The sequence below is a fragment of the Bombina bombina genome, chromosome 8 (assembly GCF_027579735.1).
Source record: "Bombina bombina isolate aBomBom1 chromosome 8, aBomBom1.pri, whole genome shotgun sequence".
Lineage (NCBI taxonomy): Eukaryota > Metazoa > Chordata > Amphibia > Anura > Bombinatoridae > Bombina > Bombina bombina.
The window spans coordinates 254,445,576-254,517,664 of record NC_069506.1 but is presented as its reverse complement, the minus strand read 5'-3'; the positions used below and the strand labels follow the sequence as shown (position 1 = coordinate 254,517,664).

The window sequence follows — 72,089 nt, the reverse complement described above, 5'->3', positions numbered from 1 at the left end:
ACAAACATAAAATAAAGTCTAGCGCCAAGAATGACGCAATAAATTATAGCATTTTGCGCACCCGCGAGCCTAACATCCCGCAATTTAGAAAGAATGTCAATTTGAAAATTCTAGGTAAGGAATTTTTTTTTTTTTTTTTTTTTTTTTTTAATATGCATTTCCCAAAATGAAACTGACAGTCTGCAAAAAGGAAAAATATACTGATAAACCTGAATCATGGCAAATATAAGTACAAACATTATATTTAAAACTTTACAAATAAAGTGCAAAACCATAGCTGAGAGTGTCTAAATAAAGGAAAACCTACTTACAAAAGACACTCATCTACATAAAGTAGATAGCCAAACCAGTACTGAAACGAGAATCGGCAGAGGTAATGGTATATAAAAGTATATTGTCGATCTGAAAAGGGAGGTAGGAGATGAATCTCTACGACCGATAACAGGCAACCTATGAAATAGATCCCCGTTAGGATGACCATTGCATTCAATAGGTAATACTCCCTTCACATCCCTCTGTCATTCACTGCACTCTGAGAGGAACCGGGTTTCAGCATACTGAGAAGCGCATATCAACGTAGAAATCTAGCACAAACTTACTTCACCACCTCCATAGGAGGCAAAGTTTGTAAAACTGAATTGTGGGTGTGGTGGGGGGTGTATTTATAGGCATTTTGAGGTTTGGGAAACTTTGCCCCTCCTGGTAGGAATGTATATCCCATACGTCACTAGCTCATGGACTCTTGCCAATTACATGAAAGAAATATAAATATTCTCAGTTTATTTTTTGGAGCCAGAAATGTTAGACAAAGGGCTAGTATGCCATTAGCACAATATGTTTATTATATTGTTTGTGCAGAAAAAATATCTTAAAACTTAACATTTATTAAATTATTATAATAACATTAAAAATATTCTTTTTATAAGATTAATAACACTACGCTGTGAGCATATGGAGTGTTAAGGTAATACAAGTGGAGGGTTAAATGTTTTAACCAAACATTTTAATGCGGCCATTTGCTGTAAAGACAGGTGGACATGTTTCCTTGCTGGGAACATTGTCAGTCAAATGTTAAATGGGGCCCAACTGGTCTACTTTTTGTGAAATGTTCAAGTATGATCTCATGAGTCCAAATATAATAATGCTTTTATGGTAAATCAGACCTTATACATATCAAACTCCTGTTTTCTACTTAAGGCCATTATTGTAGTGCAGAATATACTTGTGAAAAACACATTTACACATTTATTTTTAACCTCAGAAAATATTTGTATTCCTGGCTGTAAAGTATAAATGTCCAATAGTAATACCCATACTATAAATAAAAAGTTATCTTTTAAGTAACAAAAGAGTTAATCACAAACTTGCTCTTATTTTCGACAGTTAACAATTTCTGTCTGGCATCGTCAGTGTTTTTCCAGTGTTGACAATTCTCAAACTGTGTCTGCCTTTCATACCCCTGACATTTAAAATCCTCATCTCGTGAAAACAACATGAAATAGTTTTTGCATTGCTCATCTTGTGATTTCATACTCAAAATACAAAATGTGCTATGTGAGATGATAAATAATATGGCTATGGGATGGTTTAGAGATTACATTGCAAGGCGAAAGGCTTGTAAGATTTACTGATTGTTTTTAATAGTTGGTATGAAACTTATAGGTGACGTTTGCAACTAACCTCCTATGTTACAAAACCATAAAGACGTGTAAATCTGTCACTGTGTTTGCATGATAAAAAAGTCATTTTTCTCTTATAGATTGGTGCTTTATGGTCAGTTTGTAAAAATATTACTAGAACAAAATTATAATTGTATTAACGGTATGTTGCTTTGTTCTGACAAAATATATTTTCTCCCATAGATCAAAAGGAAGTCAATTGCACTTTCAAAGGCTGCAACAATCCACTAGCAATAACCGACTTTAGTGCGTTTACAAGCCTAAAAGTATCTCCTACATCCCAAATTAAACGTCTGGTTGATGAATGAAACAAATAATGTCCGAACAGTTTTTTCATACGGTGACCTCCTTTCATTACCATTTGAAATCAGCCAAACATTTACAAGTTCAATTGAGTTTTACTAAAATTATTGGTTTATATACTTTATGAGCAACCTTTCAAAAGGTCCACATGTTTTAACCCTTATATCGAACCATCAGTAAAAATGTTTAAAGAGACGTAGGGGTAAATTTATTAAAGTGCGGACGGACATGATACGATGTAGCGTATCATGTCTGCCGCACATCGATAAATGCCGTCAAGATACGCTGTCGGCATTTATCATTACACCAGCAGTTCTTGTGAACTGCTGGTGCAATACCGCCCCCTGAAGATTCGCGGCTAGCATGGGGTATCAATCAACCCGATCGTATTCGCCGGAAACACGAGACATCAAGCCCCATATGGAGCTTGATAAATTGACCCCATAATATCCATGTGCTACATCTATTGGAAGTGTTGCAGCATAATTGTAAAAAGCTGACAAGAAAATATCACCTGAAGATCTCTATATAAAAGGACGTTACCTCAAAATTTCTTCAGATCACAATAGTAAGTTATCTGTGAAGTTATCTTCAGCTACTGTAAGCTGCATATTGGAAAAAAACAACAACAGCCAATCAGCTTAATCAGTGATAATGTCACACTACTGTGATCTCATCAGATTTCACTAAAATCTAGTGAATTTCCTTTAACTGAGGAGGGAAATAACATGGCTGTGCCTGCACATACCAGATGCACACCCCCTTGCAAGTCCCCACACTAGAATCTTGATTGGCTGCTTAAAGTCCATTTACAATATAATGTGGCTACTGGGGAAATTTTGAGGTAAAATATCTACCTTTTTTACATAGAGATGTTCAGGGGAGCTTTTTACTGCTAGGCTGCATCACTTACAGGTGTTTCAACTTTTGGCCATTATGTGTATTTAAAGGGACATTCCGGTCAAAATTGAAATGCACATAGATCAATTACATCTTTGATTAGAAACATATTTGTAATATACACGTATTGGCAAAAATTCCTCTAGTAAAAGTTATTATGGCTTTAGTATTAACGGTTTTCTGTTCAAGTCCATGTGAAGCATACCTAGATATTCTCTGTGCACCAGCATTTTAAATACTGCAGCTGCTCATAGCACCAGTGGGGCTTGTATCATGTCAGCAATTAACAAATTGAATCATTACCAGATGGTACAAGCACCTTAGACTACCTGAACAAGTGCTGTGTTTTAAATGCTGGTGCACAGTGCATATTTAAATACACTTTTGTAACGGCTATAGCTTTTATTATTAGCATTTTTGCTAATACATGTATAATGCAAAAATGCTTCTATACAAAATTGAAATACATTCATGTGGATTCCAATTTTGGTTGAAATTCCACTTGAAACCCAATGTGTGCATGTGCACTTAGTATAGTAGGAATACCTAGATGGAGGGGGCTAAAGGTGTTTTATTGATTAGGCTATTATACAAGATAGCTACTGTATTCTAAATCATATTCTGGTGGAGGTTCTGTGGTATATTTTGATATTATTTTCTAGAGTGAGTGGTTTATTACAATGTATTTTGCGCTATAATCTAGGGGAAATTCTGGGTTGTGTAATGAGTGTTTTCTGATGTGTACAATGAGTCATTTTCTTTGGTAATTTGTACTCATATTCTGCAATTTATTCTCTGGCAACTTTTCTGAAAAAAATAGCTTATATATATACCAAGGTTTATTCTAAGTGATATTATAAGATGGATTCTGAGGCAAATTCTGGGGTAAATTATGTTGTCTTTTTAATAATGTACACTGACATGCTATTTGAAATACTTTCTGATGACCTGTATTCTGAGTCTTATTCTGGTGTTATTAATGAGTTATACAAAATACATTGTTAAAAAGGTGCACTAGGTCAAAAACTAGTACGCTTGCTAAGGTGCTAACAGTCCTATACAAACTGAGACCAAAAAGTACAATAGAAAGAGCAGAAACCAACATAAGTTTACCTGCTAAAGAGGGACAAGGCTGCACTCAAAGTATTAGCGCTTTATTACAAAAAAAGCAAATGGAGCAAGGTTAGATACCCATTTCCCACATACAGTCTAAAAAATCATGCTTATACAAAATACTACAAAAACATTACTCATAGCATCACTTATCCCACTAGCATCATAAAATCTTTGCTTGACACAGTCCGTCTATATATATATACACTTTAACTTAGAACATGTACATATGTAGCTCACCTTGTCTCTTTAAATATAGTACAAGAGGCGTTGTTTGTAAATATTGATAAACTGTATAAATAGAATGGAACATTGTATGATCACATCTGATGAAGCCCCATATCCAGCCCTGTGTGGGAGGGGTGAAATGTGTAATGCTGGAGTTCTGATGACGTAGCTACTATGTCCGTCATTGAGGATTTCTGTTTGGTGTGAGGCGGGTAATTTCAATAACGCAAGTGAAGATGCAACACATTACAACCATCTGGGTCCCGCTAATAAGGAGGCTCTTGGAAGCGCACAGCTGAAGAACTGTATCACAGAGGTTAGTGAGCGGTTTTCCTTAAGTCTTGCAACCCCGCACTTGACAATAAGTACATTGTACAGTGAAGCTTATAGCTCCGGAAACCTGTTGAGCTATTGGAAACCTATGCTCTACTTCGTGACTCACATGATTTGCTGCCTGTTTGTTTTGGTAACATTGGAGGAAGCCGTATTCCCGGAGCGTGTCTTTTGACACTTGAGTGCCCACCGTTCTATCACTACCTATGGACAGTCTGTTCAACATGCTAGCATGTGGGGGAATGTTTGATTAGGTTTTTTTTGCTGTATTATGCTTTTCTCCATGATAGGATCAATGTTTTTTTATGTAGTATTTTGTATATGCATGATTTTTTAGACTGTGTGTGGGGAATGGGTATCTAACCTTGCTCCATTTGCTTTTTTGTAATGAAGCGCTAATACTTTGAGTGCAGTCTTGTCCTTCTTTAGCAGGTAAACTTATTTTGGTCTCTGCTCTTTCTAGTGTACTTTTTGGTTATTAATGAGTTAGTTATTCGGTACTTATTCTGAGGTGAATTATGGGGTAAGTTTTAACTATTAATACAGTGGTATAATTAGTTATTTTGTGAATACTTAAGTCATATTCCAAGTCATATTTTAAGTTGAATTCTATTGTCTGTAATTATGCTCCAAAGCCAATGACAATTGGTTCAGTACATGTTTTGAGTCACAATGTTCCAAACAAAGCCACAACTACTGTACATTTTTGTGATTATCCAACAAACGTTACATGAATAAACTCTGATTCTACTTATTTTTATTTGTAACTATGTGTTTGTTTCTTTAATATCTTATAAGCAGGGTAGGGTAAGCCTTTCTTCTAAGATGAGAGGATAAAATATGTTAAAATATGTGTCAAGGAGAACAGAAAGTGTGAACTTGATAGAGCACAGGCACATCTTGAACTTTGTATGCTGAGGAGATCAGTTCCCCAGATCCATTACTAAGGTTAGTCTAGAAGATAACTTACCAGAAAGAAAGAGAAAGCATCAATAAGAGAGGCTGGGCAATACAAAACATACCTACATTTTGCACATCACCAGATCAATAAGGAACTTGTTTTCATCTGCAATGTCACTTGTGTAACAATATTTATTTAATATTTTTTTGCTTACAAAATTAGAAAAAATTAATTGAAGTCAGAGTACACAAGTTTATAGGTTGTTCTTTTAAATCATCACATTGAACAAGAAGACAGAACATTCTCCTATGTGTGCTGGATGAGTGGATGCTAAATCTAGAACAGAATGGGCTAATAGGAGTAAATAATAATTGTTGGTTAGTTATCTAAATGTTACATTGTATAATCATCATTGTTAAATCTAATATTATATCATATAGTTAAATTTAATTAGCTATTGAGACATGATTAAATTATACTCAAGTGAATGTGGGACACAGTCAACTTATTCTGCACCTCTTGCAGTCCAAAAGAAAAAGGTATTTATCCTGATACAATTGATGTAATCTATAACATACTGTATCAAACTGCACTCCACTTTAAGGAAGTAAAATAAACCCAGATAACCTAATGAATATAAATTTGAAATTATCGAGAAACAGAGATGTCATCAAATGTTTCTAACTTTCTAGGTCTTTATAAGCAAAATCATAAAATAAAGGAATTTACAATTACTGCACTATGAATATTATGTACAAACTGACAAATTACCGTATTGAAGCAGACTTCTTCAATGCTTAAGATGAAAATGGTGAAAAATAGAGATAGACTATTACTTTTAGAGATAGCTACTACTATCCTGGGAAATACTTAACAAATTTACATCCATCTTGTGATGCACAGCCATGCACTATTGATTTATTAGCAATGGTATGTAAAGAAAATAAAGAAATGTTATAAATCTATCTATCTATCTATCTAATATATCTATTAATCTATCCATTAATCTATATATATATTAATCTATCTATTAATCTATCTATCTATCTATCTATCTATCTATCTATTAATCTATCTATTAATCTATCGTTCTATTAATCTATCGTTCTATTAATCTATCTATTAATCTATCTATCTATTAATCTATCTATTAATCTATCTATTAATCTATCTTTCTGTTAATCTATCTATTAATCTATTACTCTATTTTTTAATCTATTAATCTATCTATTAATCTATCTATCTATCTATCTATCTATCTATCTATCTATCTATCTATCTATCTATCTATTAATCTATCTATTAATCTAACTATATATCTATCTATCTATTAATCTATCTATCTATCTATCTATTAATCTGTCTATCTATTAATCTATTAATCTATCTATTAATCTAACTATATATCTATCTATCTATTAATCTATCTATCTATCTATCTATCTATCTATCTATTAATCTATCTGTTAATCTATCTATTAATCTATCTTTCTGTTAATCTATCTATTAATCTATTACTCTATTTTTTAATCTATTAATCTATCTATCTATCTATCTAACTTGTAAAATGAGCACAACCCAACAAACAAAAAGCTTATTTATAGTGCGGTTAAAGGGACAATACACTGTAAAATTATTTTTATATTAATGTATTTTCAATTACTTGTTATACCAGGTGCAGAGTATAAAATGTATGAGAAAAAACATTTTCAGGTTTTTTTGTGCATATGAAGTTGCTGGTTTTGTGCTTTTAAACCACAGCCTATTACAATGGGTTGAGCTTCAGGTAGTATCATATCTCATTATGTTATCACTTTATGTACACACACTTCCTTATCTTATATTTGTCTGGAAAACTAAAGCTCAGTACATAGAAAGAACAATGGAAAATTATCATTTTATTACTTAACTATCCTGCACCCCACTGTGAGTTTAATTTCTTATGCTGGCTGTGTTTACTTAGGCTATTCAATAGCTTTAGACTGCAGTATCAAAACTTTCAGTATAGGTTGGGAAACCACAAGCTAAATCAGCTATTTCAAGAGGCAAAATAGGGGTAAAGGAGCAACTCGTAAACAATTTAATACACTCCAGCAGGTAAAATGGAACATTGGGAACAAAATAAATGGGAGAAAATATTTGGGTGAACTGTCCCTTTAATCTGGCCCAATGTGTTTTCAGGTCCAAAAACAATAGAAAAACCAAACTTTGACCACTCAAACTAAAAAACAAAAAAACAAAAAACAAACCTATGGGCAGCTAGAGTTTGTTAATGCCCTTTACATAACCTGATTTGGACCATTTTTAAGTATTTTTATATATATATTGTATATAATGGTGGAATGGATATATGAATATATTTGTATACAATATTTCAGATTTTTGTATAATAAGTATTTAAGTGAATGCACAGTTTTGAAAGATAACGTTGCTTTGCAAAACAATATGTTTCCAAATATCTATGCAGCATGAAAGATAGTAACTAGAGAAGGAGTATACATCTGAAATGGGACAATGGTAGAAGGCACAAACAGTGATATAGTTAAAAAAGAAAAAGTAAAGGATTAAAACGTGTTACAGGCAATACTGTCTGCTGGAGGAAGAATCAGGTTCCCATTTTATGCTCAGACCTCAAAAACCTTTTGTTTTCATGGAACAGTGTACAGTAAAATTGTTTTCCTTTAATGTGTATCCAATGACTTGTTATACCAGCAACAAGGTATAAAATGTATGGTGAACAATAATTTATGTTTATTTTTGTAAAGGAAATATCTTTTTTTTTTTAACTACAACCCCTTAAAATGGGTTAAGATTGCAGGGAAACCAGACCTTCTTAATGGGACATTGTACACCAGATTTTTCTTTGCATAAATGTTTTGTAGATGATCAATTTATATAGTCCATTTGACAGTGTCTTTGTAACAATGTATAGTTTTGCTTATTTATTTTATTAACATTGTGCTGATTTTCAAATTTCTAACCAAGCCCTAAAGTCTCAGATGTAGACTGAGATTCTATAGCATGACCATGCTAAATCCTTCAGCTAATAGACTTCTATGGGGCGCACTACAAAACTCTGGTCCTGGCTTTTCGTTGAGTGCTAAACCAAAGGTGCACTATAGTGACTCACCACCATTCAACTGTGTGTGTAAATATGTCATTTTGTTCTCTTTCATGTGTTAGCTAGCAAGCCAACAAACATGCTACTTAAAATAAGACAGATAAGCAGTCCAATTTAAATTATCTGCAATTTGCAATATATTGAACTCTGATACACAGAGCAGATGCATCCCCAGCCATATCCATCGGAATATTGTATACACAACCCAATTTTTTTCTAGTTAGATATTTCAAGAGACCTTTTGGGTCTGGTGAACACAAAAATGACCAGATATTTGTTTATTTGCATATTAGTGTGTTTATTAAAAAGCAATGTTATATGTACAATTACAACTTCGCTAGATACTGAGCAGTCTCTGACACAAATCAAGTTGTTTGCTTTTTCAACTTGAATCAGGAGAAAGACCACTGCACGGATGATATACATTTGAACTTGACTCTATGGTCCCGAAGAGAGACTTTATAGTGCCATGCATGTAGATATATTTTGGAGTTGCCACTCTCATGTTTTTCCCCTTCCCTCCTAGTGATTTGTTGCAAATATGCAAACAATTTCCTCAGCTCAGCAGAATAAGTTTTGCGTAAAAAGTTATACTCAGCTGCTGCTCAGCTGCAAGTAAAAAAAAAAAAATGAAGAAGAAATGAACAGCAGCCAATCAGCATCAACAGTGCTGAGGTCATGAACTCTTTTACTGTGATCTCATGAGATTTCACTTAACTCTCATGAGATTTCATTGTAAACTTCCTTAAACTGAATAGGGAAATAACATGAGTGTGCACGAAAGCTCGCTCCTTCCACTGTCCCGGGACAGACAAACTGATTTGTTGCTTAGAAATCCTTTACAATTGGATGTGGCTACTGAGAAACTTTTGAGGTAAAATATCTTTCTTTACATAGAGATGTTCAGGTGATATTTTCAGGTGCAGCTATGCTGCATCACTTTCAAGAGTTTAAACATTTGGGTATTATGGCCCTTTAAGTGACTGCATGGAAGGAGTGTGTACAATATTGCATAGAGAGGAGGCATTAGGGCCGATTTATCATTTGTCTGGTGGACATGATCCGCTGTAGTGATCATTTCCGCCAGACATTGAATAAATGCCGACAGCATACGCTGTCTGCATTTATCATTGCACAAGCAGTTCTGGTGAACTGCTTGTGGAATGCCGCCCCTGCAGATTCGCGGCCGCTAGCAGAGGGTGTCAATCAACCCAATCGTATACGATCGGGTGGATTGATTTCCACAGCCTCAGAGGCAGCGGATGAGTTAAGGAGCAGTGGTCTTAAGACCGCTGCTTCTTAACTCTTGTTTCCGGCTCACGCGGAAACAGGAGTATTTGGCCCCCTTCGGGCCATGATAAACCGGCCTCCATTGTGTGCATTGTAAAAATATTCAAAATTTAGTACTTACTAACTTAAAAAATGCTTTTGCAAACATATTTAAACTAAATACAACATCACTGGCACTAAGTGACTACATGGAAGGAGTGTGTACAATATTGCATAGAGAGGAGGCATTGGGGCCAATTTATCATTTATCTGGCAGATTCGCGGCCAAGATTGGCCGCTAGTAGGGGGTGTCAATCAACCTGATCATATACGATTGGGTGGATTGATGTCCGCAGCCTCAGAGGCCATGGACGAGTTAAGGAACAGCGGTCCCAATACCGCTGCTTCTTAACTCCTGTTTCCTCCATTCACATGTGGGATTTGCTCCAACTGAAGCAATGGTGTAAAGTAGCACTGCTTACTGCAATTAGGGAAGAGCAACTTTTAAGTAGCTTATGTGTCCTATATTCTCTGTAAAATCCCGCACTGTATCAATCACTGTACTGCACACAGCTTTTAGAGAGAGGATAGGGCACATGTGCAATTGCAAGAGGAGTAATAACCATCGCTAGGCCTGAGTTCAGTTAACCCACAGCACTTCTTTAGTGCGGCCCTGCAACTCACTGCATCTCTGCGCTGTTCTCCCCCAAAGCTCGGGGCCCAGGGCCAGTGCGCTGCTCACCCAGCCAAAAGGTTTCAACAACCTGTGGAACTGGAAGTGACAATCTGCAGTTTCCGGTATGGGCTATTTTAGGTAAAGTGAAAAAAACTTTTAAATGTATATTTAACTTCAATACAAATCCATTTTACAACCTATCAACAGTAACTGTAATAGTGTGCACATGTAACACATATAGTGATGTGTGTCAAATAATATTATGATTGATATGTCTATCACCCTATAGGTAGTCATGGTTACCAATATAAACAACTATCAGTATATATGACAGTCTGTCTTGACCAGAAGGTCCCTTAGGTTAGTACCTCATCTATACCCCACCATCGGGTTCAGGTTCTGAGTGAATCCTAGTTTAGGGTCCGATGTCATAAGCGGCCAATGTTGTTTCAGGATTTTACCAGTAGCGGTTGTATTCGGGGGGAAAGTTGTAACAAACATCAATCGATGATGGAAGCGATGTTACTCATCCATCACACTCCACCTACAGATTATGGTAACATATGTGTGGTCTTACAACCCCACTACAGGCCCCTAATCTGTCCAAAAGGTATCAGCAGGAATTTTGTACAGTTGAATGTACCACAGGTATGTAACACAATAAGGACTAGATTAGATGCCCTTAGTACATTTGATTGACTGACATATATTCTGATAGTTGTTTATATTGGTAACCATGGAGAGAGAGAGAGAGAGAGACCGCTGTACTGCAAAACATGGCCCGTGTGAAAGGGCTTTAGGACTAGTATTCTTATATTTGAAGAACATTAGTGAAATATGCATATTTTTATGTCGGGTTGGTGCACATGAGAATATGGGATCAGGTTTGTGTGCGAGTTGGGTGTTGTTTTTTTTCCATACTTTTTTTTTTTCCATTGACATCTATGGGGGAATAAGTTATCGCATGCATGATATTGTAAGTTCGGCTTTTTGTGCTTGACAGGTTAGCAGGCGAGCAAAAACAGTTTACTTTCAACTCATAGTACGAGCGCAACCCGACATGCGCCAAAAGCTTACTTCTAGCGCAGTAATCAATCACGTGGGAGAGTTAAATAGCGATCCACTTGTTACCTGGCCCTATATGGGTCAGCTGAAATATAATGTGCGTGTAATGGCCACTTGGCCAGCAGGAACCTATTATGCAGGAAATGACCAACAGGACACGGTGAGCTCGACAAGCAGACACCCGGACAAGCAGGAAATCTTAGATCCAGATGCTCCACATAGATTTTAAACAGCGCATGGTCAACCAAACTTATGAACCTAATTGTCATTCCAGGGAAATGAGGATGTGTGATGTCTTTAAGGGATAAACGCTTCCTTTTTATCTGCCAAGTAGAATAGGGCTGAGATATGCACTTTGTAAAAACCTCCACCCATACTAATAGCAATGAGGAACTACATCTGCCTTTGGGTACTTCCTCACTGCACACATCTTCAGCATGCAGTGGATACTGAAAATGAGAAAAGTGCCTCTGTGCAGAAGAATGGGAGAGTGACACAATGATTTTCTGCACAGGGGAAGAAAAGTTTGTTTTAATTTTAATTTTATAAAGTCTGCACTATTGTGAAAATTTACTAAACCAACTATTCAAAAAAATTGTAAATAAGTAAAAAGCATATTTTTTAAAAATAGTACATAGAATTATATACAGTAGATATTGTGTACTCATTTTGAAAGGATGAAAACATTATGGATTAATTGAAATAAAAGTAATAGCTTCAAAATATAATTTGCAGCACCTTAATTTCAATAGTTTGTTTATTGTGGAAACAAGCTCTGACAATAATATCATTTTTGTGAACGTAAATAAGCCATTTATTAGAGACACTGAAACTCTTCTGCCACACATTCAGGGGACTAAAAATGCAAAAAATATAGAAAGTTGTCCTAGAATGGGGTAAAAAGAGTTACTTCTGTTTTTCTATAAAGAAGAGATATCACAAAACTGATTATAGTTTGCAAAATTCATATATTTTAGCACTGCGGTATATATATATATTTAAATAAGCTGTTATGTCCCTTTAAGGGCTGGATTACACAACGTTAGCTACCTGTAGCAAGAGCTTTGTACCAGCACTAGCTATACGTAGCAAATCATGAGCTATCGCACTTCACTTGCAAGAGCAAGATGGCCAGAGCTCTTGTAGGGTAGACAGTGGTTTTGGCTGCCTAAACTTGTAATGGGCTCTCTCTGAATGCCTTGTAGCAAATACGTTATATGACACTTGCTACAAATCTATTAAAGGGACACTCCAGTCAAAATAAACTTTTATGGTTCAGAAAGCTCATGCAGTTTTAAGACACTTTCCAATTTACTTCCATTATCAACATTTGCAGTCTTTTATATACACACTTTCTGAGGAACAAGTTCCTACTGAGCATGTGCACAAGCTCACAGGGTATACTTATACTAGTCTGTGATTGGGTGATGTCTGTCACATGATACAGATGGCCAGAAATGGGAAAAAAATAATTTGCCAGAAAAAAAATCTACTGCTTATTTGAAATTTAGAGTAATTGTTATTGCATTGTCTTTTTATTATGTACTTGTTAATTATGTAATTCTATTGCATTTAGTGGCCCTAACATACGCTGTCTCTCTTCTTTCTATGGGTGGATTCAAAACTTGTAAGTTTATCCAGTGGAATGTTTGTGTTTGGAAGCTATATAAGATTGTGTTTTTTTTAAATAAACATTATAACTTACATTTATTTATCTTTCCTTTGGTATATATGTCAAGTCATCATTAAATTTGATGAAAACCAAATTTAATTTAATAGATATATACTATAATGGTACCGTATCAGCTTCTTCTCCGTCTAATCCTCGCTGACCCAGGTGTTTTTTTAGGGTATGTCTGCTGCTAACTTATTCAGAGAGGTTATCCCTATTACTTGTAGGTGTTATAGTGTCATTAGGACCATTTGTACTATCACGGCAACGTTTAGGGCTGCAGAGCTGTATCAATGTGCAGCCATTATCCTGGGCTGCTAGGCTCCGTCCCCTATTTATCTTTTTGAACAATAAAGAATTTGGAGTAGGCTGACCCTTAAACAAATAGAAAAAGCTACTTTCTCCTGTAGCTAAATCAGTTTTACCAACATTGAGTAATCCAACCCTAAGTGTCTGACAAGCTTTATATTTTTTTTTGCTAACTCATATTTAAACATTTAACAGCTTTTATAAACATCTACTTTTTTTTCTACTTTCTATGCCAAATATATATTTTCTTGTATTCTTCTAGATAGCGTATATAGATAACAGGGAAAATACACATTGTTTAAAACAATTAAATACTACACAAGTTTTTAAGAGGAGGAGAGATTCAATGAGCTGTAGAATCAGATTTCATAGGATCCAGGGCTACAGGACACCTCTGCAATAACATGCACTTGACCGGAAGATGAGTATTGGTTTCCCATATCACAGGTTTGTTTTGATGCGCAACCACGTAGAATTGACATCCCTGATATAAGACCTATAACAAAAAAGCCCAGTCCAATTAAATTTCCAGATTCTATATAATAGATCAATGTGTATTACTGAGCAATAATCAAATTTCTATTATTTTAGAGAATGTCTAAGTACACTTTAAAAGGTAATCAAGGTATATTTACTTAAAGGGACAGTAAAGTCATAATTAGACATTCATGATTCTGATAGAACAATATAAACAACTTTTAATTTACTTTTATTATTTTATTTGCTTCCTTCTCTTGTTATCCTTTGCTGAAAGGTTTATCTAGGAAAGCTCATGAGCATCAAGGAACCTAGATTCTAGCTGCTGATTGATTCTGCATATATATACCAATTTTAATTGGCTCACCCCATGTGTTCAGCTAAAAACTAGCAGTACATTGCTGCTCCTTCAACAAAGCATACCAAGAGAATGAAGCAAATTTGATAATAGAAGTAAACTGTAAAATTGTATCGGCTTTATGTCCCTTTAAAGGGACATGAAATACAAAATTTTTCTTTCAAGATTCAGATAAAACATATAATTATAAACAACTTTCCAATTTACTTCTCATCAAATTTGCTTCATACTTTTGGTATCCTTTGTTAAAGAAGCAGCAATATACTACTGGGAGCTAGCTGAATAAATCAGGTGAACCAATGATATAAGGCATATGTGCAGCCACCAATCGGTAGCTAGCTCCCAGCAGTGCATTGCTGCTCCTGAGCCTACATAGGTATGATTATCAACAAAGGATGCCAAGAGAACAAATAAAATTAGATAAAAGATGTAAACTGGAAGGTTGTGAAATCGCATGCTCTATTTGAGTTATAAAAGTTTAATTTTGACTTTACTGTCCATTTAAGTGTGCATTTACATGTCTAAAATAAAAAGAAGAAAAAAGGGCCCCTCCTAGTGTAGCCAATGGGTTGTGATATGGAGTACAATATAAAGTAATATACTCACAATATGAGAAGGCAAAGGTAATGCCTAGGGAAATGGTCTGGGAACTAATCAGTGCCCCAGCAGACTGTACACAGAGACGGGCAGCTCCTCCTGGAGTTGATGCAAGATTCAACAATCTAAAATGTGGAGAAAAGAAGGGCGACTCCTAGTGCAGAGCAATATGGTACTTAGACCCCGTATCCAAATCCCAGGTATAAGGGTACTCACAATTAGTAGCGCACCGAATGGTGCAAATGACACATACTGGGCTTTTATAGTGGCCCAGTGCACATAACCATCAGGATCCCAGATGGAAGAGGTCGCAATGATTCCTTAGTGAATGGCCGTATAAAAAGAGACTAAAAAAAGTGCTTAAAAAATAAAAAAAACATTATACGATGTATTAAAAGCAATACAATGAATTGTAGTACAATGGTTAAAAACAAACAGTATTATATGCTACACGTTTCTCGGCGTCTACCGCACCTTTTCCTCAGGCTAATAATACTGAAAGCACTAAGAGTCTCCTATATACCTGCCCCTAACCAATCAATAGCTCGGTGCCTCCCTCTTACACAGGGGGCTGCTAATTAACTCTCTTATCCCCGTCTATTTATAAACTAAGGAGATATATGTATAGTTTTTATAAAACATTTAGAACAATATACTGTGCATATCTAGAAAGCCACATTTGCTCAAATGCAACACATTCTGTTATTAATAAATATAACAACATTTGTAAAAAACGATAGGTATGTTTACAATCAGTGTTATACATACAACCTTTATAAAATGCTAAATAATGCAATGTGTATTATGGTCAGATACAATGTTGATAGCTAAAATAAATAATAAATCTGACAGCAATCGTATAAAAAGAAGGTATGATCAGTTAGACCAGTCCTATATTCTACCGCAAAACCTGTGTCTAATAGCCAATCATAATAACAAACCTACATAATGTGCATTATATGAATCTTAATGTGTCAGATCCATCATATTTACACACTTTTATGCAATATTTATCTTCACGGATTACCGTTCTGAAGTATATATAACGTCAGAGAGTTATCATTGGTTTACGCCATCACACCCACTAACATTATAGAGACCATTATTGGTTTATGTAGGTTTGTTATTATGATTGGCTATTAGACACAGGTTTTGCGGTAGCATATAGGACTGGTCTAACTGATCATACCTTCTTTATATATACGATTGCTCTCAGATTTATTTTTTTTAGCTATCAACATTGTATCTGACCATTATATACATTGTATTATTTAGCCTTTTATAAAGGTTGTATGTATAACATTGATTGTAAACATACCTATCGTTTTTTACAAATGTTGTTATATTTATTAATAACAGAATGTGTTGCATTTGAGCAAATGTGGCTTTCTAGATATGCACAGTATATTTTTCTCAATTTGTTATAAAAACTATACATATATCTCCTTAGTTTATAAATAGATGGGATAAGAGAGCTAATTAGCAGCCACCTGTGTAAGAGGGAGGTACCGAGCTATTGATTGGGTAGGGGCAGGTATAAAGGAGACTCTTAGTGCTTTCAGTATTAGTAGCCTGAGGAAACGGCGTGGTAGATGCAGAGAAACGCGTAGCGTATAATATTGTTTGTTTTTAACCATTGTACTACAACTCATTGTATTGCTTTTTTTTAATACATTGTATAAAGTTTTTTTTATTTTTTAAGCACTTTTTTGAGTCTCTTTTTATACGGCCATTCACTAAGGAATTATTGGGACCTCTTCTATCTGGGATCCTGATGGTTATGTGCACTGGGCCACTATAATAGCCCAGTATGTGTCATTTGCACAATTGGGTGCTCTACTAATTGTAAGTACCCTTATACCTGGGATTTGGATACGGGGTCTAAGTACCATATTGCTCTGCACTAGGAGTCGCCCTTCTTTTCTCCACATTTTACATGTCTAAAATGGGTCAGAAACTTGCTGTCAGGTCAACATTTCAAATATATATATATATATATATATATATATATATATATATATATATATATATATATATATATATTTTTATTTTTTTTTTTTACAGCACTTGAAAGGGACATAAACCCCAAAATTATTCTTTATATATTTATATGGAGCATACAGTTGTTAAAAAGTTCCCAATGTACTTCTATTATCAAATGTTCTTGTTTCTTTGTTGAAGAGTTCTACAGGGCGGCAGATTTGGAAACCACTGCTGCCATCTAGTGTTCTCGCAATTATATAACTGAAAAGCATTGTTGCAAAACTGCTGCCCTATAGGGCTCCCAACATGTACACACTCCTGAGCCTACCTACTTGCTTTTCAACAAAGAAAACAACATTTTACACTCTAAATCCTGAAACTAAAATTATGAGTTTCATATCCCTTTAAGAAGCATATGCAGGGTCTGACTATAAAAGTCTGTTTAATCTTAAATTCCAAAGGAATGTCTAGCAGGCATTGTTATGGTGTATGGGTCATTGCTTTATACGCTTTTAAGCACAGAAAAGGGGAGGGGGATACTTGAGTCTTACTTTCATCCAATTGGGACCCATAGTATGGTGCTTGTTTGAAGATAACATATTATGTGACAGAAATTTAAATCTATGTTGAGAAAAAACTGTAAAAAAGCCACCCACTGTACAAAACACAGTAAACAAGAGACAGTGGGCTCGAAGATATAAACTTCGCCTGCTCAAAGCCACTTTTTCTCGCTAACTCTCGCAGGGCTTCCCCGGTGGAATGATTGTATAAAAGAGGCAGTCCCTGCGAGTGGTGAGATGGCTCCTATTAAAAGTATTGGAGATCTCTGGAAAGGGACACTTCACTCCTTAGAGCAAAGTAAGCAGGGAGCAGGGGAAGCACATTAAAGTTAAAATCCTGCAGCCAATATAACTCATATTATGCTGCTTTCTGCATAGAGCATTTTACATTCACCTATATTTTCGTATATATGTTTTCTACTAATAGGGTTATAATTATTTTGAGTGTTCTGAAAAAAGCTTTCCACCTTTTAGTTGGCGAGAAAAAAATGTGAGATCTGCAGTGTGAAAATCTTTATAGAATTATGATGGGATTAGAGAGACATTTTCATATACTGCACGCCTATGTTCAGCTCATTTTACAAAAAAACAATCATTATGCTTTGCATTTTATATTTATAATTTCAAATTTCTGAGTGATTTTTTCACATCCATCGGGAAGGTTGGGACTCTTACAAAACGATTTAAAGTTTTCAGATGCAGAATTAGTCTGAATGAATCTTCCTTCTTTGGGACAATTAATAGATTTGAATAAAACCCCAAACCCTGTTTCTGTAGAGGAACTGAAACAATCACCCCTGAAAGCTCTAGGTCTGAAACACACTTCAGAAAAGCCTGAGCCCTTACAGTGTTTGTTGGAACATGGGAAAGAAAGAATCTTCCCATGGGAGGTCAAATTCTGAAACCTATTCGATGCCCCTGAGAAACAATATCCTGATTCAACTGACTTTGGATAGAATCTGCCCAAATGTCTTGAAGTAATTTAAATCTGCCCCCCACCAATTGAACTGGTTTGGGGGCCGCACCTTCATATAGTCTTAGGGACTGTATTTGGTTTCTTATAAGGCTTGGATTTATTCCAATTCATGAAAGGTCTCTAATTGGAACCAGAGGCTTTAGGAGAAGGAGTGGTTTTCTGTTCTTTAGTCTGACAAAAGGAACAAAAACGATTGGGAGCCTTAAATTTACCCTTAGATTTCTTATCTTGGGGCAGAAAAACTCCCTTACCCCCAGTGATAGTGGAAATAATAGAATCCAATTGAGAACCAAACAAATTATTACCTTGAAAATCTAGATTTAGACACCATGGGGGGTAGTTATCAAGCTATCTACCTCAAATACGCTGGAATTCCGCAGCGTATTTGAGGCGAGGCTGATTCACCTTAGTTATCAAGCCCTAGATACCGGCAAAAGTAGAATTTTGTGACGTAAGCTTCGATCCGCCGGACTCAGTCCGACACAGATCGATTCTTACGTCACTCCAGATGTTCCGCACACAAGTGCGGCACAATCTGACTACTTTTGCTAGTTATCAAAAAACTAGCAGGTACGCTCGGCACTTTTCCGGCCCAGGAGGCGGCGGATCACATAGGAATCAATGGGAGTCTGACCATAGCGAAAGTTCATGTTCGCTGCTGCCAGACATCCCATTGATTCCTATGGGAGCTGTCTGCACCTAACACCCTAACATGTACCCCGAGTCTAAACACCCCTAATCTGCCCCCCCTACACCGCCGCAACTAAATAAATGTATTACCCCCTAAACCGCCGCTCCCGGAGCCCACCGTAACTATATTAAACATGTTAACCCCCTATACCGGCGCCCCCGGAGCCCCCCGCAACTAAATAAAGTTACTAACCCCTAAACCGCCGCTCCTAGACCCCGCCGCAACTCTTATAAATGTATTAACCCCTAAACCGCCGCTCCCGGACCCTGCCGCCACCTACATTATACCTAGTAACCCCTATCCTGCCCCCCCTATAGCACCGCCACCTAGAATTAAGTTATTAACCCCTATCCTGCCGATCCCGTACCTCGCCGCACCTAAATAAATAGTTTAACCCCTAAACCGACGCTCCCGGACCCCGCCGCAACCTATCTTAAACTTATTAACCCCTAATCTGCCCCCCTACACCGTCGCCACCTATAATAAATTATTAACCCCTATCCTGCCCCCCCCTACACCGCCGCCACTGTAATAAAATGATTAACCCCTAAACCTAAGTCTAACACTAACCCTAACACCCCCCTATCTTAAATATTAATTAAATAAATCTAAATAAATTTAACTCTTATTAACTAAATTAATCCTATTTAAAACTAAATACTTACCTTTAAAATAAACCCTAATATAGCTACAATATAAATAATAATTATATTGTAGCTATATTAGGATTTATTTTTATTTTACAGGCAAATTTCAATTTATTTTAACTAGGTACAATAGCTATTAAATAGTTATTAACTATTTAATAGCTACCTAGCTAAAATAAAGAGAAATTAACCTGTAAAATAAATCCTAACCTAAGTTACAATTACACCTAACACTATACTATACTTTAATAAATTATTCCTATTTAAAACTAAATACTTACCTGTAAAATAAACCCTAAGATAGCTACAATGTAATTAATAATTACATTGTAGCTATTTTAGGATTTATATTTATTTTACAGGTAACTTTGTATTTATTTTAGCTAGTTAGAATAGTTATTAAATAGTTATTAACTATTTAATAATTACCTAGCTAAAAGAAATACAAAATTACCTGTAAAATAAATCCTAACCTAAGTTACAATTAAACCTAACACTACACTATCATTAAATTAATTAAATTAATTACATACAAATAACTACAATTAAATACAATTAAATAAACTAACTAAAGTACAAAAAATAAAAAAGCTAAGTTACAAAAAATAAAAAAAATAAGTTAAAAACATTTAACAAATATTACAACAATTTTAAGATACTTACACCTAATCTAAGCCCCCTAATAAAATAACAAAGCCCCCCAAAATAAAAAAATTCCCTACCCTATTCTACATTAAAAAGTAAACAGCTCTTTTGCCTTACCAGCCCTTAAAAGGGCCTTTTGCGGGGCATGCCCCAAATAAAACAGCTCTTTTGCCTGTAAAAGAAAAATACAACTCCCCCCAACATTAAAACCCAGCACCCACATACCCCTAATCTAACCCAAACCCCCCTTAAATAAACCTAACACTACCCCCCTGAAGATCATCCTACCTTGAGTCATGTTCAGCCAGCCGACCACCGATGGAACCGAAGAGGAGATCCGGAGCGGCAGAAGTCATCATCCAAGGGGCGCAGAAGAAATCTTCCATCCGATGAAGTCATCATCCAGGCGGCGTCTTCAATCTTCATCCATCCGGAGCGGAGCGGAGCCATCTTCAGAGGAGCCTACGCGGATCCATCCTCTTCTTCCCGACGACTAACGACGAATGACGGTACCTTTAAGTGACGTCATCCAAGATGGCGTCACTCGAATTCCGATTGGCTGATAGGATTCTATCAGCCAATCGGAATTAAGGTAGAAAAATCTGATTGGCTGATTGAATCAGCCAATCAGATTCAAGTTCAATCCGATTGGCTGATTGGTTCAGCCAATCGGATTGAACTTGAATCTGATTGGCTGATTCAGTCAGCCAATCAGATGTTTCTACCTTAATTCCGATTGGCTGATAGAATCCTATCAGCCAATCAGAATTCGAGTGAAGCCATCTTGGATGACGTAACTTAAAGGTACCGTCATTCATCGTTAGTCGTCGGGAAGAAGAGGATGGATCCGCGTAGGCTCTCTGAAGATGGCTCCGCTCCGGATGAATGAAGATTGAAGATGCCGCCTGGATGATGACTTCATTGGATGGAAGATTTCTTCTGCGCCCCTTGGATGATGACTTCTGCCGCTCCGGATCTCCTCTTCGGTTCCATCGGTGGTCGGCTGGCTGTACACGACTCAAGGTAGGATGATCTTCAGGGGGGTAGTGTTAGGTTTATTTAAGGGGGGTTTGGGTTAGATTAGGGGTATGTGGGTGGTGGGTTTTAATGTTGGGGGGGTTGTATTTTTCTTTTACAGGCAAAAGAGCTGTTTTATTTGGGGCATGCCCCGCAAAAGGCCCTTTTAAGGGCTGGTAAGGCAAAAGAGCTGTTTACTTTTTAATGTAGAATAGGGTAGGGCATTTTTTTTATTTTGGGGGGCTTTGTTATTTTATTAGGGGGCTTAGATTAGGTGTAAGTAGCTTAAAATTGTTGTAATATTTGTTAAATGTTTGTAACTTATTTTTTTTTTTTTGTAACTTAGCTTTTTTTATTTTTTGTACTTTAGTTAGTTTATTTAATTGTATTTAATTGTAGTTATTTGTATGTAATTAATTTAATTAATTTAATGATATTTAGCTAGGTAGTTATTAAATAGTTAATAACTATTTAATAACTTTTCTAACTAGCTAAAATAAATACAAAGTTACCTGTAAAATAAATATAAATCCTAAAATAGCTACAATGTAATTATTAATTACATTGTAGCTATCTTAGGGTTTATTTTACAGGTAAGTATTTAGTTTTAAATAGGAATAATTTATTAAAGTATAGTGTAGTGTTAGGTGTAATTGTAAATTAGGTTAGGATTTATTTTACAGGTAAATTTCTCTTTATTTTAGCTAGGTAGCTATTAAATAGTTAATAACTATTTAATAGCTATTGTACCTAGTTAAAATAAATTGAAATTTGCCTGTAAAATAAAAATAAATCCTAAGATAGCTACAATATAATTATTATTTATATTGTAGCTATATTAGGGTTTATTTTAAAGGTAAGTATTTAGTTTTAAATAGGATTAATTTAGTTAATAAGAGTTAAATTTATTTAGATTTATTTAATTAATATTTAAGTTAGGGGGGTGTTAGGGTTACTGTTAGACTTAGGTTTAGGGGTTAATAATTTTATTACAGTGGCGGCGGTATAGGGGGGGGCAGGATAGGGGTTAATAAATTTATTATAGGTGGCGACGGTGTAGGGGGGGCAGATTAGGGGTTAATAAGTTTAATATAGGTTGCGGCGGGGTCCGGGAGCGGCGGTTTAGGGGTTAAAGTATTTATTTAGTTGCGGCGGGGTCCGGGATCGGCAGGATAGGGGTTAATAACTTTATTATAGGTGGCACCGGTGTAAGGGGGGCAGGATAGGGGTTAATAAGTTTAATATAGGTTGTGGCGGTGTCCGGGAGCGGCGATTTAGGGGTTAATACATTTATAAGAGTTGCGGCGGGGTCTAGGAGCGGCGGTTTAGGGGTTAGTAACTTTATTTAGTTGCGGGGGGGCTCCGGGGGTGCCGGTATAGGGGGTAGAACAGTGTAGTTAGTGTGGGTGCTTAGTGACAGGGGTATCAATAAAACTGTAAAAAAGCCAAAGAGCAGTGAGATCGGATGAGTGATAACTATCACAATCCGCTGTTCATCGCCCCGTACTTGGTGCACGGCTTTTTGACAGCTTTTTTGATAACTTAGGCGAACGTATTCAGGTCCGCGGCGGCGATGTGAGGCGAGCTTAGGCGGGCGTATTGGACCAGCGAAGGCAGGTAAATTAGACGCCTTGATAACTACCCCTCATTATCTGCATTCCATGATTTAAGCCATAAATCTCTTCTAGATAGAATAGCTAAAGACATAGATTTAATAATATTAAATATAGCATCATAAATAAAATAAAATGAAATTTTCCAACCAAAAAGTTGAAGCAGCAGCAACATCAGCTATAGAAATAGCAGGTCTAAGAATATAGCCAGTATGTAAATATGCCTTCCTAAGATAAGATTCAATCTTCCTATATAAGAGATCCTTAAAAGAAGTACTATCTTCCATAGGATTAGTAGTATGCTTGGCAAGAGTAGAAATAGTGCCATCAACCTTAGGTACTTTCTCCCAAAGCTCTAAATTAGACACAGGTAAAGGATACACTTTTTTAAACCTAGAAGAAGGATTAAAAGAAGTACCAGGCTTAGACCATTCCTTAGTAATCATATTAGAGATAGTATCTGGAATAGGAAAAACTTCAGGAGTAACCTCGGAAGTTTTAAAAACAGAATTCAAACGTTTGCTATTCTTGTTATCAAGAGGACTAGATTCATCAATACCCCAAGTAAACAACACTTCCTTTAACAAAGAACGTATATATTCCATCTTAAGCAGATAAGATGATTTATCAATTTCAGAGTCTGAAGTAGGATTCTCTGAGCCAGAGAAAACCTCATCAGCAGACAATGCTTCAGTATTCTGTTGATCAATACAAACTTCATCAGATTTATGAGAAGTAATGAGACCTTTTACATTTATTTGAAGGCGGAATAGCAGACATAGCCTTCTCTATGGCTGCAGCAATATAATCTTTAATATCTACAGGAATATCATGTACATTAGACTGTGAAGGTTTAACAGTAGATGTATTTGTACTTATAGAAACATTATCAGCATGAAACAATTTATCATAACAAGTGCCACATACTTGAGCTGAAGAAGGAAGATCAGCCAATTTACAACATACAAACTTCACTTTGGTAGATATATTTTTAGGCAACTTGGTTCCTATAGTAACATCAGAGGCAGGATCAGTTTGATACATCTTGAAAAAAATGTAACAAAAAACCCCCAAAATATCCAATTTCCACAAAATAGCAGGTTCAGGAATGGGAAAAAATACTTATATGAAAAACAAAAGCAAATAACATAGTCCTCTGTAATAAATGAAAGCAGAGAGCAAAAGAGGGAGAGACTTAAAATAACAAAACGTTTGGCACCAAGGTTAACAGGAAATTACATAATTTACATCATAACAGGTGCGACTTTGTGGCAAAAACAAAGACGCAAGAAATGACGTGACTCGCGTCACAACAAACACGCGCATACAAATTTGCACCAAGAATGAAGCAATAAATAGAAGTATTTTGCGCCATCGCGAGACTAATTTTCCCGCAAAAATTAAAAAAACAAGACCAAAGTTACAACTAGCTGGAACCTCAGGTAAGAAAAAAAAATATATACTAAATTTCTCCCAAAACATAATTTTACATGCTGAAACTGTTAGATTGCAAAGGGAAATAAACATAGACCTGACTCATGGCAAATATATGCAATATATATTTAAAACTTTAAAAATATAAAGTGCCAAACATAGCTGTGAGTGTCTTAAAAAAATAAATAAAAAAAAGATATATACTTACCTGAAGACACCCATCCACATATAGCAAACAGCCAAACCAGTACTTAAACATATCAGCAGAGGTAATGGTAGAGGAGTATAATGTCGATATGTAAAGGGAGGTGGCAGATAAATCCCCACAACGAATTTACAGAGAGCCTTAGAATAGATTTCCCATAGGTAAAAACATGGCATCATCAGGCAATACTCCCATCACATCCCTCAGACAAACACTGTACTTTGAGAGGAACTGGACTTCAAAATGCTTAGAAGCGCCTTTCACAGAAGATATCAAGCACAACTTGCTTCACCATCCTCCAACGAAGGCAAAGTTTGTAAAACTGAAGTATGAGTGAGGTGGAAGGTGTATTTATAGGTCTTAGTGAGGTGGGAGGTGTATTTATAGGTCTTAGTGAGGTGGGAGGTGTATTTATAAGCATTTTGAGGTTTGGGAAACTTTGCCCCCTCCAGGTAGGAATGTATATCCCATACGTCACTAGCTCATGGACTCTTGCCACTTACATGAAAGAAAAAAGCTTTTATCATCAGTTTCCAAATTTTACCACCTCAATGGAAACTAAGCTCATGTTGGTAGAATTTTGTTGTTTTTCCACTGAAATACAGAATGCCTTTTTTAAACCTTTCTGTAGTTTCCTTTTGAGATATGCATGTGAGTTATACAAAGAAAAAAAAGATAAAGCTGTATTTACTATTTTTTTAGTTATAGATACTAGTCAACAAGTCTAAATGATTTCATTTTGAAGATATTGTAAGGCGCAATTAGGACTATACTATACTATCGGCTAGATTCCGAGTTTTGCGTTATGGCTTGTAGGTATAGGTGTACTGCACACCTTTTTGGCTATAACGCAACGTAACTACCGCACCTTTCAAAATGTTTCAATGGGACTTCCATAGCGCCGGTATTACAAGTTTTGCCTGGGAGGCCAAAAAGTGAGCGTCACAGCCTATACCAACAAGATTCGTACCGCCATCTAAAGTCCGTAGTGATGAGTTTTACGCTACAAAGCTGTAGCATAAAACTCATAACTAAAGTGTTACAAAGTACACTAACACCCATAAACTACCTATTAACCCCTAAACTGAGGCACTCCCGCATCGCAAACACTAAAATAAAATTATTAACCCCTAATCTGCCGCTCCGGACATCGCCGCCACTATAATAAACATAGTAACCCCTAAACCGCAGCACTCCTGCATCGCAAACACTAGTTAAATATTATTAACCCCTAATCTGCTGCCCCAATGTCGCCGCCACCTACATAAATGTATTAACCCCTAATCTGCTGCCCCCAACGTCGCCGCCACCACAATACTAAAGTTATTAACCCCTAAACCTCTGGCCTCCCAAATCACTAACACTAAATAAATATACTGTAAACCCCTAAACCAAACCCTAACCCTAAGTCTAACCCTAACACCCCTAACTTTAATATAATTAAAATAAATCTAAATAAAAATTACTATCATTACCTAAATAATTCCTATTTAAAACTAAATACTTACCTATAAAATAAACCCTAAGCTAGCTACAATATAACTAATAGTTACATTGTAGCTATCTTAGGTTTTATTTTTATTTCACAGCTAAGTTTGTATTTATTTTAACTAGGTAGACTAGTTAGTAAATAGTTATTAACTATTTACTAACTACCTAGTTAAAATAAATACAAATGTACCTGTAAAATAAAACCTAACCTGGGTTACACTAATATCTAACATTACACTAAAATTAAATAAATTACATTAATTAAATACAATTAACTAAATTACAAAAAAAAATAAACACTAAATTACACAAAATAAAAAAGAAATGATCAAATATTTAAAATAATTACACCTAATCTAATAGCCCTATCAAAATAAAAAAGCCCCCCCCAAAATAAAAAAAACCCTGGTCTACACTAAACTGCCAATAGCCCTTAAAAGGGCCTTTTGTGGGGCATTGCCCCAAATAAATCAGCTCTTTTACATATAAAAAAAAAAAATACAAACAACATCCCAACAGTAAAACCCACCACCCACACAACCAACCCCCCAAATAAAATCTGATCTAAAAAAAACCTAAGCTCCCCATTGCCCTGAAAAGGGCATTTGGATGGACATTGCCCTTAAAAGGGCATTTAGCTCTTTTTTGGTGCCCAAAACCCTAAGCTAAAAATAAAACCCACCCTATAAACCCTTAATAAAACCTAACACTACTGCCCGAAGATCCACTTACAGTTTTTGAAGACCGGACATCCATCCTCATCCAGCTGGGAGAAGTCTTCATCCAAGCAGGCAGAAGTCCTCAACGAAGCCAGGAGAAGTCTTCATCCAAGCGGCAATAGGATTGAGCTTGCATTCTATTGGCTGTTCCAATCAGCCAATAGAATGCCAGCTCAATCCTATTGGCTGATTGCATCAGCCAATAGGATTTTTTACCCTTTAATTCCGATTGGCTGATAGAATGCTTCATTCTTCAATAGCCATCGAAAGAAGAGGATGCTCCACGCCGGATGTCTTGAAGATGGAGCCGCACTGCGTCGGAAGGATGAAGATAGAAGATGCCGTCTGGATGAAGACTTCTGCCCGCCTTGAGGATGACTTCTTGCCGGCTAGATGAGGATGGATGTCCGGTCCTCAAAAACTGTAAGTGGATCTTCGGGGATTAGTGTTAGGTTTTATTAAGGATTTATTGGGTAGGTTTTATTTTTAGCTTAGGTTTTGGGCACCAAAAAAATAAATAAATGCTCTTTTAAGGGCAATGCCCATCCAAATGCCCTTTTCAGGGCATTGAGGAGCTTAGGTTTTTTTAGATAGGATTTTATTTGGGAGGTTTGGTTGTGTGGGTGGTGGGTTTTACAGTTGGGGGGTTGTTAGTAATTTTTTTTATAGGTAAAAGAGCTGATTTCTTTGGGGCAATGTCCCGCAAAAGGCCCTTTTAAGGGCTATTGGCAGTTTAGTATAGGCTAGGTTTTTTTTTTATTTTGGGGGGGGCTTTTTTTATTTGGATAGGGCTATTAGATTAGCTGTAATTAGTTTAAATATTTGATCATTTCTTTATTATTTTGTGTAATTTAGTGTTTTGTTTTTTTTGTAATTTAGTTAATTGTATTTAATTAATATAATTTATTTTATTTTAGTGTAATGTTAGGTGTTAGTGTAACTCAGGTTAGGTTTTATTTTACAGGTAAATCTGTATTTATTTTAACTAGGTAGTTAGTAAATAGTTAATAACTATTTACTAACTAGTCTACCTAGTTAAAATAAATACAAACTTAGCTGTGAAATAAAAATAAAACCTATCGGCCAGATTACGAGTTTTGCGGTAAGAGGGGTTATTCTAACACTCACTTACCTACAGCGCTGGTATTACAGGTTTTCAGAAAGAAGTGAGTGTAGAGCAAAATTTAGCTCCATACCGCACTCCAATACCAACGCTGCTTAAGTCAGTGGTGAACTGGTAGTATGTGCTCGTGCACGATTTCCCCATAGACATCAATGGGGAGAGCTGGCTGAAAAAAACACCTGCAATAAAGCAGAGTAAAGCTCAGTAACGCAGCCCTATTGATTCCTATGGGGAAACAAAATTTATGTTTACACCTAACACCCTAACATGAACCCCGAGTCTAAACACCCCTAATCTTACACTTATTAACCCCTAATCTGCCGCCCCTGTTATCGCCGACACCTACATTATACTTATTAACCCCTAATCTGCCGCTCCGGATATCACTGCCACTATAATAAACATATTAACCCCTAAACCACCGCACTCCCACATCGCAAACAATAGTTAAATATTATTAACCCCTAATCTGCCGCCCCTTACATCGCCGCCACCTACCTTAATTTATTAACCCCTAATCTGCCGCCCCCAGCGTCACTGCCACTATACTAAAGTTATTAACCCCTAACCCTAAGTCTAACCCTAACCCCCCCTAACTTAAATATAATTAAAATAAATCTAAATAAAACTTACTATTAATAACTAAATAATTCCTATTTAAAACTAAATACTTACCTGTAAAATAAACCCTAAGATAGCTAGAATATAACTAATAGTTACATTGTAGCTAGCTTAGGGTGTATTTTTATTTTACAGGTAAGTTTGTATTTATTTTAGCTATTTACTAACTACCTATCTAAAATAAATACAAACTTACCTGTAAAATAAAACCTAACCTGCCTTACATTAAAACCTAACCTAACCCTACAATTAAATACATTCCCTAAATTAAATAAAATACAATCAGCTAAAACAAACACTAAATTACAAATTATAAGATCTTTAAACCAATTACACCTAATCTAATAGCCCTATCAAAATAAAAAAGCCCACCTAAAATAAAAACAAACCCTAGCCTAAACTAAACTACCAATAGCCCTTAAAAGGGCCTTTTGCGGGGCAGTGCCCCAAAGAAATCAGCTCTTTTACCTGTAAAAAAAATACAAACAACCACCCCAACAGTAAAACCCACCACCCACACAACCAACCCTCCAAATAAAATTCTAACTAAAAAAAACTAATCTCCCCATTTCCCTGAAAAGGGCATTTGGATGGACATTGCCCTTAAAAGGGCATTTAGTTTTATAGCAGCCCAAACCCCTAATCTAAAAATAAAACCCACCCAATACACCCTTAAAAAATACTAACACTAACCCCAGAAGATCCACTTACAGTTTTGAAGAGCCGACATCCATCCTCAACGAAGCCGGGAGAAGTCTTCATCCAAGCGGCAAGAAGTCCTCAACAAAGCCGGCAGAAGTGGTCCTCCAGATGAACAGAAGTCTTCACCCAGACGGCATCTTCTATCTTCATCCTTCCGACGCAGAGCGGCTCAATCTTCAAGACATCCAGTGCAGAGCATCCTCTTCAATCAACGGCTTCTTCTACAATGAAGGTTCCTTTAAATGACATCATCCAAGATGGCGTCCCTTAGATTCCGAATGGCTGATAGAATTCTATCAGCCAATTGGAATTAAGGTTGAAAAAATCCTATTGGCTGATGCAATCAGCCAATAGGATTGAACTTCAATCCTATTGGCTGATCCAATCAGCCAATAGGATTGAGTTTGCAATCTATTGACTATTGCATCAGCCAATAGGATTTTTTCAACCTAAATTCCGATTGGCTGATAGAATTCTATCAGCCAATCGGAATCTTAGGGACGCCATCTTGGATGACGTCATTTAAAGGAACCTTCATTGTAAAAGAAGCCGTCGATTGAAGAGGATGCTCCGTACCGGATGTCTTGAAGATGGAGCCGATCCGCGTCGAAAGGATGAAGATAGAAGATGCTGTCTGGGTGAAGACTTCGCGCCCTTCTGGAGAACCACTTCTGCCGGCTTCGTTGAGGACTTCTTGCCGCTTGGATGAAGACTTCTCCCGGCTTCGCTGAGGATGGATGTCGGCTCTTCAAAACTGTAAGTAGATCTTCGGGGGTTAGTGTTAGGATTTTTTAAGGGTGTATTGGGTGGGTTTTATTTTTAGATTAGGGGTTTGGGCTGCAATAGAGCTAAATGCTTTTAAGGGCAATGCCCATCCAAATGCCCTTTTCAGGGCAATGGGGAGTTTAATTTTTTTTAGTTAGGATTTTATTTAGGGGGGTTGGTTGTGTGGGTGGTGGGTTTTACTGTTGGGGTGGTTTGTGTTTTGTGGTTTGTGGTGTTTGTATTTTTTTTTACAGGTAAAAGAGCTGATTTCTTTGGGGCAATGCCCCGCAAAAGGCCCTTTTAAGGGCTATTGGTAGTTTAGTTTAGGCTAGGGTTTTTTTTATTTTGGGTGGGCTTTTTTTTATTTTGATAGGGCTAATAGATTAGGTGTAATTAGTTTAAAGATCTTGTAATTTGTTTTTTATTTTCTGTAATTTAGTGGGGTTTTTTTGTAATTCAGTTAATTGTATTGAATTTAGTTAATTGTATTTAATTTATGGAATTTATTTAATTGTAGGGTTAGGTTAGGTTTTATTGTAAGGCAGGTTAGGTTTTATTTTACAGGTAAATTTGTATTTATTTTAGTTAGGTAGTTAGTTAGTAAATAGTTAATAACTATTTAGTAACTATTCTACCTAGTTAAAATAAAAATAAACCCTAAGCTAGATACAATGGCCTCTAGTTATCAAGGTCTGTCGGACCTGATCCGACAGTGCGGATCAGGTCCGACAGTCCTTGCTGAATACGGCGAGCAATACGCTCGCCGTATTCAGCATTGCACCAGCAGCTCACAAGAGCTGCTGGTGCAACGCCGCCCCCTGCAGACTCGCGGCCAATCGGCCGCCAGCAGGGGGGTGTCAATTAACCCGATTGTACTCGATCGGGTTGATTTCCAGCGATGTCTGTCCGCCTGCTCAGAGCAGGCGGACAGGTTATGGAGCAGTGGTCTTTGTGACCGCTGCTTCATAACTGCTGTTTCTGGCGAGTCTGATGACTCGCCAGAAACACGGGGCATCAAGCTCCATACGGAGCTTGATACATATGCCCCAATAACTTTGCAGGCTCGCCAGAAACACGGGGCATCAAGCTCCATTCGGAGCTTGATACTTATGCCCCAATGTAACTATTAGTTATTTTGTAGCTAGCTTAGGGTTTATTTTACAGGTAAGTAGTTTTAAATAGGAATTATTTAGGTAATGATAGTAGGTTTTATTTATATCTCTTTTAATTATATTAAAGTTAGGGGGTGTTAGGGTTAGACTTAGGGTTAGGTTTAGGGGTTAATAAATTTAGTATAGTGGCGGCGACGTTGGGGGTGGCAGATTAGGGGTTAATAGATGAAGGTAGGTGGCGGCGATGTTAGGGGCGGCAGATTAGGGGTTAATAATATTTAAATATAAATCCAAGAAAGAGAGTAGACTACACAAATAAGTGTGGTCTAAAAGTCTAGGTAGTTAGCACATATAGGAAGACAATTCATAAATAAGAGACAAAATGCATATAGAAGGTGCAAAATACTTTATAATAGTTTATAATATATACAATAGAAAACATAAAAACCATTCACACAAACACTCACACATCACAAGGTCTGTCGCTACCACACACTCTTGGAAGACCCCCTGCCTATCTCTTTGACCCTCGGTGATCTATGGAACAGTGCCTGCTGGTAACCGTCTTTTGCCGATAAGTACCACTTCAGTTTGATATACCGAGTATACCGCTGGATGCGGTTGGTATGTAAATATCCGCAGCACCTGTGGCACGCTTTTATGGAACATTGATACATACAGCTACATATTGTTTCATCTGGTGATCACTTATTGAGGGTTATTTATGGAACATCAAGAAATGTCACTGTGATGTGTGAGATTTTCTACTGCTTACGGAGCAAATGTGCATGATTTGAAATTGACAGTATCTTGCTCACTGCATAACAGCTTTTCTCTGCATTGGCTTGGAACATTAGTTGAGCTTTAACTGCTTTCTTTGTGCAATATCCATGCATTAACATCATCATTGCTTGGCTTCATTTAACTGCTATTTCATATCTGCCATCATTGGACTATTTCTTGTGGTGCACCACTTAAGAATATATATTGCTCTGTTCACATTAGGGGGACCCCCTTGTGATGTGTGAGTGTTTGTGTGAATGGTTTTTATGTTTTCTATTGTATATATTATAAACTATTATAAAGTATTTTGCACCTTCTATATGCATTGTGTCTCTTATTTATGAATTGTCTTCCTATATGTGCTAACTACCTAGACTTTTAGACCACACTTATTTGTGTAGTCTACTCTCTTTCTTGAATTTATATTTATACTTTCTTTCTAGGTTGCACTATAAGTTAATTTATTTGAAGTGAGCATTACTATTTCTTGTTTTGTGTTTAATAATATTTAACTAGTGTTTGCGAGGCGGGAGTGCGGCGGTTTAGGGGTTAATATGTTTATTATAGTACCTGATAACACTGCTTTTTCACTATAACGCAAAACTCATAATCTAGCCGTATGATAGCTACAATGTAACTATTAGTTATATTGTAGCTAGCTTAGGGTTTATTTTACAGGTAAGGAAGTATTTAGTTTTAAATAGGAATTATTTAGGTAATGATAGTATTTTTTATTTAGATTTCTTTTAATTATATTAAAGTTAGGGGTGTTAGGGTTAGGGTTAGGTTTAGGGGGTTAATATATTTATTTAGTGTTAGTGATGTGGGAGGCCAGAGGTTTAGGGGTTAATAACTTTAGTATAGTGGCGGCGGCGACGTTGGGGGCGGCAGATTAGGGGTTAATAAATTTATGTAGGTGGCGGCAACATTGGGGGCGGCAGATTTGGGGTTAATAAGTGTAATGTAGGTGTCGGCAATGTTGGGGGCAGCAGATTAGGGGTGTTTAGACTCAGGGTTTATGTTAGGGTGTAAAGTGTAAACATAGATTTTGTTTCCCCATAGACATCAATGGGGCTGCGTTACGGAGCTTTACGCTCCTTTATTGCAGGTGTTAGGCTTTTTTTTAGCTGGCTCTCCCCATTGATGTCTATGGGGAAATCTTGCCCGAGCACATCAAACCAGCTCAAAGCAGCGCTGATATTTGTGTGCGGCATGGAGCTCAACGCAACCATATTGCCAGGTTTTTGCAAACCTGTAATAGCAGCGCTATTAAAGGTGAGCGGTGGCAATAACTTGCAAGTTATTACCGAGCCACTCATAACACAAAACTCGTAATGTAGCTGTATGTAATTTAGAAGCAATATAGCTATTAAATTAAGAAACAGTTGCTGTTCAAAACACCCCCAAGATGTTATTTAAAATCCATTCCATAAATTACAAAAAAGATCCTTTGTTTAATAAAGTTACAATTCTGGGTGTCCCAAAGCTACATATTATAGGGACAGTAAAGTCAAAATCAAAGTTTCATGAATCAGACAGAGCATGTAATTGTTATACTAATTTTCTTTGTTCTCTTAGCATCCTTTGTTTAAATGGATACCTAGGAAGTCTATGGAGCAGCAATCCGGAACTGGGAACTAGCTGGTGATTGGTAACACTTGATTGTGCACATATATGGTTCTTGTCATTGGCTCACCCAATGTATCTAGCAAACTCCCAGTAGTGCAATGCTGCTCTGGAGGATACCATAGGGATACCAAGAGAAAAAAGGCACATTTAATAATAAAAGTCAATTGGAAAGTTGTTTATAATTGTATGCTCTATCTGAATCATGAAAGAAAAGTTTTGGCATGTCCCTTTAAGGATGGATGCCAGTACCAGTGTAGTTTTCATATCATTATTGCACCTTTCTAATCTAAATCCCCCTTTTTCTCACATATAGTAATTTCCTTGTCTTGAGTAGCAAAGGACATATACAACGTGAACTAGACTTATGCAGCCAAGAAATTTTTGTTTCTTACAAAATGTTCGTCACAAATATTTGGGGAGATTAATTTCCTCAAATGTTGGCTGCAGTATTCGGTAGTAGTTTAGGTTGTGTGCATTCGTATGAAAATGAATACACATCTTTAATGTGGACTGCCTTGCAAATGTATGGTGTATGCCTTTGAGAAACTGTACTTTGTGAGGAGCTTAATGAACGGGACATATTAATGACTCAATGGCCTCTAGTTATGAAAGTCTGGCGGACCTGATCCGCCAGTGTGGATCAGGTCCTCCAGACTTGGCTGAATACGGCGAGCAATACGCTCGCCGTATTCATCATTGCAGCAGCAGCTCATAAGAGCTGCTGGTGCAACGCCGCCCCCTGCAGACTTGCGGCCAATAGGCCGCCAGCAGGGGGGTGTCAATCAACCCGATCGTACTCGATCGGGTTGTATTGTTGCAATGTCTGTCCGCCTGCTCAGAGCAGGCGGACAGGTTATGGAACAGTGGTCTTTGTGACCGCTGCTTCATAACTGCTGTTTCTGGCGAGTCTGATGACTCACCAGAAACACGGGGCATCAAGCTCCATACGGAGCTTGATACATATGCCCCAATAACTTTGTAAACCAGAGACATTAAACTTTTTTCATAAATATGCTAGATATACTCAGCAACAAATTAACAAATGGTATTGCTTAGCATCTTTGTTCTGTGAGAGTCAAACTCTTTTTGTACTATTTTACTCTATGTTGTCCATTTATGAAGCTGCTGATGCAGCTTTGGAGACCTTGCAGTACCAGCCTACAACCGGAAATTAAAAGGAAGTGGTTGTAAGAACACTGTGTCTTCATCTGTCCACATCCTTAGAGGATGCCGACTGGTGACTAACAACCCTTGCTCTCCTGCCAGAGTAGGGGGCTGGATTGCACAAGCACATTATTATGGAATCTTCACTGTTGTCAGCTGTTCTTGCAACACTAGCTAGAAATGCTGGTGTACATGGTTCCTACATCCAAACCTTGTGCCTCTGCAGCAGATTCTTAAAATGGACAGTTTACTTGAACATTTGTATTGTTTAAAAAGATAGATAGTTCCTTTATTACAAATTCCCCAGTTTTGCATAATCAACACTGTTATATTAATACACTTTTTACCTCTGTGATTACCTTGTATCTAAGCCTCTGCAGACTGCCCCCTTATCTCAGTTCTTTTGACAGACTTGCATTTTAGCCAATTATTACTGACTTATAAATAACTCCACATGAATGAGCACAATGTTATGTACAGTATATAACACACATGAACTAGCAGTGTCTAACTGTGAAAAACTGTCAAAATGCACTGAGATAAAAAAGTGACCTTCAACGGATTTGTAATCAGTTTGAGCCTACCTAGTTTTAGCTTTCAACAAAGAATAACAAGAGAACAAAATAAATTTGATGATAAAAGTAAATAGGAAATTTGTGTAAAATTGCATGTCCAATCTGAATCATGCAAGTTTAATTTTGACTTTACTATCTCTTATGGGGGACTGTTATGTATTGAGAAAATTCTTCTTGTGCAGCAGGCAAATTTATATTTATAAAAGAAAAATAAATAGCTCATATAAACTGATTTAGTGTAAGGGACAATAAACAATGACCCTTACATAGTAATATATTTGTGGTAGGACAAGTACCAACATCCTTACTGGATAACTTACTTGGTATCATGATATACTGTTTTACATGAATATCGCCGAGCTTTGCAGGTGTCTGAATTATCTAAATTTTAGCAGTTTGTTCTTTCTTATCATTGATGTATTTGTGTATGCTGCCAAAGGACGTTTCCTTAAAGTGACAGTCTAGCCAAAATTAACTTTCATGATTCAGATAGGGCATGTGATTTTAAACAAATTTCCAAATTGCTTTTATCATCATTTTTGCTTTGTTCTTTTGGTATTCTTAGTTGAAAGCTAAACCTAGGTAGACTCATATGCTAATTTCTAAGCCCTTGAAGTCTGCCTCTTTTCTAAATGCATTTTTTCACAACTAGAGGGCGTTAGGGTATGTGTGCCATATAGATAACATTCAGGTAGATTACGAGTTGTGCGCTATAGAGGGTGCGAAACAAACAAAACAAAAGTTGTGTTATTTCACCCTCCATAGCGCTGCTATTACGAGTTTTAAAAAAAAAAAAAAAAACGGCTTGTGCGTGCGATATGGTTGCACAAAATACAAGTTCTGCTTTGACGTGCTCATGTACACTTTCCCCATAGACATCAATGGGGAGATATTGTTAGAAAAAAACACCTGCGATCGTGGAATGAAATGCTCCGTAACGCAACCCTATTGATGTCTATGGGAAAAAAAATTACGTTTAAACCTAACACCCTAACATAAACCCCACGTCTAAACACCCCTAATCTGCCACCCCCGACATTGCCGAGATCTAAATAATGTTATTAACCCCTAATCTGCCACTCCCGATATCGCCACCACTATGCTAAAGTTATTAACCCTTTATCTGCCGCCCCGACATGGCCACCATCAAAATAAATCTATTAACCCCTAATCTGCCGCTCACGATATCGCCACCACTATACTAAAGTTATTAACCCCTATTCCCATGCACCCCAACACTGCCCACACTATAATAAAGATATTAACCCCTATTCTGCCGCTTCCCTACATCGCCGCCACTAAATAAAGTTATTAACCCCTAAACCTCTGGCCTTCCACATCACTACCACTAAATAAACCTATTAACCCCTAAATTGACAGCCTCCCACATTGCCAAAAACTAAATTAAACTATTAACCCCTAAACCTACTACCCCCCCAACTTTATATTAAAATTACAAGATCCCTATTTTTTGTAGGGCATTGCCCTAAGTTAAACAGCTCTTTTACCTGTAAAAAAAAAATACAAATAACCCCCACAACAGTAAAGGCCACCACCCAACCAACCCCCAAAATAAAAAACCTAACTCTAAAAAAACCTAAGCTACCGATTGGCCTGAAAAGGGCATTTGCATGGGTATTGCCCTTAAAAGGGCATTCAGCTCTTTTTTTGCCCTGAAAAGGGCATTTAGCTCTTTTAAAAAAAGCCTAAACCCTAATCTAAAAAAAAACCCCACCCAAAAAAAGTTTAAAAAAACCTAACACTAACCCCCGAAGATCCACTTACAGTTTCTGAAGTCCGGACATCCATCCTCATCCAGGCAGCAATGTCTTCATCCGTCCAGGCGGCATCTTCTATCTTTATCCCGGCGGCGCGGAGTGGGTCCATCCTGAAGACTTCCAGCACGGAGCATCCTCTTCATACTGTCACCACCGTATACTGAATCTTCACTGCAAGGGAGCCTTTTTCAAAATGGCGTCCCTTGCATTCCTATTGGCTGATTTGATTTTTGAAGTTTAAATCAGCCAATAGGATGAGAGCTACTGAAATTCTATTGGCTGATTTGAATAGCCAATAGAATTTCAGTAGCTCTCATCCTATTGGCTGAATTGAACAGCCAATAGTATTTCAGTAGCTCTCATCCTATTGACTGTTTTGAATTTCCAAAACCAAATCAGCCAATAGGAATGCAAGGAAAGTTATTTTGAAAAGGTTCCCTTGCATTGAAGATTCAGTATACGGCGGCGACCATATAAAGAGGATGCTCTGCGCCGGATGTCTTCAGGATGGATCCGCACCACGCCGCCAGGATGAAGATAGAAGATCGCGCCTGGACGAGGATAGAAGATGCCACCTGGATGGATGAAGACTTCTCGCCACCTGGATGAGGGTGGATGTCCAGACTTCAGAAACTGTAAGTGGTTCATCAGGGGTTAGTTTTAGGTTTTTTAAACTTTTTTGGGGTGTTTGGGGACCACTTCTGCCGGCTTCCTTGAGGACATCTTGCCGCTTGGATGAAGACTTCTCCTGGTAAGTGAATCTTCGGGGGTTAGTGTTAGGATTTTTTTAAGGGTGTATTGGGTGGGTTTATTTTTTAGGTTAGTGCTTTGGACCTGCAATAGAGCTAAATGCCCATTTAAGGGCAATGCCCATACAAATGCCCTTTTCAGGGCAATGGGTAGCTTAGTTTTTTTTAGAGTTAGGTTTTTTTTATTTTGCGGGGTTAGTTGGGTGGTGGGTTTTACTGTTGTGGGGTCTTTGTATTTTTTTTACAGGAAAAAAGAGCTGTTTAACTTAGGGCAATGCCCTACAAATGGGCTTTTTGTAGTTTACTGTAGGCTAGGTTTTTTTTTATTTTAGGGAGTCTTTTTTATTTTTATAGGGCTATTAGATTAGGTGTAATTGTTTTTATTTTGGATAATTTAGTTTGTTATTTTTCGTAATTTAGTGTTTGTTATTTTTTGCATTTTAGAATTTCTTTATTTTTTGTAATTTAGTATTCTTTATTTTTTGTAATTGTAGGTTTTTTTTTTTAAATATGGTTATATTTTTTTAATTTGTAATTTAGTTTATTTAAAGGGACAGTCAAGTCCAAAAAAATGTTCATGATTTAAATAGGGCATGTAATTTTAAACAACTTTCCAATTTACTTTTATCACCAATTTTGCTTTGTTCTCTTGATATTCTTAGTTGAAAGCTAAACCTAGTTGGTTTATATGCTAATTTCTTAGACCTTGAAGGCTCTAATCTAAAATGCATTTTGATAGTTTTTCACCACTAGAGGTCATTAGTTTATGTGTTTCATATAGATAACATTGAGCTTATGCACATGAATTTACCATGGAGTCAGCTCTGATTGGCTAAAATGCAAGTCTGTTAAAAGAACTGAAATAAGGGGGAATTCTGCTGAGTCTTAGATACAAGGTAATTACAGAGGTAAAATGTGTTTTATTATAACTGTGTTGGTTATGCAAAATTGGGGAATTGGTAATTAAGGGATTATCTATCTTTTAAAACAACAACAATTCTGGTGTTGACTGTCCCTTAAATTTGTAATTTAGTTTATTTAATTTGTAGTTAGTTTAATTTTAGTGTAATATTTATGTTAGTTTAATTTATAGTTTAAATTTAGTTTTTTTTAAATTTCACAGGTAGGCTTTTATTTATTTTAAGATAGGGATCTTGTAAATTTAATATAAGGTTAGGGGGGGTTAGGTTTAGGGGTTAATAGTTTAATTTAGTTTTTGATGATGTGGGGGACTGGTGGTTTAGGGGTTAATAGGTTTATTTAGTGGAAGTGATGTGGGAGGCCAGAGGTTTAGGGGTTAATAACTTTATTTAGTGGTGGCGACATCGGGGAGTGGCGGAATAGGGGTTAATATCTTTATTATAGTGTGGGCGATGTTGGGGTGAGGGGGAATAGGGGTTAATAATTTTAGTATAATGGTGAAGATGTTGGGGAGCGGAGGAATAGGGGTTAATAAATTTTATTAGTGGCGGCGATGTCAGGAGCGGCAGATTAGGGGTCAATAGGTTTAATTTAGTGTTTGTGATGCGGGAGGGCCTCGGTTTAGGGGTTAATAGGTAGTTTATGGGTGTTAGTGTACTTTGTAACTGTTTAGTTATGAGTTTTGTGTAACAGTTTTGTTGCGTAAACTCATAACTACTGGTCTCAGATAGCGTAATGGATCATGTCGGTATAGGGTGTAACGCAACAACTCGTAATCTACCTGAATGTGCTCACGCCCATGCAGAGGCGTAACTAGAAACCACAGGGCCCAGGTGCAAGAATCTAAGAAGGGGCCCCCCACCACCTCTCCCCCTCCAATAAAAGGTGAATTTAATACATCTTTTTTTTTTCTTTTTTTTTACATTTAACACAGAAAAAAAATGTGAATCAGATTACATGTCTGCAAAAGGAGGTACCCTGTGCCCACAGTCTTTGAGATGATCTGACCCCCTATTACTGTATATATATAGTGACACTATTTAACCCCCCAGTACTGTATATAGTAAGTTAGTGACACAGTCTGTAATCTGCCGGTGAGATGGCTGGCCTGACCCTACCCGCCCAGTACTTTATAAAGTGACCACAGTAGTCAGTGGCATGGTCCAGCCCCCCCCCGTACTGTATATAGTGGTACTGTACAGTGACACTGTTTACCCCCTGCCCCCCATGCTGTAGTAACAAGGTCTGTAATTTTCTGGTTCCACAAACATACACAAACACACATACATGCATAAATACACACACAGTCACATACATACACACACACATAAACACCAACGGGTAAAACAGAAACACTAACCCCTGTAGTCATGTCACACTCACATGATATCAGTGCAGGCAGTGGTAGGTTAACGTTTTTTATAAAAAAAAAAATCTAAATTTTTATTTATTTTTTTTTTTAAGCTGGGCCACCACCCTCAGGGGCCCAGTCGCACCTGCGACCTCTGCACCCCTGTAGTTTCACCCCTGCGCCCATGGAGTTACCTAGGAGTCAGCACTGACTGGCTAAAATACAAGTCTGTCAAAAGAACTGAAATAAGGGGGCTGTTAGAAGATGCTTAGATACAAGGTAATAACAGAGGTAAAAAGTATATCAATATAACAATGTTGGTTATGCAAAACTGGGGAATGGGCAATAAAAGGGATTACTGTATCTATCTTTTTAAACAATACAAATTCTGGTGTAGATTTTCCCTTTAAGACATGCACATCTTATTAGCAAAGTGAAATACTTTTCCACTTAAAATTATAAATTGTCTTAAGAATATTGTAAGTTAAAATGCAAATGTCAACTAAAAAAATGGTATCAAATCAAGAATACTTAGCTCACCTGATGTTGTGAATACTTAGTTTACCTGATGTGAATACTTAGCTTACCTGATGTGAATACTTAGCTTACCTGATGTTGTTGTGAATACTAAGCTTACCTGATGTTGTTGTGAATACTTAGCTTACCTGATGTTGTGAATACTTAGCTTACCTGATGTTGTTGTGAATACTTAGCTTACCTGATGTTGTTGTGAATACTTAGCTTACCTGATGTTGTTGTAAATACTTAGCTTACCTGATGTTGTTGTGAATACTTGGATGCACTGAGTCTCATCTCCAGTGCAACTCATATTAGTATCATCACAGTTGTCAGAATCAGGAGAAAAGCATCCTCTGCAGATCACACCATTCCTCTCAGAAGTAACAGGTGGTACTTGATTGAAAAAAAGGAAAGTTAACCAGTAACATTACTTACTTTTAGAAGTAATAAAGTGCAAAAAGGTTTAAAAGCAACATGATGGAGTAAAATTAAATGCTCTATTTCATCAGGGAATTTTATTTGTAATCTTAACAAAATCCTTTTATTTTTAAAACTGGAAAAGGCTTAAACACATAGGACCATGCTGAATGATCTACTAAGTGCAATCATTATAGCCCAGTTTGATATTACAAATAATTGATTGAAGAATTACACCAGACTTGTTTCATGCAAAGGATAAATAAATACTTCCCATGTTTAAAGTGATGCTTAATGTGCTATCCAAATTTACCTTGATGTTACAAGTTGATTGAGTGCCCAATGCGTGCAATAATCAACATTCTAATATCCCTTTTTAAAATCTGTATGAAACTTGTCACAAGTGTTAGCAGTACTCACCAGCTATAAAGTCTACCTAACCCTATTATAATAAACCTTAAACCATAACACCCAACCATTGAATTTAACCATCAACTGTTATTAACCCTTACCAATTACCCAACAACAATAAAAACACCACTTTTAACCCCTAACCAACACAGTGCTCTGCTATTAAGCCCTAAATAACACAGCCATAATGGTAAAAACCCTTCTGCTGAAAATGCTACAACTCCCAATGCAAATAAACAACAACTGCTATTAGCTTCCTAATCACAATCCCCAGTAGCCCCCTCTTCTGTTAAACCTCCAATTGTCACAACTCCCAACTAGGGTTGCCACCTCAGCAATGTTTTCCTGGACACTTATAAGTTATACATGCTGCAGGGTGTACAGGGAGGAATATGTATAGTGTTTATAAATAATACTATCAAGAAACACAATACATGTTCCTCCCTGCAAACCCTGCAGCATGTGTAACTCATAAGTGTCTAGGAAAATATGACTGAGGTGGCAACCCTACTCCCAACCCCCTAAAAAACTCTCATCTGTTAAATGGAAAGGAGTCTGTATGTAGCTCTTGTATTTTTGCACTTCAATTTTAATCTGGCCAATAGCCATTGAACGCTCCTGCACTGCTCCAAAGGATCAAAAATTATTTTGACTCTGACTTTGTGTTAACTTAATCGCTGCCTTTTTTTCACACCCCTGTGCTAAGCTGATTTTGAGCTTTTTTTGCTGCTTAAATTACAATTATTTTGTAAGTCATATTTCAGTGAGTGACCAATACAAATTATATTTTTTTCAGCAAGCCCAGTAGATTAGGGGTATGCCATTATCATATTTATATTTCACATGAGAAAGCTGCAAAAATGTATGCTTTTATCAATATCTTAGTTAAATAACACTGAAATTATCTCAGTGACCACCTGCTACTGTGATCAACTTACAAAATTATTTATCCAGGATATCCAAATTTGAAAGAGGCTTTTGTTGTACTAAAAATTAGAGGAGCCCATGTTTGCCAGAGTAGCATAAAAGTACATTTTTGCCAGGTAATCGTAGGAAAAGAATACTATAATGTGTTTGTACTTACAAGTGGGGATGGGTGGAGTACAGTCGTCGGTATAACAGCATGTATGATCATTCCTTAAATAACCACTGGGGTGACTAAAGCTTGTAGACTTGTCACAGCATTCAGGTTTTCCACAAGCTCTGTTAAATGTTGTAACTGGTTCCACTTCACCTAAATAAATAAATACATAGATAAATCATCATACATTTTATTTGGTATCACAATAAAATCTGGGACATGACAAGAGGTAGTTGGGATATAAAATTAGTCACTATAAAGGCTGAAAATATAAACATTGTTTGTCCACAGTTAAAGATTGTTCTCAGCTTGGCCAGCAGTAATAATGGGAACAATATACCAAGGTTGTTCTACCAAAGTTGTTCTGTTAACATGTAGTTGACGCAGTAACTGATACATAAAAGGTACATTTGAACCATGATCTTAATGAGTAAGAAGAAGTGAATATAAGGAATGTTGGCTCAAGGTATTGGGATGTCTAAACAAGCCACCTATGTATTTTATCTAAAGAGTTGTTAAAATATGAATTTTGACCTTACAAGAAACAATGATGGGGTTTTGTGAGACCCAGTCATGAGGATCATTTACTTGTATCCACCTGGCGAAGGACCACACCTCTAATGTCAGCCATTGTCAGCCATTTTCCGTCATTTGTGAAAATATAACCTCATACAACTATACACGCTTTTGCTTAGTTTTCAGGTGTAGCAGTGCGTTACCCATTATAGTGCAATAGACCTCCTTGAATTATGGGTTGTGGAAACATAGTTACATATTTATGTTGTCCTTGGTGCAACTTTTTTTTAACACTTTACGCTAGGTTTTCAGTCACGCTTATCTGTTGATTGCAAATTTTATTTCCACTCCTGCACAACCGTTTACTTTGAACTTGTAATATGCACGCTAGTTAGCACAGTCGCGATATTGCTTATCAACACCCGCACTAACTTTATAATCTAGCTCTAAGAGTGTTAATGGGAGGCTATAAATTGGGAAATGTTTGGCTTTCTTTATATATTTATATGGACCATCGCTGGTATCCATTCTTTTAATGTTATTATATGTGTTATACAACTTCTATTTCACGTTATCTGCTATTTTCCCGGCCTCTTGTTATATAATGTATTTAAGAAATACAGCATTAGAGGGAAGTATGGAATATTTTTCAAACTTTGCAGATTTTTACAAAAATCACAAACTAAAGGGAGTGGAGCACAATATTTGCTCTCTGGTCAGTAATATCAGTGCACGCAAATGTGCTCTGGTATTACAAGTAAAGCGCAATATAAAAGCGACTTCGCGTTTGCATTTGCATGGAAGGTTTGCACTCGAGAGAGCATGCTTCCATAGACTCCAATGAGAGACTCGTTCTCATTCTGACAAACATGGCTGAAAACCTACGACAGTGAAGGCGGTAAGTATAATATATATTTATGTGTTAATATGTGTATATACTGTTTAGTATACATGTAATTCACTTCCCTCTAATCATGAGTGCAGCCATAATGGAACCTAAGTTACACTGCAGGTATGCTGCAGTTGTGTAAATAGGTCAGCACTGGAATTTAGTGAATGATAGATTTAAACATTGCAGCACCCATGACTAGAGGGAGGTGGGGAATAACTTCAATACTATGCTTATAAAATGTATTTAGGGCCATATTACTAGTTGAGCACAATATATCACTTACACTAAAGCAATATTTGCACTCAACTGAGTAATACCAGCGCACGCTAATTTGCACTGGTATTACGATTTAGGTGTAGTGCAAATGCGGCCTCGTAATCGCATTACATGGAAGCATTGTGCTCACGAGAGCGCACTTCCATAGACTCCAATGGGCCTATGGAGAACTAGCGGCATGAGAACTAGCGCAGTGAAGGGGGTAAGTCGTGCAGTGATGGGCAGCAAATTTAAATATATATATTTACATGAATATATACATATATATTTGTGTGTATATGCTTTTTTTCTAACACCCACACCTACCAGTTCTAGCCCCTCATAACTGCTTATTGCAGTTATTTTATTAAAAAAAAATATTTGCTTGTATCTTTATATTTTAATAAAGAACTTCAAACTTTATTTTGGGGGCATTTAGGGGACTTTTATAAAATTAACCAAATATCTGATCTCTGATTAACCCCTTAAGGACCAGCGACGTACCCTGTATGTCGTTGGCCTTTTTTTGGGACTTGATTGTTTTATAGCGCGGTCTTGCCACCAGCGTTGAGACTGCTCTATTCCACAAAGCCTGCTGGAGGGAGGGCATTAATAGCGTGTTCTTGCTAGACTTGTGCTATTATGTCCTGAAAAAACCCTTAACGACCAGCGACATACAGGGTACATTGTTGTCATTAAGGGGTTAATTTTATAAGCGCTAATTGCTTGTAATGACTGGTTATTTATTGCATGCCTGCAACTGGGCAAATTTGCCGTTTGCAGGCACTCGATAAATTAACGCTACACTTGAATATTCTAGCCCTTAGTGTTTAATGTCCCTTTAAAAAAAAAAAAAGATATATTCTACAATACTCATTTATGATCGCATCTAAATCTCTGGACTAACACAGATGCTCCAATTCATTCTAAAAAATGTAAAATATTTACATTATGTACATGTTGTTTTGTTGCAAATAACTTTTTCCATTGTCTTTAATTGATAAGTAGAAAGATCCAGTTAACATACCAACTGTTGCATGTGTGATTACGGACAAACAGACTTCTCCAGCTGCACAGACAACTGACGGTCCATTGCAAGGGCTGCCGTCTAGTGTTACACAATGTATGCATGAGAGACAATTACCTATAAGAGAGAAAAACAATATTATAATAAAAATATTTGTTATTAACCAATTTGGATTTATAGGCTTGGTTGCTGCCAAGATTATTTAGAAAATGTTGAGCCTCACACATTTATATGGGTTCAGGGCTTTAGCAATGTCAGATTCCATAGAACCTAAATATTTTAATTATAAATGTGGGGTGAAGCTAGTGTATAGATTCCCTTATTCCAGATTAGATTTTGCAGAAAGAGTAAACTTTAGAAGGACATAAAAATGCATTTTCATCATTGCACTATTGCTGTTTAATGCATAGAAAATTCAGCTCCAGAGCAGTAATGCACTACAGGGATCTTGGGGAACAGATATCCACCAATCACCAGCTAGTTACCAATGTAATAGATTTAGCAATGTTAGAGTCCAAAGAACCCATAGATCTAGTTTTATATGGATGTCTCATAAGTGGGGTAAAACCTAGCTGGTAGTGGTTTGTATAAGTCTCATACTCTCCCTTTCTTAGGTCAGATTTTGCTTCTATTTAGAAACACGTATTAGAGAAAGGGGGACAGTTCTTTTCGGAATAAAACTGAATTTTTTTTTTATTTTTTTTTGCTAGAGGAAATCCCTTTGCAAATTGGTCATTAGAGTTTTGTAATGTTGGATTACAATTTAGCCTTTTTTTTATCTATCTAGAAAGTTTAAAGGTACATAAATGTGTAAATGCCAACACTCATATGTGAGGGCACTGTATTATTGCACATTACTTGCATGTTACTATTTGTTTGACCAATGCCACTGGGTTAAATACTGTATATAGTTCAATTCTGCTCCAGAGCAGTAATGTACTACTAAGAAGAACAGAGCTGATAAGTCAATGACAAGAGGCATTTGTGTGACGCAACGAATCAGTAGCTAGTTCTTAGCATGGTAGGTTTTCTTTAAAAAGATGCTTCACAAACAAAACTCCTTTGCTAATTTGAAAATTATGTTGTCAGGCTATTCTGGTGATAACCAGTTATCTTGCTTGGCAATTCTGACACTCAGGTCAACTCAGGGACACTTAAGTCAAAATTAAACTCTATTTATTCAGATAGTGCATGCAATTTTAAATAACTTTCCAATTTAGTTCCATTAACAAAATGTGCACAGTCTTTTTATATTTACACTTTTTGAGTCACCAGCCCCTACTGAGAATGTGCAAGAATTCAGACATAACTGAAATTTGTAAAATAAATAAATAAATCTACTATTCATTTGAAGTTCAGACTAAGTGCTATTGCATTGTCTTGTTATCAGGCATTTGTTGATTATGCAAATATACTGTATTTACTGGGCCTTTAAGACTAGGAATGCACATTTAACTAACTATTCATTATGATTACTAATCATGTGCAATCAGTGGGGTATAGATTGTTTTTGTAAGCAACTTCCTTTATTTGTGTAAAGAACAATTTTGAAATGTATGTCCACAAAGGTTTTACAATTATTGTGTAATCATATATTTCAGCATGGAATGGGTTTCCTCATAATATTTCCTGTAATTTTACAAAACCTCAAAAACAAGGTGACCTAGAGGTGAAAATAATTTTGCAAAAAAATTGAAAGACAGTATATGGGTCACACTAAAGTACCATTTAATTGAGACATTAATATTACTGTTAAATACTAAATGGAAATGAGATATGTGCGGTTCGTTTGGTTCCAAATCGAAATTAGGATGAATTTGCCAAATTCAGAGATTCGAATTAATTTGAATTTCCGAATTACCCTAGCATTGAAACTTAACTAATCCGAATGCATTTGTAACGAATAAATCCAAATTAGTTTAAAATTTCTGGGAAATAACATCACTGAGAATCTGTCCTGGTCACTGAATACATCCACTTTAGTCAAAAAGGCGCAGCGGCGACTCTACTTTTTAAGAAGGCTGAAGAAAGTACATCTGTCTTCTCAGATCTTGGTTAATTTCTACCGCTGCACCATTAAGAACATTCTTACCAATTGCATTTCGGTGTGGTACGGTAATTGTATCAACCTTGACCGGAAAGCTCTGCAACGGGTGGTGAAAACTGGCCAGTACATCATTGGTTCCAGCTACCCTCTATTGAGGACCTTCAGCACAGGCGATGCCTGTAAAGGGCGTGCAGTATTATTGGAGACTCTTTCCATCTTAGCCATGGACTGTTTGTTCCCTTCCCATCTGGGAGGCGGTACAGGTGTATGAATAGCAAGAGAGTCAGGCTAAGAAATAGTTTTTTTTTTCCCAGAGCTGTTGTTATTCTGAACACAAATACCTAATGCTGATTTTGTAAACTTTTATTATAGTCTCTTTTTAGATTGTTTTATCCTTTAATTGCAGGCTATCTCGGACTACAATTGCTGTTTAGCACTTTCATTTATTAATCTGTATTATTATTTGTGCCTATTACACGGATTGCACTTCACACATATCCATATCACATTGATAATTTGTATTACTCTGTTACACTTTTTCTGTGTCTTATATATTATTTTTATACAACTGATTTGTTGCCTGATACTGATTTGCACCATGCACTTTTCTATTATGCTGAACCATGATCACACTGGGATTCCCAGTGTGTAAATTACTGTTTTTTGTCATATCACACTTAAAATTGCACGTATTTTATGCATCCTATAATATAAAAGGCCAAGTGTGTTTGTCCAAAGCTGTCATGCGCAGTAGAGACAGCAAGAGGACAAACACACCTGGCCTTACCTAACAGCTGTTTGCTGCAAAAGTGGGCATGGCCGGGTGGATCATGGGCATGGCTGGCGGGAGAGTGGATGTGGCCGTGAATGGCCGGGTGTGCGGGCGCGGTCGGCGCGAGAGAGAGGGGAGAGAAATAGAAAGAGAGGGGGAGAGACAAAAAGAGATAGGAAAGAGCTAAAGAGAGGGGAATGTGCAGAAGAGAGGGGGGAGAGAGAGCAAAATAGAGGGGGAAGAGCAAAAGAGAGGGGAAAGAGCAAAATAGAGGGAAGAGAGTGAAAAAGAGAGGGGGAGAGAGTGAAAAAGAGAGGGGGGAGAGAGAGAAAAAGAGAGGGGGGAGAGAGAGCAATAGAGAGGGATGGAGAGAGCAAAAGAGAGGGGGGAGAGAGGGGGAGAGAGAGAGCAAAAGAGATGGGGGAGAGAGAGAGCAAAAGAGAGGGATGGAGAGAGAGCACAAAAGAGAGGGGGAAAGAGAGCGCAAAAGAGAGGGGGGGAGAGAGAGCACAAAAGAGAGGGGGAGAGAGCGCAAAAGAGAGGGGAAGAGAGAGAGCGCAAAAGAGAGGGGGAGAGAGAGAGCAAAAGAGAGGGGGAGAGAGAGAGAGAGCAAAAGAGAGAGGGAGAGAGAGCGCACAAAAAAAGAGGGGGGGAGAGAGAGAGCGCGAAAGAGAGGGGGCGAGAGAGAGTGCAAAAGAGAGGGGGAGAGAGAGAGAGCGCAAAAGAGAAGAGGGAGAGAGAGCGCAAAAGAGAGGGGGAGAGAGAGTGCGCAAAAGAGGGGGGGGGGAGAGAGAGCACAAAAGAGAGAGAGAACGCAAAAGAGAGGGGGGAGAGAGAGAGCATAAAAGAGAGGGGGGAGAGAGAGCGCAAAAGAGAGGGGGGGAGAGAGCTAAAGAGAGGGGGAGAGAAAGCGAAAGAGAGGGGGAGAGAAAGCGAAAGAGAGGGGGAGAGAGGAATCAAAATAGAATGGGGGAGAGAGCAAAAGAGAGGTGGAGCGAGAGAGAGCGCAATAGAGAGGGGGAGAGAGCGCAAAAGAGTGGGGGAGAGAGCACAAAAGAGAGGGGGAGAGAGAGCAAAAGAGAGGGGGAGAGAGAGCAAAAGAGTGGTGGAGCAAGAGAGAGAGCGCCAAAGAGAGGGGGAGAGAACGCAAAAGAGAGGGGGAGAGAGCACAAAAGAGAGGGGGCGAGAGAGAGCAAGGGGTGTGACTGCTGTACTGCAAAAAATGGCCCGTGTGAACAGGCTTTAGGACTAGTTCACATATAAAGTATATCACTTTTAATTATCGAGACTACGTATTTAACACCTAAGTTACTTCATTTTATAATTATTTATGACTACTAATGTATTAGTTTCTGCACCTTATACTATTTATTGCATGTCTGGGTTAGATGTTTTTAATATATTTTGTTACCTTGTTTTTTTCTAACTTGTGCAATGACAATAAAAGGAATCTTATCCAACACTCGAATGGTCATGGACTAATCACAATTCAGTATAAAAATTAAATTTATAATCACAAGTCAGTATAAAAATTAAATTTATTGAGATTTAGTGAGATAGAACAGTGAAATAATTCCGTTTGTGTAACTTGGAACCATCTAAATCAACATAACACATACTGAACTTCCAAATGTACGAATCGAATCTGAAACAAATACATCCGAATACATCTGAATTTATTTGAATCAGAATGAAGCCAAAATGTATCCAAATTCAAATTGATCCGAAACGAAATTCGAAAAAATCCAAATTGTTCTGAAACGAACCGAAACAAATTTTTCTGCTGCACAGATGTATAATAGAAATTAGCTTAAAGTGATATGAAAAAGTCCAAGAAATGCACTTTGCTTGCATACACAATCCTTTAGAAAAACATATCAAATTATTTATCTACAAAAAGCCCCATAGACATAAATGGTGGTTTTCTTGAAAGAAAAAAAAAAAGATTGTATACATTTTTCTAAACTATTGTGATCAACCCCTATAGCCATAGGTTAAAGGGATACTGAACCCAATTTTTTTCTTTGATGATTTAGATAGAATTGGTGGCTACATTTAGCTACCAATCAGTAAGCTCTACCCATGTGCTGAACCAAGATGGGCCGGCTCGTAAACTTACATTCCTGCTTTTTCAAATAAAGATATGAAGAGAATGAAGAAAATTGATAATAGGAGTAAATTAGAAACTTGCTTAAAATTGCATGCTCTATCTGAATCATGAAAGACAAAATTTAAGTTCCGTAATTTATGTTAAAGGGACATGAAACCCAAATTTTTTCTTTCATGATTTAGAAAGAGCATGCAATTTTAAACAACTTTCTAATTTACTTCTATTATCTAATTTGCTTCATTTTCTTATTATACTTTGCTGAAAAGCATATCTAGATAGGCTCTGTAGCTGCTGATTGGTTGCTGCCCATAGATGCATTGTGTGATTGGCTCACCCATATGCATTGCTGTTTCTTCAACAAAGGATAGCTAAAGAATGAAGCAAATTAAATAATAGAAATAAATTGGAATGTTGTTTAAAATGATATTCTCTATCTGAATCATGAAAGAAAATGTTTGGGTTTAGTGTCCCTTTAATGCCTTCTGATTATTGTACTTCACAACTGTATACTTTACAGTGCTGCGTAATATGTTACCACTTTATAAATAAATAAATAATAATAATAATAATAATAAATTAAAAAAATGTAAACACTCTCCCTGAGTCTACATTCTGCAAATTCTTAACTTGCAGGTTGCAGGTTCACATGAGCAAGCCGTCAAAATAAAGGGATATGATACCCAAAATGTTTCTTTTGTGATTCAGACAGAGCAAACCATTTTTAAAAAGTTTCCAATTTACTTCTAAATGTGCTTAGTTCCCATGATATTCTGTGTTGAAGAGATACCTAGGTAGGCATCTGGAGCACTAAATGGCAGGAAGTAGTGCTGCCCTCTAGTGCTCTGGCAAATGGATAACATTCTTGCAAAATTGCTGCCATATAGTGCTCCCGAAATGGTCTTGCTCCTTAGCATACACCCCGGCTTTTCAACAAAAGATACCAAGAGAATGAAGAAAACATTGCTAATAGAGGTAAATTAAAAAGTTGCTCACAATTGGATGCTCTGTCTGAATCATGCAAGAAAAACATTTGGGCTTCATATCCCTTTAACCCTTTGAGTGCTAAGCACTTTCCCACCTGGGTGCTAAGATTTTTTAATGTTACTTTTATTATTTTATTTTTTGAACACTTTTTTTTATAACTTTTTTTTTATTTTTTTCAGACCCCCAAGACTTACACTGTTGGAAAGTTAAGGCGATTACCTTTCCAATGGTGGGTCTTGGGGGTCTGTAGCTGCTTAGATGCCTGAGATACAGGCTTCTAAGCAGCATGCCCCCTGCTCCTATACTTAACATTGTTAAGTATAAATAAAGTTGTGCGGTGACGTCATCACGTTATTGCGCGTGACGTCACCACGCAAAACGGAAAGCCCCGGCGATGCCTGTCACTTTACAGGCACGATCGCCGGGGTAGGAGCGGGTGGGAGCCCCCAGATCTCCCTCAAGGTGGGAGAGTGCTAGTGACGGCTCTGTGCCGTCATTAGCACCAGAGTGGGAAACTCTGTGACGGCTCAGAGCCGTCATTAGCACTCAGGTTCCAAAGCTACATCCACAGCTTAGTAAATAGAGAATTTTACCATAGGACAATATGTAAAGATATTGGTCATGTATTTTAATACTAAACAACGGAAATCACATTTGCAGCTTTACAAATGATACTGGCTCAAATCATACTAAATAAATAGCACTAGTTTTATGGTTACAGTTTGATTTTCATTTGAGGCAGAATCTATTTGTTGGTTAGAGGCAAGTGGTAAAAACACTTCAGGGCCAGATAAAGTAATTCCCCACCTGGGATCACTGGATGTCTTAGTGAAGAGGGGGTAAGTTATACCCCAGCAGATTCACCACACTTTGCAGGGATACTTCTAGTAAGGGATTTATATTAAAGGGACACTCGGGACAAATTAAACTTTAATGATTCAGATAGAGCATGACATTTTAAACAACTTTCCAGTTTACTTCCATGAATAAAATGGGCACAGTCTTTTATATTTACACTTTTTGAGTCACCAGCTCCTACTGAGATTGTGCAAGAATTCACAGTATATACATATATGCATTTGTGATTGGCTGATGGCTGTCACATGGTACAGGGGGAGTGGAAATATAAATAACTTTCAATCTAAGTGCTATTGCATTGTATTTGTATCATGCATTTGTCAATTAAACAAATCTACTGTATTTACTGGTCCTTTAATGCAAGATATAGGTTATATACATTCCTGTACTTTATAGGCTTAAATTGCTTATGTATGTTTACATGTTTGTGCAAAATTAAGGGTTAAATAAGCATCTTGTTAATGGCTCACCTGGGGCGCGATCCGATATAGATTGTAGTTTTCGGCGCAAGCGAGGTAACCCGCGTCGCCCGCAGTTTCAGCTCGCAACTCGAGCTATCCAATATTCAGCGCCGTCAGATGCTAAACTGGCGTAAGTCAGAAAAACCGACGAGCAGGCAAAATGTGCGCAAATACACCTTTTAGTCGTCGCAACTACTTGCGCCTGTATTTTGTTCACGTAAAGTCTCAATAAAGTGTAGTTTTATGCAAATTAGCCTACGACTCGTAAAAAATAACGCCAGTTCTAAGAGATGCGCCACGTAATGACGAGATTCAAAAATCATACTTAAACACCTGCGCAGCCGCCATTTCTTCAGTGTGTTTGGTTGGTTCTTGGAGCTACAGCACACTACAGCGAGTAGAGAGATTAGTGGTAAGAGTAGTGAGAAAGGAGCATTTCATCAAGTTAGTTAGGTCGGATTGTTGGATTGTTAAGCCAGTACATTTACTTACACTTTTTTTCATATTGCACACATTTTGCATACACACATATACAAAATACACAACACTTTTTTTTGATAACACCCAACACTTTTTATTTATCTTTTACAGTTTGAAAGGCTGAGTGTCTGGTTGTGATTGTGTGTGATTGAAGTGGGAGTGAGTGTGAGTGTGTGAGTGTGTGTAGTGTGAGGATGTCAGGGAGAGCTAGGGCTGGGGGGAGGAGGGAAGGGGAGTTGCAGGGAGAGGATTATGGACAGGAGGAGCAGCAGGGTCCCCGTCAGGGAGTGAGCGGAGTGGGGAGAGGGAGAGCCAGAAGGGAGGATGGGAGTGGGGTTGCCCCAAGGCCAGGCACACTGAGAAGAGGGATAGAGGGTGCACATGGGGATAGAAGGGGGGAGGAGGGAGAGGATAGGGAGGAACCCACACCAGGGACATCCCAGGGAGGGAGCCAGGCAGCCCAGGACGAGGAGCGTATGAGGTGTCCGAATTTCAGTTTTGCCGAAAACCTCGCTCTAGTCCAGGCTGTCCTGGAGAACCATAATGCCCTCTTTGGACAAGAGAAGGGCAAAGGAGTTGCCCGTAGGCGTAAAGATGCTTGGCAGAAGGTGGTGGAGGCCGTCAATGGTGTGTCCCAACAGAGGAGGAATGTAGATGGCCTAAAGAAGAGGTGGAATGATTGCAAGAGGAGAGTCAAGGAGAGGATGGGCCAGGAAGCAATGTCCCAGAGGGCAACAGGAGGTGGGCCTCACTATGAGGCGGAATACAATGAGTGGCAGGAGCTCATTCGTAGGTCCCTGAGCCTCACAGCAGTCCGTGGACTTCCAGGGGCTCGTGACTCAGGGACTGCAACATCAGCACAGCATGCTGGTGAGTAACATCCCACACACTAGTATTATATGTATTTGAGTTATAACATCCTATATTGTCACACATTCATGTACACAATGAGGAACATGGTATTTTGCTTACTAACAACTAAATATACAATGAGATTTAACATTAAAGGGACATGAAACACAAAGAATTTATTTCATTATTCAGATAGAGAATACAGTTTTAAACAACATCCAAATTTACTTCCATTATCTATTTTTAATTATTATTTTGATAATCTTAGTTTATTAAATATCAATGCACATGGGTGAGGCAATCACACGAGGCATTGATGTACAGCCACCAATCAGCAGCTTCTGAGCCTATCTAGAAATGCATTTCAGCTAAGAATATCAAGATAATGAAGCATATTAGCTACTGGAAGTAAATTACAAGTTTTTTAAAATTCCATGCTTGGCTAGCTGAATCATGAAATAATAAATATGGGTTGCATGTCCATTTAATGCTACTTAACACATTGAAAATCATGATATGAGGTCGAATAGTGAAATACTAACATGTCTCAGAGTAACACAGGCCACAAGCCACATGTAGACCTTTCAGTAAATGGACACCATAGTCATCACAACCATAGTGTCACTTAAAGAAAACATTTTCTCCATCACTGACATGTACACAGAACTATTGTATGAAACACATACATGTATACTTTGCATATTAAAAACCCTCATATCACAAATCTCAATGTGCACATGCATGTTATAGAGTTTGACATGAGAATGTGGATAGGCCCTAGCATGTACATTGTATGCCCACATGGATAGATATCTGACTGTACTAATCCCTCTCATCATTTGACTCCTCCACAGAACCTCCAGTCACCAGGGTGCCTACGCCCATGAATCCCCCAACACCGGATCAAACTATATGTCCACCTCAACCACCGGTACAGATAATACAGCAGGAGTATGCCAGGCATGACATGGCTTGGACTGCCTCAATAGAGAATCCAAATATCATGCCGCCTGCATTACAGGAGGATACCTGGCAGGAGCCCTGGCCCGAGGAATATTCCTTTGGCTTGGAGGGGGAGCCCCGCCAGCCCCGAAGGGTAGATGTATTTAGCCCCCCACAAGAATATCATGGCACTACACGATTATACCAGCAGGCTGAGTGGATGCACACCAGCGGCCATTGGGACTATCAGTCCATCCCGACATCGGTACCATCATCATCAGTTGGAAGGGCTCCACCAACTGAAATCCATCGCCCTGCACCTCCAGCTCATATTCCTGTGGCTGCACCTCCAGCTGAGCTTTTGTTCCTGCACCTCCAGCTGAGGTTATTGTTCCTGCACCTCCAGCTGAGGTTATTGTTCCTGCACCTCCAGCTGAGGTTATTGTTCCTGCACCTCCAGCTGAGGTTATTGTTCCTGCACCTCCAGCTGAGGTTATTGTTCCTGCACCTCCAGCTGAGGTTATTGTTCCTGCACCTCCAGCTGAGGTTATTGTTCCTGCACCTCCAGCTGAGGTTATTGTTCCTGCACCTCCAGCTGAGGTTTTTGTTCCTGCACCTCCAGCCGAGATTCCTGTGCCTTCCACCTCCAGCTGAGGAACACGAAATTGAAACAGTGCCGATTGTCCCTGCTGCTGAAGAGCCCATGGATCAATTGAGTTCCGCCATGGGTGACGAATATATCTCACTACAGAGGAGGCAAACATTGACATGTGAGACTCTAACGGCAACGTGTCAAAGAATGCAGAGGGAACAACACAGGTTCCATAGGAGCCAACAGCGTTTGCAACAGAGATCAAATGAGCTGCAAAGGGACATGGCAGCATCTGTAACAGCTATGGTCCAAAACCAAAACCAAATGCTGCGAGTCATATCGGACATGCAAATACAGAGTGACCAAAGATGGAGGGAACAGAACCAACTGTTGGGGGTTTTGGTGGAGCATTTCACCCACCAGCAGGACATCGCATCAAGCATCTCCTCTGTGACCAGCACTCCTACTGGATCCACACAACCCAGGAGAGGCAGAAGACCCACTCCAGGCCCCTCATCTAAGAGGCCTAAAAGAAAATAAATATTATTCTATTTCATTGAAAATCTTGTCCTCTGTTATTTACTATCTAATTGTCATCCACATCCATGTGAGGTGTGTTTTAGTACAGTAATATTGGTAAAACATATAATAATACCTGTGTTGAAATGGACCAAAAAGGTATTATTATAATGTTTATGACATATTCCTGCTCAATAAACAACATCACATGGTTGTGTCTCAACGGTACATATAGTAATATTCACTTCTAAGATGTACATCAAGGTTTCTCACATCCAATATAAATTGACACGTTGGTATATATAACTAATAATGTATTTAAAGAAGGTGTGAACATAAGGTATAAATATCCATTATCCTCATTCTTAATGATAGTGAACTAAACATGAATGAAACAAATGATAAATATACAGTAATTAGGGTTGTTAAAGGGACATGAAAGCTAATTTTTTTCCTTCATGATTTTGAAAGAGAAGATAATTCCAAAAAGAAATTATAATTTCATTCTATTATTTATGTTGCTTCATTCTATTGATATTCTTTGCTGAAAACCATATCGAGATATGCTTGGTAGCTGATGATTAGTAGCTGTATATAGATGCCTCCTGCGATTTTTTCACTGTGTGCATTGCTATGTCTTCATTAAAGTATATCTAAATAAAAAATGAAAATAGGTAATTGATTTAAATTATAAGGTTTTTACAAATTATCTTCTCTATCCTTAATCATGAAACAATATGTTTGGGTATAGTGTCCCTTTAAGGGAAGGGGGTTGGGATGTAGTAGTTTCACTTACATGCAGTGGAAATCCAAAGTTTTAAATTCTGCAAGACATGATATATACACATGCAATGGTTGGTGAGGTACTGTCAAACATCATAATACATGTGAATGTTACGGTTTACTGTACTTATGAATAAGTAACTTACAGGTGAAGTATTCCCGGATGACATAATCCCTCACTTCATTCCCCCTCAGAGTCCCCCTGTCCACATCCTCAAGTACAGGAACCAGCTGCTGCTGCTGCTCTGGGTCAATGTCCCCCAACAAATGTGTGTCCACAGCAATGTTGTGTAGAATACAGCAAGCATTGACAATGGAACACACTTTGTTGGGGTTATACTGTAGTGCTCCGCCTGTAACATCCAGACACCTGAACCTGGTTTTTAATAGGCCAAAGCTCCTTTCAATGACATTCCTTGTTCTTATGTGTGCCTCCTGGTACCTGAGTTGTGGCTCCGTAATGGGGTGCACCAAGGGGGTTAATAGCCATGGTCTGCAGCCGTACCCTGCGTCACCTGTCATGTAACATATGTGTTTGGATTACTACAGGTACATCATGTGCTTTAAAGGGACACAACATGAATCACATATAAAAGATAGATTTAATAAAAACATTAATGGAAGTAATCAGGATAGTTTATTAAAATTAAAAGGCCTATCTGAATAATGGAAGTGCAATTTATACTAGACTGTCCATTTAATAAGAACCTGCAATTGTTAGCAGCTTGATAATTAACTTCGATTAGATCATTTTCTCCATTCTATAGATAACTTTTGATGACAAGCATATTAGATATGCTCAATAGCTGCTGATTGGTGGCTGCACATAGAAGCCTCATATGATTGGCTCATATATGTGAATTAGAAATTTTAAAAAATAAGATATATAAAGAATGAATAAAATGATATAAGAGAAGTGAATTGTAATGCTGTTTAACATTGTATTCTCTATCTGAAACATGAGATGAAAATATGTGTTTAGTGTCCCTTTATTAGAAATATACAGACAGAATGAAGGTACTCACCAAGTAGCCATCCTCCCGAAAGTGTTCCATTTTCAAACATATTGAATAAGGAGGTCTGGCGCAGGATGTAGGAATCATGTGCACTCCCTGGGAAGCCTGCATATACATGTAAGAATTTCAGATTGGTATCGCAGACCATCTGGCAATTCAATGAGTGAAACCCTTTCCTGTTAATATAGAGGATTGTCTCCTCATGTGGGGCCACAATACGCACATGTGTGCAATCAATTGCCCCCATGACATTAGGAATACCCCCCAGTCGATAGAAGCCTTGTTTAAGACGGTTCCATTCCTGGGGGGTATGGGGGAAATGAATGTATCGTTGTGTCTGGTTATCTAGAGCAGTCAGAACCTCCCCTAGAATCCTGGAGAAGGTAGACTGCGCTAGGCCAGACACAAGCCCCTCTGTTGACTGGTATGAGCCAGTTGCCAGGAAGTGTACAACACACAACAGCTTCTGCATACCAGTCAGAGCTCGGTTCCTATACCCTTGAGGGTCAATTTCATCCTTCAACACCTCATATAGGTTAATGAGGCTTGCAGATGTCAAGCGATATTTTTCCCTGACCTCCACTTCTGTCATCCCAAACAGGGTGACCCTAACCCTGTGTACCCTTGGTGCTCTTCCCCTCTGCTGATGCCTTCGTCTTATAGGCCCTGCTGGCCTATGGGCAGCTGCAGCAACAGCAGCATGGGGAGCACCAGGAACAGGGACAACAGCAGGAGGAGCAGGGAGGGCAGCAGCAGCAGCTGGAGCAGGGACAGCTACAGCACCATGACCAGGGACCTCAGCAGCAGGGATACCATCCAAAACAGGGGCTTGTAGGGGTTCCAGCACCCCTTGTGCCCCACGACGCTGTCTGACTCTAAATGCAATATACTGCAAGGGAAACATGGTGGCTAATGAGGGTGTGCATTTGCAGGTGTTTTAAGGCTGCAGGTGAGAGGTTGTGCTGTTTGTGATTGGTTTGACACACTTGCAGGGGCAGGAATAATAAATGCTTTTAAGAGGTTAACTATTTGTGAACAAGCTGCTGCTATGTATATTGTTAGGCATGCATTTGTTATGCCTTCTGAGAGTTACGTTGGTTTCTAAGTCAGTGCAAGGGTACCTGCGCCTTCAATTTGTGGCGAGCTGAGAATGGAGTAGATTTTGTAAAATCTGCGTGCGTAAGTCCTTACGCCGTATATTGGATAGCAAATTGCGCGTGTTTTGTATGTCAGTCTATGGGCCAAAAAACTACGGGCGACGCCAGAAATCTACGCGCGTAACTTCTAGCTTACGCCGTATATAGGATACCAAATCCGCGCAATTATTGGCGTCGCCGGCTTTTGCGGGCGACGATTTTTATCGGATCGACCCCCTGATGTGTTCAGCTAGCTCTCAGTAGTGCATGACTGCTCCTTCAACAAAGGACACCAAGAGACTGATATTTAAAGGCCTTTATGAGGCCTTTACTACTCTTTTACCATCTATTTTAAAATACTCCACAATTGAAGGGATGAAGTCCTACCATTCATAGGGCCATTGAACTTGACATTTCCACAACGCATAAAATGTTTCATTATTGCAAGTGAAGCATTATTGCAAGAAACATTCATTATTAATTTTCTAGCCTTTTGTTGTAAAAAAACATTTAAAATGTGTGCTTTTTTGCTTTCTCTCCCAGGTAAGTTTGGGTTAATACTTTTAGGCAATTTATGTGAACATTTGTTTACTTTTCCCTCCCTCTCTAACGGCTAGATTTAGAGTTTGGCGGTAGCCGTGAAAACCAGCGTTAGAGGCTCCTAACGCTGGTTTTAGGCTACCGCCGGTATTTGGAGTCACTGAAAATAGGGTCTAACGCTCACTTTTCAGCCGCGACTTTTCCATACCGCAGATCCCCTTACGTCAATTGCGTATCCTATCTTTTCAATGGGATCTTTCTAACTCCGGTATTTAGAGTCGTTTCTGAAGTGAGCGTTAGAACTCTAACGACAAAACTCCAGCCGCAGAAAAAAGTCAGTAGTTAAGAGCTTTCTGGGCTAACGCCGGTTTATAAAGCTCTTAACTACTGTACCCTAAAGTACACTAACACCCATAAACTACCTATGTACCCCTAAACCGAGGTCCCCCCACATCGCCGCCACTCGATTATTTTTTTTTAACCCCTAATCTGCCGACCGCCAACTACGTTATCCTTATGTACCCCTAATCTGCTGCCCCTAACACCGCCGACCCCTATATTATATTTATTAACCCCTAATCTGCCCCCCACAACGTCGCCGCCAGCTACCTACAATAATTAACCCCTAATCTGCCGACCGCAAAGCGCCGCCACCTACATTATAGCTATGTACCCCTAATCTGCTGCCCCTAACACCGCCGACCCCTATATTATATTTATTAACCCCTAATCTCCCCCCCTCAACGTCGCCTCCACCTGCCTACACTTATTAACCCCTAATCTGCCGAGCGGACCGCACCGCTACTATAATAAATGTATTAACCCCTAATCCGCCTCACTAACCCTATAATAAATAGTATTAACCCCTAATCTGCCCTCCCTAACATCGCCGACACCTAACTTCAATTATTAACCCCTAATCTGCCGACCGGAGCTCACCGCTACTGTAATAAATGGATTAACCCCTAAAGCTAAGTCTAACCCTAACACTAACACCCCCCTAAATTAAATATAATTTAAATCTAACGAAATTAATTAACTCTAAATAAATTATTCCTATTTAAAGATAAATACTTACCTGTAAAATAAATCCTAATATAGCTACAATATAAATTATAATTACATTGTAGCTATTTTAGGATTAATATTTATTTTACAGGCAACTTTGTATTTATTTTAACCAGGTACAATAGCTATTAAATAGTTAAGAACTATTTAATAGTTACCTAGTTAAAATAATTACAAAATCACCTGTAAAATAAATCCTAACCTAAGTTCTAATTAAACCTAACACTATACTATCATTAAATTAATTAAATACAATTCCTACAATTACCTACAATTAAACCTAACACTACACTATCAATAAATTAATTAAATACAATATCTACAAATAACTACAATGAAATAAACTAACTAAAGTACAAAAAATAAAAAAGAACTAAGTTACAAAAAATAAAACAATTTTAAACTAATTACACCTACTCTAAGCCCCCTAATAAAATAACAAAGCCCCCCAAAATAAAAAAATGCCCTACCCTATTCTAAATTACTAAATTAAAAGCTCTTTTACCTTACCAGCCCTGAACAGGGCCCTTTGCGGGGCATGCCCCAAGAAGTTCAGCTCTTTTGCCTGTAAAAAAAAAACATACAATACCCCCCCCCAACATTACAACCCACCACCCACATACCCCTAATCTAACCCAAACCCCCCTTAAATAAACCTAACACTAAGCCCCTGAAGATCTTCCTACCTTGTCTTCACCCTGCCAGGTTCTCCGATCGGTCCAGAAGAGCTCCTCCGATGTCCTGATCCAAGCCCAAGCGGGGGGCTGAAGAGGTCCATGATCTGGTCGAAGTCTTCATCCAAGCGGGGCAGAAGAGGTCTTCCATCTGATTGAAGTCTTCATCCAGGCGGCATCTTCTATGGTCTTCCATCCGGAGCGAAGCGGCAGCATCCTGAAGACCTCCTACGCGGAACATCCATCCGGCCCGACGACTGAACGACGAATGACGGTTCCTTTAAATGACGTCATCCAAGATGGCGTCCCTCGAATTCCGATTGGCTGATAGGATTCTATCAGCCAATCGGAATTAAGGTAGGAATATTCTGATTGGCTGATGGAATCAGCCAATCAGAATCAAGATCAATCCGATTGGCTGATCCAATCAGCCAATCAGATTGAGCTCGCATTCTATTGGCTGATCGGAACAACTCTGGTATCGAGAGTTGCATTTGCGGTAAAAATGCTCTACGCTCCTTTTTTGGAGCCTAACGCAGCATTTTTTTGGACTCTCAATACCAGAGTTAATTTTATGGTGCGGCCAGAAAAAAGCCGGCGTTAGCTACGCGGGTCCTTACCGACAAAACTCCAAATCTAGCCGTAAACTTCTATGGTTTCACATGCTTTTAAAAAGTGGATTATCAGTTTTCCATTAACAATCACGATAAGAAAATCATTCCTAAATTGAATTGGTGCTAAACTTCCTTAAGAGAGAGGGCAGGCTACCCCAGTCTGCACATGTGCAAACAGAGTTTGTGCTATATCTGAATATTAGTTTGTGATTGGTTAGCGAGGGTTTATTTGTTCTGGGGAAAAAAAGCTGCAGTTTTCATTGCAAAATTATTCTTTTAAATTAAGTTTCATAATTATTTAGTTTACAATTTGTGTTTAAGAACCCTTTATAACTGATATTATACTATAGTAATTATCTGGCAGTAACCCCAACCCATATTTTGTTACATTATTGATTCCATGGCTCATAGATCTGTTTAATTAAGAAAAACAAAAATCAAAATATATGCACAACTTTTGTTAATTGTAATTGTTAACCTATTGGCTGCCAGAATGTTCAACACATTGCATAGCAGCCACATATTGGAAATGGTTCTAATCTTGTTGCGTAATACTTTTCCGTGTAGGCAGTAACAAATGCAATAGTATTTTATCTGCACATTTAAATCAATTTAGAACATCCCAAGTTCAAAATAAACTATAAAAATAAAGAGGCAGCACTCCAACAATGATAAAGTGCCGCACGGCACGAAACATGTCAGGCCTCCGCCTCCTCCTCTCATTGTGATTGCTGTGTTGTGCATGCTTTTAACGTTATTAAATAAAGCATTTACATTTTTACTTATAAGGATTGTTGGAGTGCTGCCTCTTCATTTTTGTTACATTTTGGGGCTGGCTCGGCTCATTTTTTTGGCTGGCACCGTGCCATCAGTGCACGTTTCAGCTTGCCGAAAATCATTGGCTTGGATTGGACTATAGCATACACACCTCCTGGGCTGGAGCAACGTCATCACCTTTGCACTATCAAAATATACTATCTTTATATGATTTATTTAATTAAAAGAACCATTAATGTATTATGAATATGAAGGTGAAAAATAAAATGTGGATTTTTTTTGTAATATACTTCCATTAACAAAAATGCTTCTAGTAAAAGTTATTACTATTTCAGCGGCATATGCACATATGCTAGGAGGGACCAGAGGATCCAGTTTCAAACACCATGCCTGCTTGTTGGTGAAGACTTAATTTGTGTCATATGTGCCACTTCTCTCTGAGATGGTGTTGTGTTTGAATACTGGTGCACAGGGCTCTCAAAGCATATTTGCATATGCTGATGAAAAATAGTAATCACTTTTACGGAAGCATATTTGCTAATGGAAGTATATTGCAAATTGTTTTCTATTTAAAATTCAAATGCACCCATGCACATTTCAGTTTTGATCTTGCTATCCCTTTAAGTAAACTGTCAACAACTGGTACAAGTGTTTTACTGTAACCACCTCATTGAAACTAATTGAGTGCTATTCCTCATCTCTTCTTCAGCAGCTCAGTGCTACCTTATACTATATACAAACAAAAATATAAAACTTTATTTATTTATAATTATTTCATTTAATACAAAAAAAAAACAGGTTTTTGAAAAAGCATCTTAAATTTTAATTCCTGTATCCTATTATTTCATACATTTCCTTCCTACACATCACATATTTATATTTCCTCATAAAAAGTTTAAACATTTGAATTCATTTTGGCACATCATTGCAGGGTATTTACATCCCTCAACACCCATGAACCTCGTCAACCTTTCACAAATAGTGAAGTTATTTAAAAGTGCTAACAACTCTTTAGACAATGTGTCACAAATAAGTAAAACCACTTACCTGAAGGTGTGAGAGCTAACAGGATAAAGGTGAGGCTGAGAAAGTTTCTCATGATGACAACAGACTTCATGTACGTTTTGGGTTGAGAATGACAGTCTGTTCTCTGAATCAGTTATGTTACAATAAAGTGGTACACAGACATTTTATACTACAGTGTTAACGTATAGCAGAGGAGAGAAAAGAGGAACAACCAAATGTATTTTATCATAAAGAGAAAGGTGTTAATTTGTTCATGAATTTTAATGAGACATTCTTTAGACAAGGGATATAAAACATTGCAGTGCAGTTCAATCTGCTCAATGAGCTTTTTTTATTGGATAAAAAATAAAGGGACTTGAAACCCATAATTTTTCTTTCATGATTCAGAAAGAACATACATTTTAACCAACTTTCCAATTGACTTCTATTGTCTAATTTGCTTAGTTCTCTTGGTATCCATTGTTGAAAGCATACACAGGTAGGCTCAGCTGCTGTGAGCTTGCTGCTGATTGGTGGCTGAACATATATGCCTCTTGTCATTAATGTGTGTAAGAAAAGGGCATAGACCAGCGCTAGGACCCTCACCCCTCTTCTTGGTATAATGGGATTCCCTCTATCAAAAATCCCTGAGTTCAAAGTAGGTAAAAAAAGTAGGTATACATGCCCTAAAAAAGCTTGGGGAATCCTGCAGAGATATACAAGTATTCTATTTAGTACTCTGGTTTGGTTATCTTAATATTGGAACAAATACAGATATTGCAACCCCAAAATGGTTAAAAAATTGTGTAGATCCCAAGTCTTCAACACACTTTAATGTGTTAACGGAGTCCTCAAAGTAACTTTGGTGTCCTTTTGCTGGTTCCTCTCTGACAATTTAAAAAGCCTGCTTATCAGAATTAGTGATGTAGCGAACTGAAAATTTTCCGTTCGCGAACAGCGAACGCGAACGTCCGCAACTGTTCGCGAACGGGCGAACCGGGCGAACCGCCATTGACTTCAATAGGCAGGCAAATTTTAAAACCCACAGGGACTCTTTCTGGCCACAATAGTGATGGAAAAGTTGTTTCAAGGGGACTAACACCTGGACTGTGGCATGCCGGAGGGGGATCCATGGCAAAACTCCCACGTAAAATTACATAGTTGATGTAGAGTCTGGTTTTAATCCATAAAGGGCATAAATCACCTAACATTCCTAAATTGTTTGGAATAACGTGCTTTAAAACATCAGGTATGATGTTGTATCGATCAGGTAGTGTAAGGGTTACGCCCGCTTCACAGTGACAGACCAAACTCCCCGTTTAACGCACTGCAAACAACCGCAAACAGTCCATTTGCACAACCACGAGATAGATAGATTTGATAGATACATAGATACATAGATTAGATAGATAGATCAATAGATGCAATATACATTTGATAGATACGATAGATAGATAGATAGATTTGATAGATAAATAGATAGATTTGATAGATAGATAGATAGATAATTTCCCAGACAGAGAATTACAAGACGTGCGGTCTGTGACCCATGGTAAGGTTCCCAGAGGAAGTTGCGGCGCCAGGGGACGTGTATATGGCATGGATTTTAGGAACCGGGAGATGGAAAAAGATGCTTGGTCGGTCCTCCTACTTCAAATTTGGGGCACTGCGCGTGCAATCTACTGTGCCACCAGATATGAGTGGTGTGTTAAGTAGTACTATTCTGATCAGTTTAATACCTGTTACTCCCCCTATCGGGGGAGGTGTATATGGCATGGATTTTAGGAACCTGGAGATGGAAAAAGATGCTTGGTCGGTCCTCCTACTTCAAATTTGGGGCACTGCGCGTGCAATTGTGGCCGGACTTTTAGCCGACGGACATTTGGCTGACGGACATTTGTCCGACGGACATTTGGCCGAAACACAAGTGGCTGTCACAAAACAGTCCGGCCACGAGATAGATAGATTTGATAGATAGATACATAGATTAGATAGATAGATCAATAGATGCAATATACATTTGATAGATACGATAGATAGATAGATTTGATAGATAAATAGATAGATTTGATAGATAGATGATTTCCCAGACAGAGAATTACAAGACGTGCGGTTTGGGACCCATGGTAAGGTTCCCAGAGGCAGTTGCGGCGCCAGGGGACGTGTATATGGCATGGATTTTAGGAACCGGGAGATGGAAAAAGATGCTTGGTCAGTCCACCTACTTCAAATTTGGGGCACTGCGCGTGCAATCTACTGTGCCACCAGATATGAGTGGTGTGTTCAGTAGTACTATTCTGATCAGTTTAATACCTGTTAAGCCCCCTATCAGGGGACGTGTATATGGCATGGATTTCAGGAACCAGGAGATGGAAAAAGATGCTTGGTCGGTCCTCCTACTTCAAATTTGGGGCACTGCGTGTGCAATCTACTGTGCCACCAGATATGAGTGGTGTGGTTTTTGAAGCCACAGTGCAGCACCAGAGGCCAGAAAAATTTGGCATGTATTGTACACATGCCTGAAAAATTAGGTATTGTTGCAGCCGCTGCTGTAGCAGCGGCCATAAAAATTGATGTTTGTTTCCCAGGCAGAAAGTGCCCTAAAACATTGCGGCTTGAACCCTAGTTGGTGGCGGATAAGTCACGCAAGTCATCCGGCATTCAAAGATAAAATACAGCAGTGTGTGGACCATTTTTAGCCCAAGGCAGCTCATCTCATCAGGCCTTTTTTACTCTAATTTATCGCCCAATGTCAGTCCCTTCGGGATCCATCCCTCATTCATCTTAATAAAGGTGAGGTAATCTAGACTTTTTTGACCTAGGCGACTTCTCTTCTCAGTGACAATACCTCCTGCTGCACTGAAGGTCCTTTCTGACAGGACACTTGAAGCAGGGCAGGCCAGAAGTTCTATCACAAATTGGGATAGCTCAGGCCACAGGTCAAGCCTGCACACGCAGTAGTCAAGGGGTTCATCGCTCCTCAGAGTGTCAAGATCTGCAGTTAAGGCGAGGTAGTCTGCTACCTGTCGGTCGAGTCGTTCTCTGAGGGTGGACCCCGAAGGGTTGTGGCGATGCATAGGACTTAATAAGCTCCGCATGTCCTCCATCAACAAGACGTCTGTAAAGCGTCCTGTCCTTGCCGGCGTGGTCGTGGGAGTCGGAGGATTACTTTCACCTCTTCCCCTGTTAGATTCCCGTTGTGCTGTGACATCACCCTTATACGGTGTGTAAAGCATACTTTTTAATTTATTTTGGAACTGCTGCATCCTTTCCGACTTGCGGTAATTCGGTAACATTTCAGGCACTTTATGCTTATACCGGGGGTCTAGTAGCGTGGACACCCAGTACAGGTTGTTCTCCTTCAGCTTTTTTATATGAGGGTCCCTCAACAGGCACGACAGCATGAAAGACCTCATTTGCACAAGGTTGGATGCCGAGCTACTCATGTCCCATTCCTCGTCCTCAGTGATCTCACTGAAGGTATCTTCTTCCCCCCAGCCACGTACAACACCACGGGTACCAGATAGGTGACAACGAGCACCCTGGGATGCCTGTTGTGGTTGGTCTTCCTCCTCCTCCTCAAAGCCACATTCCTCCTCTGACTCCTCTTCCTCACAATCCTCTTCCAGCGTTGCCGCAGGTCCAGCAAGTGATGCTGATAAGGCTGTTTCTGTTGGTGATGGTGACCACAACTCTTCCTCTTCCTCTTCACGCTCATCTACGGCCTGATCCAGCACTCTTCGCAGGACACGCTCCAGGAAGAAAACAAATGATATGATGTCGCTGATGGTGCCTTCGGTGCGATTGACTAGTTTTGTCACCTCCTCAAAAGGACGCATGAGCCTACAGGCATTGCGCATGAGCACCCAGTAATGTGGCAAAAAAATTCCCAGCTCCGAAGAGGCTGTCCTAGCACCCCGGTCATACAAATACTCGTTAACGGCTTTTTCTTGTTGGATCAGGCGGTCGAACATTAGGAGTGTTGAATTCCAATGTGTCGGGCTGTCGCAAATCAAGCGCCTCATTGGCATGTTGTTTCGCCGCTGGATATCAGAAAAGTGCGCCATGGCCGTGTAGGAACGCTTGAAATGGCCACACACCTTCCTGGCCTGCTTCAGGACATCCTGTAAGCCTGGGTACTTATGCACAAAGCGTTGTACGATCAGATTACACACATGTGCCATGCACGGCACATGTGTCAACTTGCCCAATTTCAATGCCGCCACCAAATTACTTCCGTTGTCAGAAACCACTTTGCCGATCTCCAGTTGGTGCGGAGTCAGCCACTGATCCACCTGTGCGTTCAGGGCGGACAGGAGTGCTGGTCCGGTGTGACTCTCTGCTTTCAGGCAAGTCAACCCCAAGACGGCGTGACACTGCCGTATCCGGGATGTGGAATAGTACCTGGGGAGCTGGGGGGTGCCGTTGATGTGGAGCAAGACGCAGCAGCAGAAGAGGACTCAGCCGAGGAGGTTATGGAAGAGGATGGAGTAGGAGGAGTAGAGGAGGTGGCAGCAGGCCTGCCTGCAAGTCGTGGCGGTGTCACCAACTCTGCAGAGCCACGCATTCCATGGTTGTCAGCCGTCAGCAGTTTTACCCAATGCGCAGTGTAAGTGATATACCTGCCCTGACCATGCTTTGCAGACCAGCTATCAGTGGTCAGATGGACCCTTGCCCCAACACTGTGTGCCAGACATGCCATTACTTCCTTTCGCACAATCGAGTACAGGTTGGGGATTGCCTTTTGTGAAAATAAATTTCGGCCGGGTACCTTCCACTGCGGTGTCCCAATAGCTACACATTTTTGGAATGCCTCAGACTCCACCAGCTTGTATGGTAAAAGCTGGCAGGCTAAGAGTTCAGACAAGCCAGCTGTCAGACGCCGGGCAAGGGGGTGACTTTGTGACATTGGCTTCTTACGCTCAAACATGTCCTTGACAGACACCTGACTGTGGGCAGATGAGCAGGAAATGCTCCAGAAGAGAGACGGAGTGGCGGATGGTTGAGAGGGGGCAAGGAGGACAGCAGTGGTTGACGTGGCTGAAGATGCTGGATCAGGAGGAGGATGGTGGCTTTGAGTTTGTGTGCTGCTTCTACTCATGTGTTGATCCCATGATGTGCGATCATGTGCCTTCGCAAAGCAGTTGAAACCTAGGTGGGTGTTGGACTTCCCACGACTCAGTTTCTTTTGGCACAGGTTGCAAATGGCATCACTGTTGTCAGAGGCAGACACACAAAAAAAATGCCACACTGCTGAGCTCTGCGATGACGGCATTCTGGTGGTGGTAACAGCATGCGTTGATTGGCGTGCTGTCTGACTGACCCTGGGTGCCGATGCATGCTGTCTGACTGTGCCACTAGCTCCTTGCGACAACCTCCCCCTGCTTCCAACTCGTCTCCTCCTCCTCCTCCTCTCTGTCTCCCCATCTGAACTTTCCCCCTGTTCTTCTTCTCTTCTAGCGGGCACCCACGGTACATCCACCGATGCATCGTCATCATCAACCGCTTCACTTGTATCTGACAAATCAACAAAGGAAGCAGCAGCGGGTACAACATCATTATCATCACACCGTACGTCCATGTCTGTAATGCTGCCTGACTGAGACATATCACTGTTATCTACATCCTCTGTCAATGATGGTTGCGCATCACTCATTTCTTCCAAATGATGTGTAAATAACTCCTCTGCCAGATCAAGTGAAGCGGCTGTGGTGCTAGTGTTGGTGGTGGCGGCAGGCGGGCGAGTGGTAACTTGAGAGGTGCCCGTAGATAAGCTGGAGGAGGATGGTGCGTCAAGGTTCGGAGCGGAAGCTATAGAAGATTGGGTGTCCTGTGTTAAAAAGTCAACTATGTCCTCCTCAGAACTTTTCGAGTTCATGGTACGTGGTCTCTGAATACTGGGCATTATTCTAGGGCCAAAGGGAATCACAGCACCACGACCACGACGGCACCTGCGGGGTGGCCTGCCTCTGCCTGTCATTTTTTTTTAAATGTACACTTACACTACTATTAAACAAGATATGAGTGGTGGCACTGGGCAAGTGGGCACAGTATATGCTGTGAGCCTGACACAAAAAAGCAGACTGATGTTTCACAGTCCAAAAAGTTTTTTTTGTTTTAAATGTACACTTACACTACTATTAAACAAGATATGAGTGGTGGCACTGGGCAAGTGGGCACAGTATATGCTGTGAGCCTGACACAAAAAAGCAGACTGATGTTTCACAGTCCAAAAAGTTTTTTTTGTTTTAAATGTACACTTACACTACTATTAAACAAGATATGAGTGGTGGCACTGGGCAAGTGGGCACAGTATACGCTGTGAGCCTGACACACACGCTGGCAGGCAGGCAACTGCAATTAGATTACACAAGCAGACTGATGTTTCACAGTCAAAAAAGTTTTTTTTTTTAAATTTACACTACTGTTACACCAGATATGAGTGGTGGCACTGGGCAAGTGGGCACAGTATACGCTGTGAGCCTGGCACACACGCTGGCAGGCAGGCAACTGCAATTAGATTACACTAGCAGACTGATTTTTCACAGTCAAAAAAGTTTTTTTTTTAAAAATTTACACTACTGTTACAACAGATATGAGTGGTGGCACTGAGCAAGTGGGCACAGTATACGCTGTGAGCCTGGCACACACGCTGGCAGGCAGGCAACTGCAATTAGATTACACAAGCAGACTGATGTTTCACAGTCAAAAAAGTTTTTTTTTAAAATATATTTACACTACTGTTACACCAGATATGAGTGGTGGCACTGGGCAAGTGGGCCTGGCACACATTCTGGCAGGCAGGCAACTGCAATTAGATTACACTAGCAGACTGATGTTTCACAGTCAAAAAAGTTTTTTTTTTTAAATTTACACTACTGTTACAACAGATATGAGTGGTGGCACTGGGCAAGTGGGAACAGTATACGCTGTGAGCCTGGCACACACGCTGGCAGGCAGGCAACTGCAATTAGATTACACAAGCAGACTGATGTTTCACAGTCAAAAAAGTTTTTTTTTTTTAAATTTACACTAATGTTACACCAGATATGAGTGGTGGCACTGGGCAAGTGGGCACAGTATAGGCTGTGAGCCTTGCACACACGCTGGCAAGCAGGCAACTGCAATTAGATTACACTAGCAGACTGATGTTTCACAGTCAAAAAAGTTTTTTTTTTTAAATTTACACTACTGTTACACCAGATATGAGTGGTGGCACTGGGCAAGTGGGCCTGGCACACACGCTGGCAGGCAGGCAGGCAACTGCAATTAGATTACACTAGCAGACTGATGTTTCACAGTCAAAAAAGTTTTTTTTTTAAATTTACACTACTGTTTGTTACACCAGATATGAGTGGTGGCACTGGGCAAGTGGGCCTGGCACACACGCTGGCAGGCAGGCAACTGCAATTAGATTACACTAGCAGACTGATGTTTCACAGTCAAAAAAGTTTTTTTTAAAATTTACACTACTGTTTGTTACACCAGATATGAGTGGTGGCACTGGGAAAGTGGGTCTGGCACACACGCTGGCAGGCAGGCAACTGCAATTAGATTACACTAGCAGACTGATGTTTCACAGTCAAAAAAGTTTTTTTTTTTAAATTTACACTCATGTTACACCAGATATGAGTTGTGGCACTAGGCAAGTGGGCACAGTATACGCGGTGAGCCTGGCACACACGCTGGCAGGCAGGCAACTGCAATTAGATTACACTAGCAGACTGATGTTTAACAGTCAAAAAAGTTTGTTTTTTTTAAATTTACACTACTGTTAAAACAGATATGAGTGGTGGCACTGTGGGAAAGTGAGCCTGGCACACACGCTGGCAGGCAGGCAACTGCAATTAGATTACACAAGCAGACTGATGTTTCACAGTCAAAAAAGTTTTGTTTTTTTTAAATTTACACTACTGTTACACCAGATATGAGTGGTGGCACTGGGCAAGTGGGCACAGTATACGCTGTGAGCCTGGCACACACGCTGGCAGGCAGGCAACTGCAATTAGATTACACTAGCAGACTGATTTTTCACAGTCAAAAAAGTTTTATTTTTTTTTAAATTTACACTACTGTTACAACAGATATGAGTGGTGGCACTGAGCAAGTGGGCACAGTATACGCTGTGAGCCTGGCACACACGCTGGCAGGCAACTGCAATTAGATTACAAAAGCAGACTGATGTTTCACAGTCAAAAAAGTTTTTTTTTTTTATATATTTACACTACTGTTACACCAGATATGAGTGGTGGCACTGGGCAAGTGGGCCTGGCACACATGCTGGCAGGCAGGCAACTGCAATTAGATTACACTAGCAGACTGATGTTTCACAGTCAAAAAAGTTTTTTTTTTTAATTTACACTACTGTTACAACAGATATGAGTGGTGGCACTGGGCAAGTGGGCCTGGCACACACGCTGGCAGGCAGGCAACTGCAATTAGATTACACTAGCAGACTGATGTTTCAGAGTCAAAAAAGTTTTTTT

The 72,089-nt window shown here is 38.7% G+C and overlaps 1 protein-coding gene across 1 annotated transcript; it reads right to left on the bottom strand.

The window, feature by feature from the left end:
* Window positions 1-12,327: 12,327 nt before the first annotated feature.
* Window positions 12,328-63,795, bottom strand: LOC128639101 (phospholipase A2 inhibitor gamma subunit B). Its single transcript, XM_053691252.1, has 5 exons — window positions 63,646-63,795; window positions 45,374-45,490; window positions 42,687-42,836; window positions 41,030-41,167; window positions 12,328-14,065 (listed from the first exon to the last, which is right to left on the bottom strand). Exons 1-5 carry the CDS (start codon window positions 63,713-63,715, stop codon window positions 13,929-13,931), a joined length of 612 nt encoding a protein of 203 aa, XP_053547227.1. The 5' UTR covers window positions 63,716-63,795; the 3' UTR covers window positions 12,328-13,928.
* Between the last annotated feature and the right edge of the window lie 8,294 nt (window positions 63,796-72,089).

What these genes read in the sequence shown, in the direction of transcription:
- LOC128639101 (XM_053691252.1), bottom strand. Translation starts at nt 63,715, where the DNA reads ATGAAGTCTGTTGTCATCATGAGAAACTTTCTCAGCCTCACCTTTATC. An exon ending in TACTCCACCCATCCCCACTT is followed by an intron (nt 41,168 to 42,686) that starts GTAAGTACAAAC and finishes TTTTCAATCAAG; the next exon opens with TACCACCTGTTACTTCTGAG. An exon ending in AGTATTCACAACAACATCAG is followed by an intron (nt 14,066 to 41,029) that starts GTAAGCTAAGTA and finishes TTTTTGTTATAG; the next exon opens with GTCTTATATCAGGGATGTCA.